The following is a 70,722-nucleotide window of genomic DNA, read 5'->3' on the forward strand; positions in this document are numbered from 1 at the left end:
CCAGCAAGGCACCCAGAGCCACCCCGGCCCCTTCCCCTCTCCGTGGGCCCTGCCGTGATGCCGACACTCACCACCGCAGACGGCGCGCAGCATCCGGCCGCTCCGCACCTCACTCAGCACACTGTGCAAGGTCAGCAGTGTTGCTCCCGCAAAGGGCACACACTGCAGCGCTGAGGAGTGGGCAGTCCCTATCAGCCAGAACCTCCACAGCCCTTGGGCCCTGTGCCCTGGTTGTTTTGTGCACCAGGACTAGGGCAGTGGGACACTGAGGCCATGGGGCCATGCTGGGCAGGGGGGTGGGAGAGCGGCCGCTGCGCTGGGGGCGGCTATGGCACGGGGAGGTTCCTGCCAGAGCACTTGTGTGGGGGCACCTTTCTCGAGGGGTGCAGGGAAGCTCTGGGCATGGCACAGGGCAAAGCCCGGCACATTTGGTCTTCAGGAGGTTCCCTACAGCCCAGCCTGGACGTTTTGGGCAGGGGCAGGAGTTTTGTCTCCCACTGGACACCCACAGAAATGCGGAGCATCAGGCTGGGAACTCGACCGTAGCGGGCAGCCACATTGCGCAGGGTGACAAGCACCACCTCCGCCGACACCTCCTGCAGGCTCCTCAGGTGGCCTTGCAGTGCTGACACCACCTCGCGCCGGTGGGAGCGGGCCAGGGCCACCGGGACGTCGCTCGCTGCCATCCTCACAGCGGGCGTCACACCCTGGAACACAACAGTTCCTGCATGGTGGGAGCACGACCGGCTGTCCCCCACGCTCAGCCTCCAGGCACCACAAAGATCCCGTGATGTGATTCCCACTGCCCCTTTCTCACAAACAGCCCATCACCGCCTCTCTGCACAGCTCCAGGTACCTCCCTAAGCCCCACAAACAAGGACACGTCCCGAAGACTCTCCGTAGCCAGAGATGGGCACCAGCATCCGGAGTCTCCCTAAGAGAGAACAAACTCACCTGGGCTGCTTGCAGCTCTGCAGACACCGTTGCTATTACTCTGTCTACAACAGAGCTCTGCAGACAGCCCTGAGAGCCGCACAAGATGCTCTCCAGCTGGCGGTAGGTCTCTTCTCGGCCGCCCTGACACATCACACACTGTGCGGTGGGACATGCAGCCCTACAGCATCTCCGGGATGATGAGGCTGTGATCAAACTGTCGGCACCGCTCAGCACAGCTGTTAGGAGCGGCCGAGACTCCTGTGCTGGGATTTCCTGACGCCAACCCAAGCCCCAAGTCTGGCACCACCACCACGAAAGAAGGGTACGTGGGAGCGACTGCCCAACACCATGGCAGGATCAGCGTTTGCAGTGAGACATGGCAGGAGGGCAGAGGTGCCATGGAGCCAGGACTTCCATGGCATCAGGGAAGCTGGGGCACTGTGGGGAACCCTCCAGCCCCATGGGACAGTCCGAACTCACAGTGGCATCTTGCAGACGGTCCAATAGACAAATCACCATGGCAGCAAAGGTAGTGATGGCTACGGGGACAGACCCAGCCACACTGCCACCATCCTCCTCGCGCACAGATCCACTCCGGGGACCTGCACGAGTGAAGAAACCTGGAAGGAAAAGCGGAGGGTTGCATCACTGCAGCAGCTGTGGGGAGGGTGCCGAGGCCACAGCTCTGCTCCATTGCCCCCAGCTGCCTTCACCTGGCTCCAGCTCCCCTCCAGGCACCCGCAGGCCCTGCCCTTGCCCTGTCCGGCCGAACCAGAGCTGCCCTTCGTGGCCACTGCCGGCTGCTCCCCTGTCCGCCCTTCGCCGCTCAGGGCACTCGCTCCCCCTCCGCTCCCCCTCACGCATGTCAGCGCCTCCTCTCCTCCCCTCGCGCCCGCTCCAGGCACCCTTAGGGCAGGAAGGCCTCGCGCTTTGCTCCATTCTCCCGGGTCTCCATCTTCTTCCCGACACTACGGGGGAAAGCCGAAGCCGCTCAGTCGTTGGTGCCGGCAGCAGCAGGGTGCAGAGCCCCTGCAGAGCTCCCCCATCTCTGCAGCCACCGCTCCGCAGGCCACAGCGCCCGCAGCCAAGTGCAGCATTTCCTCCAGCACCACCAGCAGGACAAGCGAAGCAGCCCCGCAGGAGAGAGGCGCCCGCATTGGCACGCATTTACCAGAGGAAGGGCTGCTGGCCCATTCTCCACAGCCCTTGGGCCTGCAGCCAGCTCGACTCCTCCCGGCAGGCTTCACAGGGCTGTGCCCGCTGCAGACCCCGCAGGGCTCGCGCTGGCAGCACGCTGCAAGGGCAGGGAGGAAATGCACGCTGGCTGCCGCCCAGCCTGCCCTTGCGCGCCCGCAGCCCCTGCACTCGCGCTCCCGCTGCCACCCGCCAGCCCCTGCAGTCAGCACCAGCCCCACGCGCTCCCTGGGGCTGAGCCCGGCCACCCTGGAGCCGGGCAAAGCGGCGCCTGGCACATCCTCCCCGGGCAGCAGGAGCCTTCGCGCACCCCACGCTGCTCCTGGGCGCTCAGCAACGCCAGGCCGTGCTGGGACACGCCACACACTTACTCTTGCCGTGGCATCTCTGGGCCTGGCGACGCGTTCTTCTCTGATATAGATGGAAGGCCAGGAGAAACCACCACTCCTGCAGGACGTCCTCCAGTTTCCTTCCTCTTGTGGCCCTGCTGGAAGGCACCGCGGTGCTGCGGCTGCTGCTGCTCTGCTTCAGGTTGCAGCTATTGCGCCAGACAAGCAGACAGGAGCCTTTTCAGATGGCAGGAGGTGAGGAGAGAAAAACCGTGGGGTCAGAACGATCCAATGTGAATCAATGTGAAAAAAAAAAAACAGTTTTTTGAAACAAAGCCATCCCTTATATACCAGTTCCTTTCCCGCGTGCACGCACGCACACTCCTGTCTCATCTGATTGGCTAGAGTCTTTCTCCTGATCGGTTGTTGTCAGGCTCCATCGATCTTCCCTTAGGTCGCAGGTTCCAAGGAAGCTTTTGTTCTGTGCCATGTGCTTGCTCCAACGTCTCTTATGGCTGGTTCATCAGGCGGCCATTTTCCTCCAGGAACGACTCCACAGGAGGTCAGAGGCAACACCGCTCCCTTCACAAACATCGCTTCTGTCCCTCCCTCGTGGTCATGGGCAGGCAAGCAGGAACGCCAAGGGCACAAACACATGGCGTCATTCTCAAGACAAAAGACTGTGGCCAAAACAGCTAAGGGAATGAATACATCTGAAGGAGTCTCTGAGGCCTCCCTGGGTGTACAGATTTGCTTCTCTACTCGGCAGGCTGACACCAGCATTACTTAAATCCCTGCCACCTACCAGGTCTCTCTTGTGCCTGTCCAAGCAGGGAGTGTGGCCTCAGGAGATGTCTCCTTGACAAATTCTCCTGCTCTCTGTGCATAACTCCCCACTGCTGATGGCAGCACACTGCAAAAGCACCACACACACCCAGAGCTCCCATGAGGAGCAGGTTCTGCAGCTTGTGCTCACAAAGCAACCCAATGCGAGCACAGGCTTCCCCAAGCTATCGCTTCAGGAGCCTCACCTCACTGCTCCCATTGCGCACCCTGCTTTGGGCAGCATTGCTCCCATCACCCCTGCATGCCTGGGGCGCGCAGGTGAAGTCCCTGAAGTGTGTCCCTAAAGTGTGGGACAAATGTACTAAGGCGTTAGCCGAGGAGACGATGTCTTCGGGTTGTGGGAAAAACCTTAAGGCTTGGGGAAAAGCTGTACAAGCCTTGCAGAAAGCTATAAAAGAGCAGGAGACCTGAGTGGCGGTAAGGGACTGTTTGTTGGCCACCCTGAAAACGGGAGTCGGGGCAACCGCACAGACTTTGCACCCCCCAGATGATGGCGATTCTGCTGAGGCTAAAGATCTGCAAGAGGGCGATACATCCCCTCCATCCCCGAACCCCGTCCTGCTTACAGAGGAGCAGAAACAGCCGAAATCTGTTTGGGGCGAGCTAGCCGAGGAAGCTAGGAACATTGAAAAGAAGTCAGAGCTTGGGGACGTCTGGGCCAGGCCACCACCCTATGCCCCCCAAAATGGCGCCGAGCCGCAAGGGGAAGGGCCAGGCGAGGGTGCCCCCGGCGGGAACAGGGAGGAACCGTTAGAACTAACAAGCGCGAGTGAGGCGCTGAGAACCAATGACCCTGACCGGACCGGTGAGGGAGGCCCCAGGGAGGCGCTGAGAACCAATGACCCTGACCGGACCGGTGAGGGAGGCCCCAGGGAGGTGCTGAGAACCAATGACCCTGACCGGACCGGTGAGGGAGGCCCCAGGGAGGCGCTGAGAACCAGAGCGGCCATTTCACAAAAGGCGCCTCCGCGGGTAGAAGGCGGGGCGAGCCAAGAGGGGGGGAACAGCCCGCCCGGAACGGAAGTGGGCGGGACGGAAGTAGGCGGGGCCGGAGCCCAACGAAAAAGTACCGGGGCCCGGAAGTGACCAGTCAGTCGAGTTCCGGTTCCGGACCAGACACTAGTCAGGACGAGTGGCTCACAACTGATTCAAACTTAAGGAAGGAGAAAAAGAAGGTAAACAGAACTAAGGGCCAAAATATTCCCGTCTGAATTAAAGAAAAACCGCGAAGGGGAGAAACCCCTCTCACAGACTGGAAGGAAATAAAGATCGCATGTGCCGACTGGGCCCCATCAGCCGCGCTAGCGTTCCCGGTCCGGGTGACGGAGGGGGGACAGAGGGTCCACTCGCCGATAAAATCTAAGGACGTAGAAGTGATTGTTAAAGCAATTGCAGATAAAGGGATTAATTCTGCCATGGTCTCAACCCTCATAGATGGTATCTTCGGGGGGGACGATCTGCTCCCGTTCGATATAAAACAAACTTGTAGGCTGATCTTTGATGCAGCAGGGATGATCGTTTTCAAACAAGAATGGGAAGACAACTGTACGAAGTATTTAGCCCAAGTAACTGGGGCAGATCACCCATTACACGGCTCCAGCCTGCAGCAGTTAATGGGTACAGATCCAACAATGATCACACCCCAGGCGCAGGCCCAGGGCCTGCGAGCCCATGAAGTCAGGACAACTACTCGTGTGGCCAGGGAAGCTATTCGCACAGCCTGTAGAGTTGTTGCCAAACCACCGCCATGGTCCACAATAAAGCAAAGTGAAAGTGAGAGCTTTACACAATTTGTAGGTCGTCTCCAAGCAGCGGTCGACTCTTCGTCCCTGCCCACGGAGACAAAAGGCCCGATTGTAGCGGAATGTTTACGCCAACAATGCAATTCGGCAACCAAAGAAATCCTGCGATTATTGCCGGTGGGGTCAAGTATCGCAGACATGATTAAGCATGTTGCAAAGGAAGAGCATCTGACCCCAATTCAGGTGGCTGTTCACACCGCAATAGCCACCGTAATGGCATGTTCTAAATGTGGCCAGGCAGGCCATGTTGCAGTAAACTGCCCTTGGCTGGGGGACTCGCTGGCAGCGCTCCCCCCACGCCAAGATCGACCCAAAGGTCACTGTCAGGAAAGATGGCAGAGTCAAGTGGTGCCCGCTTAAGTCTATTAAACCAGACCTTCAAAATATAACTAATGAAAATTGTGAGTTTCTGTTCACAGGACCGGACCATCGGACGCCCCCGTAACCCGTACGCCCCGGTGACAAGCGTCCCGACCGAGCCTGTGAGTTCCACGCCAACCAAATCCAGAAAACAACAAAACAGCCTCCGCAAGAGGGGACCACGATGCCTTTGCGTGATCTTAATTTTGGAGCTTGTCACTACAGGACAAGTAGAGTCACGTCAGACCTTTAAATGGGTACTTGAACAGATCGAACAATCTTGAGTAATTAGTACAAAAATAACTACAGGGTTACCAACTTTCAGTGCCACGCCGTGCCAACTAGCACCCATTGAACCCTGTTCCAAATGCAGCTGGTACGAAAATTGGTTCACTGGTTTGCCGTGGTTAACCACCCTGATATCCACCATGATGGGGCCGATCACAATGATACCTGCTGGCACGTACGGCCCTACGTGGCAGGATGCACCGGGCTTAAACAGACAGTGCAGAGAGAGAGAGGGGGTGAGACTCCTAACACTGAGGCCTACGTTGTCTCTGCGGGGACGCCCGCCGAGTTAGGAGCCTATTGGCAACCCTCTAATCTGCCAACTCGAGAGGATGTTCAGTCTCAGTGTCCTGCCGACAACCAGTGGAACTCACTAGTGGAGTGCACAGCCACGTGAGGTCGTGCCACTGGATGGAAATTGTGTTTGTGCTGTTTGTGTCTGTGGTCTTTAGATCTTTATTGTGTAATATATATCAGCAGAGAGGGCTGAATAAGCACAACAAGAAAGTGCAGAATTCGAAAGCGGGAAAGCCAGGAGTATCTCAGACTACGGCGTTCCCCCCACCCACCACCCACGTCACCGGTGGAGGACTGGGAGCCGTACTCTGACTTGTATCCTTGGAAAGAGAGCGTGTTTTCAGTGTGGCCAACTAGGACATGTGAAAAAGAAGTGTCCTAACAAATTTAGGATTGAAGGCACGGGCCCAAAAGGATTTAATGGGAACTGTGCAAAATGCCAAAAGTTTGGGCATAAGGCAGCGGAGTGTCGGTCCCAATTTTGTAAGGACGGTACACCGTTGCAGGGAAACGGGAGCCACCGCGTTATGAGGGACGCGGCGAACAAATATCCCCAAACGATGGCTGCCTCTGCGAACTCTCCTCCACAACTTGCAGAAGTGCAGGAGTCGATCTGGCCGTGGCAAAATCCACAATAATTAGAGATTCTGATGTGCACATATTAGAGTCTACGTGCACTGGTCCCCTGGGGAGGGGCCTATCCGCTTTGGTGATTGGCCATTCCTCAGCTTCAAAAATGGGCATTTTTGTTCTACCAGGGTGTATTGATGCTGATTACTCTGGAAATATTGGTATAATGATAAAAATCTTCAACCTTCCTATTACTATTCCAGCATTGAGCAGGATAGCCCAACTGATACCTTTTCGAGCCATAGTTCCTAATCCTGGACAGGCCCAGCATGGAAACAAGGGCTTTGGATCTTCTGGACCCCCCCGAGTCACCTTTTGTGAAAAGATAACTACTCAGCGTCCGACAAGACTCGTGAGTATGATGGGACCGGACGATGTCCGTTTTACTGATGTTGCCATGATGATTGATACAGGTTCAGATATCACTGTCGTTCCCAAGTTTGCATGGCCACCACAGTGGGATCTGCAAGAGGTTGATGCTCCTGTGACAGGTATCGGAGGGCAATCTCCTACGCAGGTTAATCGATGTTTTGTAACAGTTATGGATAAAGAGGGAAATAGAGCCATGATAAAGCCTTATGTGATGTGCACATCGTTGTGGCTGCTGGGAAGGGATGTTCTGGCCCAGTGGGGAGTCATCTTGCAGACACCTTTTCCCTAGCGGCCATTGGGGGCAGCTTCCGCCCTGCCTTAAAGTTAACATGGATCACAAAGGACCCTGTGTGGGTGGACCAATGGCCGCTGCCAGAGGAAAAGCTACGTCACCTAAAGGAACTAGTCAAAGAACAGTTAGACCAAGGTCACATTAAGCCATCCACGAGTCCTTGGAACACCCCTATTTTCACCGTTAGGAAAAAGTCAGGAAAGTGGAGGTTGTTGCATGATCTCCGAGCTGTTAACGCATGCCTGGAAAACATGGGAGCCCTACAACCAGGCTTGGCTCACCTGGTATGCTCCCACAGGCATGGAGTTTGCTAATAATTGATCTAAAAGATTGTTTCTTTACAATACCCCTCGACCCGGAGGACAGTGAAAAATTTGCCTTCACGGTTCCTACAATCAACAGGGAAGGCCCATCAGAGCGATACCAGTGGGTAGTTCTTCCCCAGGGAATGAAAAATTCGCCAACCATCTGCCATTGGTTTGTGAATTTGGCCCTGAAACAGTGGAGGGAAAATCACCCAGATTTGATTACGTACCACTATATGGACGATATCCTAGTAGCAAGCCCTGAAGTTTTACCAGCCGAGCAGGAAGAGGAATTAATTAACTGTTTAAAGGGATTTGGCTTGGCCGTTGCCCCTGAAAAGTTTCAAAGGGAAGCTCCTTGGAATTATTTGGGCGTGGTTATCACGGAGGCCAGAATTAGACCCCAGAAGCTTAAATTGCGGACAGAAATTGACACTGTTAACTGTGTGCAAAAATTAGTGGGAGACATACAATGGATCAGGAATTTTTGCGGTATTACGAATGAGGAAATGGAGCCGTTGTTTCAACTGCTCAGGGGAGCTAAAGAGCCTGCGGAAAAGCGGAGCTTAACTACAAAGGCTGCCTCAGCCCTCGAACAGATTGAGGAAAAGATAGCCGAAACAACTGCCTACAGATTCCAGGAAAGATCACCAATATCCCTGGTGGTCTACAACGGAGAAAGGGAGGTGGTGATAATCATCGCCCAGATAAACGAGAAGGGGATCCTGTTTGTACTCGAATGGGTTTTTCTCCCGAGTCACCTACGACGCACCTTAACTCAGAGGCATGAGGCAATTGGGTTGGGAATTTTGAAAGCCCGGCAACGTTTACGAACAATTGCCGGCAGAGAGCCTGACAGTATTATACTGCCTCTAAAGGCTCTGGAGCTAGCTGAAGAATGGTACTTGAAAAGCGTAGAATTTGCCTTAGCCATTCAGGGAATTAGAGTGGACAATCACTATCCTAAGCATCCCCTCTTCCACACCTCTTTGGAGCTGGAAGAATGAGAAATCCAGAGCTCAAGACCATTGTCAAATGCGATTACTGTGTTCACGGATGCTAGTAGCAGAACTGGAAAATATGGGTACGCTTTCCCGGAGTTAGATCTTTGGAAAACTCAAATCTGGAGGGAGACCGCATCTGTGCAGGTCCTAGAACTAAAAGCCGTAGTTTGGGCGTTTCTAACCTTTCACGATCGACCCATGAATATAGTCATCCATTCCCTGTATGTGGTAGGCATTGTTCAACGAATCCATAGGGCAGTTATAGGGCATGTAAACAACCATAGTCTCCAAGCCTTGTTTGTTCAGCTTTGGAACATCACCCAACAAAGGAAGCATGCTTTTTGGGTGTCACATATCCGTAGCCATACTGCACTCCCTGGCCCTTTAACAGAAGGCAATGCAGTCATAGATAGTGCCGTGTCGGCAGCAGGTATTCCCTGTTCGGCAGAACAGCAGGCATCAACTTCTCGCTCATTTTTCCATCAGTCTGCTCGAGCGTTACAACGCGAATTTAAAATCTCCCGAGCAGCAACTCGCGCTATTATTGCTGCCTGTCCTGATTGTGCAAGATTGACCCCTTTACAGGAAATGGGTACCAACCCGAGAGGGTTACAACCAAGGCAGATATGGCAGTCGGATGTTACAGAATTTGCATCCTTTGGGCGACTGAAGTATTTACATGTTACTGTGGATACCTGCTCGAAGGCTCTCTGGGCGATCCCTGCCACTTCCACAAATGCCAAGTCGGCCTGCAAACATTGGGCTCAGGCAATTGCCATCCTAGGAAAGGCTGACATCAGAAGGACAGATAACGCACCCGTGTATAAGAGTAACACCTGTAAAACCTTCTTCCAGCAATGGGGAATAACCCATCAAACGGGTATCCCTTATAATTCCGGTGGTCAGGCCATTATCGAGCATCACCATCGAAATTTAAAACAATTATTGTTTGCTTTGAAAAAAGAGGGGGAGAAGGGTCCCTACGAATTAATCAGCAAAGTGTGCTATGTCTTAAATTGGCTTAACCCTCGAAATGATGATAACATACCTATTTTCACCCATTTTTCTGAAAACTCAGCTGATCTTTCAGGAAAAAAAGGTGTAGGTAGAAGTTTTCTGGCCGCAGAAACAGATCTGGGAAGGTCCAGTTGAGTTAGTTACGTGGGGACGGGTTTATGCTTGTGTACTTGCAGGAGACGGAGCGACCTGGGTACCGGCCAAGTGGGTACGGCCGTGGTTGCGGAAGAAACAGAAAGAGTTGATGGACCAGGATGTCAGAATGGACCAGGCTCAGCTGGTTGGTGAGCATCTTGATAACGGTGACAGGGATAGTGCAGGGGAAATGGCGGACAGAAATTCAGCAGAGGGAGAACATTTGGGTCACCATAGCTAATCAGGCAGGCCAAAATGCCTTCTGTCTCAGCTTGCAATGTCCAGGAGACCCTTTCCGCACTTGCTTGATAGGTGTCCCTGCTTGGCAACCTCAGGAATTCAATGGGTATGTAGCTAATTTTGCTGTGCTTAATGATACTCTATTAAATACCACTGTGTGCCCTTACCAATTAGGGCGAACGGCAGAACAGTTAGACGCGTGCTGGCAGTGTGAAATCATGAAAAGTCTGAATGGCACTCTGACTTCCCCGCCGGAGGAATTAGACTTGTTAGGAAGTTTAAATGCCACAAATACCACCCGAAATGGTGGATGGGCTAGTTTTGAACCGCATAGCGAAGGCACACTTGAAGAAAGTACATCGCAATGGGCGGCGGTTAACTCGGGGCTGAAAATTAATGATGTTTCTCTTCACACATATACCCAATGTAATTTAACAAGCTGCTCTGCAAAACGACTACCACCAGGAGTGTTTTTAATACGCGGAGATCGGGCATGGAACGGAATACCATCCGGTCCACAAGGAGGTCCATGTTACCTGGGGAAACTGAGCTTATTTCATCCTAATATATACCAAGTGATGACCTTTGTATCCAAAAGGAAAAAAGGATCGATACATGAGTCAGATTGTACAGAAGTCGGAGATCCAAAGTTTTGGTCAAGGGTAAAAAACTGTCTTTGTGTCCCTGCTTCTCCCAGGGGGCATCGCCGCCCGAACAATGACTTCCTTAAAGCAGTTAGCATCCTGGACAAAGAATGAGTTAAATTTAACATCAGACATTTTAGACCAGCTATCGCAAGATGTAGCTAGCGTTAATCATGCAGTTCTGCAGAATAGAGCCGCAATAGATTTTCTGTTATTAGCACATGGGCATGGATTTTGAGGGTATGTGTTATTTAAACTTGTCCGATCATTCAGAGTCTATCCATAAAAAGATTGTGCTCTTGAGGGAAGGGCTGCATAAGTTAAAGGAAGAAAGTTGGGTATTAGAAGATTGGCTCAGATTGCTAGGCTTAGGACCATGGATTACAGGAATTTTGTACCACTTGTGTGTGATTGGGATGGTTATACTCGTGCTTGTGACTATGTTGCCTTGCTTTTGCCAATGCTTGCAACGCTTGATGCATAATATCACTAATTCTGTTTTTGAAAAGAGGGGGAAATTTTGGGGCCTTGGCGATTTTACAAGAATATGAGGAGCTGAAGTGATGGGAACCAAGGTCACCCAGAGGAGAAGATAACGCCTGTTAGCAACTTTTAATGAATTAAGCCAGCCATAGCCAGATAAGCGTCCGGGAGGCCCAGCAACAGAGCATCGAGAAGAACACCAGTCAGCTGCAAGCTAGCTATGCATGGACACTATAGCCCAACCAATGGGAGTGCTGTTGCTTAGCGCGTCTGCGTTTACGGGTGTTGGAATTGTATAAAGCTACATAGCAGACAATAGTAAGGCGAATCAAACCTGCTTCACATTGAAGTGTCGTTAATTCCGTCTCGCGATGGTGGGCCTCGGCAGTCCCTGAAGAATCTTTTATAGTAGTATTTGTTTTTGTTGATATTGTTGATATTCTTGTTGTTAGTTTTATTGATATTGTTTTTATTATTGTTGTTGTTATTGTTTCTTATATTGTTCTGTTTTTATTGTTGTTTAAATATGTATTCCTGTATCACTGTTTTAGTGTTGTGTATTTTATCCAAGTGATCTCAGGCACTAAAATCATCCTCACTGCAGGTGTCTGTGTGTAGGCCCAATATCCCAACAATAGGGGCAAGTGAGGGCCACCAAAAGGTCCCTTTGGACTTCCCTTCACATGTGGCCCTAGGGATGCCACAGTCCCTTTTCCATCTTTTCCTTTTTCCTTTTCCATCTTTTTATCTTTTCCTTTTCTTTTTCCTTCTCCTTTTTTATTTTCCTTCTTTATCTTCTCTTTTTCTATTTCTTTTACTTTCTTTTTTCTTTTTTTTTTCCTTTTTCTGGTCCTTTTTTTTTTAGTCTCTTTCTTTCTCTCTTTCTTTCTCTCTTTCTTTCCTTTTTCCTTTCCTTTCCTTTCCTTTCCTTTCCTTTCCTTTCCTTTCCTTTCCTTTCCTTTCCTTTCCTTTCCTTTCCTTTCCTTTCCTTTCCTTTCCTTTCCTTTCCTTTCCTTTCCTTTTGTTTTATTTATTATTTTTCTTTTCCCCTTCTTTCTTTTTCCCCATATTTCCTCTAATGTGTATCTATGGGAGAAAACTGCGGCTTTTTTCCACAGTTTTTCCAGTGGCTTTTTTTGTGGGGGAGAAAACTGGGAGAAAAGAATCGTAGGACATCAGGGAGCCAAAGAGCATTCCCCACAGGCAGCAGGGACCGCAGCTCTGCTCCACACTCAGGTGCTCCCCTTCTAAATGCCTGCACTCAAGCAGTGCCAGGAGAGGACAAGCTCATCCTCAGGAGAGCAGGCATTGTTCTCTGGAAAGGAAGGGAGCTCCAAGGCCAGGCCTGCAAAGGAACAATGGTTCTTTTCCAGCAATGTGTATCCATTCCAATGGCAGGCTGTGGAATTTGTTGCTCCTGTAGGGAATATGTGTATGGTTCCTGACAAAACGGGGAGCAGCTGAGATAAAACCGGATAAAACCGGAGCCAAACGCTCAGCCTGCAATCGCGCTCCCAGCACCAAAAGAGTCAAAGGAGAGGGTGCCTTGGCTTCAGCAAGCCCAGCACAGGTTTCCATACTTGGGAAAGTCAGTCACTTAAAATATATTTACCAAGTTTGGTCTTTACTTAGGAAAACGTGACACTGGATAAGCAGGGTTCTTGTTTCTGAGCTTGTGATGTCAGAGATGCCAAGAACATTCCTGTTGGCATGAGAGATGCCAAGATCTGGGGACCAGGATGGAGGTTGCTCTGTCCAGCGGGAGCCTCTTGCGGCATACCAGCAAGCAAGCTTGGCCAGCAGCAAGATGCTCCTCTGGGCACCAGCACTTCGGTGGCAGGGGTTGCGCTGCTTGCTTTTGGAGGGCTTTTGTCTGCGTGAGGGGGATCTCCTGCTCCATCTGCTCCTGGCTTTGCCGTTCATACCCGAGTGTCAGGAATTTATCTGCTTTAGCAAGTGAGCACTGTAGCGCAGTGCTGGGCAGAGATGCAGCAGCTGCAGGTCCCTGCTGCTGCTGAGGGCACATTTGTGCCTGCTCTGCCCTCTGCAGCCCTAGGAAACCGTGGCAGGGCAACCAGTGCAGATGCCGCACCAAGGCTGCTCTCAGCCACAGCACATGGCGCCTGCAAGGTGCACGGCAGGACAAGAGAAGGAGCCCAGCAGCGCACCTGGGGCTCCCAGGACACCACCAACTCGCAAGGGCTCTGCTGAGGACATGCACACCTGGCCGCAGGACACAACCACCCTTCTTGCTCATTGCGCTACCAAGGAACACGTCTCAACCATGGAAAACAAAACTTTCTTGAGGAAATAGGGCTGTAAGGGCAGGAGTGGAGCATGGCAGAAAGAGCAAGGCGTTCAAGGCTGCTTGCAGGGGTGGAAGCAGAGCCCCAAGTGGAGCCCGGCCTCTGGGCAGGCAGCCGCCAGCAGCACCATGGGGCTGCGTGAGGAGCCCTCCTTGGCACCCAGCAAGCCCAAGGCCACGCACTGCTCTCTTTTGCCAGGCTCAGCAGTGCCAGGGGGAGTCCAGCACACGCAGACCCTTCCTCACGGCAGCCCCCCTGGCCCCTGTTGCTGCCCTCCTCCCCCCACGCAGCAGTGGAACATCCCGGAGGGGCAGTTATCGCCACGGGAACACGGATGCTTCCCAGGGCTGCGCCTCACAGTGGCCCCAGTGCTGGCCACGCAGCAGCAAGGCCAGGTGAGCAGCAGGGCCGCGCAGCACCAGGGGCCACCCGTGGTGCCCACAAGATGCAGGGGAGCTGCGGGGCTGCAGGGCAGCCTGCGCGATGCCTCCCAGGGGAGGCCACAAAGCCACCGCGCGACACTTGGTGCTCATGGCTGCAAATGTAAACAATTCCATTCTGTTGCAGACTCAGGACATTGAAAAAAAATGAATAAATGTGAAGTCGAAGAAATGGAATGGGAGAGCTCAGTGCAGGTACTGTGCGTGCAGGCAGAGGCTGCGCGGGGACGGCTGGCGCTTGGCTCTGCGAGAGCAGCCGCAGGGCTGGTGGCAGAGGTGGCAGGGAGCTCTGGCAGGCCTGGGTGCTGGGGCAGAGCTGCGCCAGGGCCAGGAGCGGCCAAGGCCTCGGGGGCTGCTGCCTGAGCCTGGCGCCCTGGCTCTGTGCACCGCCTGCCCCGCGCACGCAGGGGACACGAGGCCCCGCGCACAGAGCCAGCGCTGCCACCATGACCGTCCCCACAAGCTCTCCTGCTCTCTTCCAGACTCCCGGCATTCAAGGCCTGGTTATCTTGGACAAAGAGGAGCCTATGGAGTGGGAGATCTCCAGCTGTGCCCTACAGGTATTGCCGCTGCTTCCGGCTGCATGAGGAGAACTGGGGCTGTGCCTGGCCCCTTCCTGGTCTCCTGTTTTCCAATGCAGGAAGAGAGGTCCTGGGGCCAGAGTCCTTCGGATGTGAGAACTGTCCTGCATACACCTCCCTTTCTCTTGCAGACTCCTGTCATGAAAGGGGGGCTTTCAGAGAATGCGCCAGAGCCCATGGAATGGCTGAGCTACGGCAGCAGCCAGGTACAACCCCCGCAGCTGCTGGACGCTCTTATCCTTCCTCTTCCACATGCACTGTTCCCATCAATGTCTCCTGCTCTCTTCCAGATGATGGGGAGCAGTGGCCTGGGCAGCTACAGCCAGGAGGAGCCCATGGACTGGGAGAGCTCCAGCTGAATCCCCCAGGTATGGCCCCTGCTGCCGGCTACACGGGCAGAGCTGGGGCTGTGCCCGGCCCCTTGGCGCTGCTCCGCGCTGCCTTTGGGGAGCAGCCGCGCGGGAGCCTGGCCCAGGTGTGCGGGCGCTCTGGCGGGCTGCGGCGCCGGGGCAGAGCTGCACAGGGCGCAGGAGCGCCCAAGGCCTGGGCACCTGCTGCCTCAGCCCCTCTGCCGGCCTCTGGGCTGCGCTGGCCACGCCAAGCCTCTGCCAGGGCACCAATGACGGCAGCGCTGCTGCCAAAGAGCCCGCGCAGCCGCCAAAGAGCCTCTGCTCCACGGGAGCCCCCGAGATGCTCCTCGGCCCTGCTCACGCCTCCTTTTCCCTTGCAGGCCAAGCTCCCCTTCACCCTGGCTGCTGCCGGCAAGTTCTCGGCACAGAGGCACCAGCACTAACTTCTTCTTTGGATTTTTCTCTGTACACTTTGATATTAGCATTTATTGTTGTTAATATTGTTGTTGGTTTTATTGTTGTTATTGTTTACTATATTGTTGTTATTTTTCTTGATATTGTTTATTATATTGTTATTTTTGTTGTTGTTTATATATATATTCGTGTATCATTACTTAAGCATTGCGTCTAAGCACTAAGCGACTAAGTACTGCATTCCTTTGGCTTTTCAAGTGCACCTAGAAGCCGCGGGCCCTTTGCTCCTATCTTCTCAAAGGAAGGGAAGGGAGCACCAGCAAAGATGGGACATTTCCAGATTTCACCTGCAGCCCTTGGAGGAAACTGCACCATGGAGCACGTGGCTGGAGATTCGCATTCAGTGCCCAGCACAGCCCTTCCTTTACCAGAGAGGTTTGCATATGCCATGGCATCCAAGACAAGACAAATTCACTTCCAACTGCAGCTATGAGCAGCCATGCAGTTTGCTCTCACGCAGAACCCCCTTCAAGTTGGACACATTCAATGAGAAGTGAGTGATTTTTGGAAGTACGAGCTTGTCTGAACTTCCCTACATTCACTGCCATTCTCTAATCAGAGCCATGACACTGTGCATAGACGCGCAACACTCCTGTTTGGTTGTAGTTGAGGGTGATGGGAGCCAGTGCTGCCCCGGTTTCTTTCCTTTTTTGTGTGCGTGTGTCTTGTTTTCTTTGCCTTTGATTATCACACTATTAATAGACAGTAGCAATGCTGTTCCTGCCATACGTCATGCTGCCTCACAGTGACAAAAAGCATCCTCCCTTGAGATGCTCCTGAGACTACTGAGAGCAGATTGCAGTGCTCTCTCCGCTCCAATATGATCAAGCTTCTGCCCAGTTCCTCCAAGCATTTGAAGGGGAGCTAGATGGTCTGCAAGGGTCTTTTCCCCAGCACTAGCCCAAGAGAGGTAAACACGTCACTCAGTATTGAAAGAAGAAAACAAAGAATTAGGTTACGCAGGTCCAAACACTACCTCCCTGAATATTTCAGGAGTGCTTTGTAGCCCAGTTGTTGGCCATTCAAGAAGGCTGGAGGACCCTGTTGCCTGGTGAGCCAATGTCCCAGCTCCCTTACCCAGAGCTCAACCAGAAGGACACACTGACACACTGGACACGTGCCATTACACCAAACTGGGGGAATGGATTTTATTAGCTTCTGAGCTGAAAGACTTGCATGTGCCAAGATCCTGCTCAGCCTTCCTCCTTTTGCTGCTCTGTGTTCAATGAGTGCTGAAAAAGAGCAAAGGGAAGATAGGTGGCCCTGCAAACCTTCACTCCATTGAATCCTGCCACACTGCTAACCACAGCCATAACCCTGGTGAGTAACTGACAGAGATATGAGAGCAGCGGGAATATTTCTGGAGCATTTCTACAAAGGCCCAAGGGTAATTCAACAGCATCCTCCTGCCTCTTCAGTCCTGTGTTAGGGAGAGCACAGCGAAAGGGCATGTGCTTTCCTGTGCTTCAATCCTCCTCTGTTTCCACTGGACACACTGAGGGGTGAGGGTGGCTTCAAAGAAGACGCAGTCCCTTTTTTTCCTTCCAGCGCGTTGCATACCTAGGCCGTGTTCTCTCTCGCTGGAAGCTAGATAGGTTTCTTATAGAATTGTGTTCAGTCAATGAAATATGGAAGCACTGAAGCTAAAGGTTAAGCTGCCCTTAGACAAATCCCTTAGACACGCTCAGGTGTAACTTTCAGTCCTGCAGTAGACAGCTGGACTGGCCTTTAGAAACAAAACACAGCAGAGAGCTCTCGTTGCAGAACTGACAGAGGTGCCTTCGGAGGCAAAGCACTTGCTGTGGCTGGGAGCAACCTCCATCCTACTGGAGAGGCCGTTGCTCAGGGATGGCACGGCGCAAAGGCACCACACCCATGGCTCTGTGTTTGTGACTTTCAAGGCTCAAAGGGCTGCTTGGCCCCCGCAGCTGGTTGCCAGCGGCTCTGGCGGAATGTTTGCTCTGGAACCTGCAGTCTCCCTGGACAGCGCTTGTGCTTCGAGACCGTTTCCTCCGTAAGCTGGAGCATCGCTACTTTGCCCTTCCTTCTTTAAAGGATAACTACTTCTTTCTCTTCCTATCTCAAGTCAGCAAGAGCCTTCCAGGAGACAAGCGGCCTGGCTAAAGCAAGGGCTGTGCAAACGCAGAGCAGCGGCCGAGGTGCAGCAGGCGACAGCATGTGTGCCTGCCCTGCAGAGCAGGAGCAGGAGCCAAGCGAGAGCTCCTCTGCTCCTCCGCTGACGGACAGCCCGCCCGCCAGCGGCACCTCCATGCAGGAGCTGCAGCCAGCACCCGCGCCTGCACCTCTCTGTGCTGCCCATGAGGGGCAGCAGCCCAGCTGCAGCTCCACCACAGGGGCTGACCACTGCCCCCAGGCGCCAGCTCCACAAGAGCCCTGCCATCTGACACCCACATCTTTACCAGAAGTACCGGGCTCTCCCAAGGACACACATGGCACATTGCCTCCCAAAACGCATCCCCACCCCACAGGCAATGCCCCCACCAACATCGCCTTCGGCTGCATTGAGGATTTGGAGGAAATCTCCCAAGAAGAATTAGAAGAGTCTGGGGATCTGACACCCCCAGCTCTTTCAGAAGCACAGGCCTCTCCCAAGCGTGCACGTGGCACATCGGCTCACGAGACCGACCCTTTTCCCACAGAAAACAAGCCACTGAACTTCCCTTGCTACTGCAATGAGGATTTGGAGGAAAATTCTGAAGAATGCATAGAGCTCTTAGAAAATGACGAGTTTGTCCAAATCTGCATTACTGACTTGCTGCTTGCAATCTCCACCAAGAACAGACCAAGGCTGTTACCCCCCAACAGGAAGATGTATATCGAGGTGCGTTGTGACAAAGAAAGGGCCGCACAGGTGAAAAATAGCACTCCACTCCCACCAGAGCACTGCCGTCTTCTTGAGGCCACGGAGGCAATGGGAGCTGCTGGCACGTCTAAGGCACAGGCCTTTCACGGGACATTTTCTCCCTCAGCACACACTCAAGATAGCGGCTGCAGCACACCCAATAGTCCTGCTCTGCCAGACAATGTGCTATCGAGCGTGGCCAACAGAGACACCGAGCACCCTCCTCCTGAGCTGGGAGCAGCATCAGGCAGCAGCCAGAAGCAGAAGCCAAAAGGCAATCGCAAGAGGAGCCTCGCTTCCCCCTCCTCCCCTCCCACACCTACTGCGCAGTCTCAAGACGAAAGGTGTCTTGAACAGCTCCCGCCGAAGAAGCGCTATCGCTCCTGCTGCCAGTAAGGAGCAAGGCTTTCCCTCTGCTACGGCGACCTCACACCCTCTTGCAACATGCCAGCCTCTGAACACCTGCACCCAACCTGCCCTTCCCCAGAATTGCTGCCTCACCAATCTCCTGAAAACTCTTGTTTCTTCTTTTTCCCGCCCCCGCCCCCATCCGCTCCAAAGTAGTCCCTTATGTTTTCTAAATAAAATGACTGGTGTTGTTCTTAAGTTACACTCTCATGTGTGTTCCTTTGTTCCTTCTTGGCTATCGGCTACGTAAAAACTGCTCCTAAGCAAGCCCCTGGGGCAAGGAGCAGGAGGATACAGGGATGTCTTAACACACCTACAAGAATGATATTCCAATTGAATAATTACGGCACTCTTTACACTATGCCCAAATGACTTTGAGGGTTACAGTGAAGGATATGAGAGCATGAAAGAGAAGAGAATCCTCTGTGTTCAATGAGTGCTGAAAAAGAGCAAAGGGAAGATAGGTGGCCCTGCAAACCTTCACTCGCTTGAGTCCTGCCAGACTGGTAACCACAGCCATAACCGTGGTGAGTAAGTGATGGAGTGAGGAGAGCAGCGGGAATATTTCTGGAGCATTTCTACAAAGGCCCAAGGGTAATTCAACAGCATCCTCCTGCCTCTTCAGTCCTGTGTTAGGGAGAAAACCGTGAAAGGGCATGTGCATTCTTGTGCTTCAATCCTCCTCTCTTTCCACTGGACACACTGAGGGGCGAGGGTGGCTTCAAAGAAGACGCAGTCCCTTTTTTTCCTTCCAGCGCGTTGCATACCTAGGGCGTGTTCTCTCTCGCTGGAAGCTAGATAGGTTTCTTATAGAATTGTTTTCAGTCAATGAAATATGGAAGCACTGAAGCTAAAGGTTAAGCTGCCCTTAGACAAATCCCTTAGACACGCTCAGGCGTAACTTTCAGTCCTGCAGTAGGGAGCTGGACTGGCCTTTAGAAACAAAACACAGCAGAAAGCTCTTGTTGCAGAACTGACAGAGGTGCCTTCGGAGGCAAAGCACTTGCTATGGCTGGGAGCCATCCGTGTCGCTTGGATTTCTTGATTTCTGCAAAGATGAGAGAGGCTTACCTTGCCAACCAGCAGGACACACTGACACACTGGACACACTGGTGTGCCATTACACCAACCTGGGGGAATGGATTTTCTTCGGCTCTGAGCTGAAAGACTTGCATATGCCAAGACCCTTCCTCCTTTTGCTCCTCTGTGTTCAATGAGTGCTGAAAAAGAGCAAAGGGAAGATAGGGGCCCTGCAAACCTTCACTCCATTGAATCCTGCCAGACTGCTAACCACAGCCGTAACCCTGGTGAGTAACTGACGGAGTGATGAGAGCAGGGGGAATGTTTTCTGGAGTATTTCTAGAAAGGCATAGAATGGAGAAGAACAGCCTTGTTCCACAGGGAATCGGCTGAGCGCATCCCTGCAGAGGGGAGCTCTGGGCAGCTCATGGGGATGGCCTTACTGCTCTCTCATCAAGGCCAGTGAGAAGGTACCAGCTGCACTGGAAGGAACCCCAACAGTGCTTTTGTGCTCCATCTTCTCAGGAAAAGAATATCATTCCTGATTATGTTTCCACACCTTCTTGTAGCTGAGCTGAAGAGCAGCTCAAAGGAGAAGCTCTTGATTTAGAGCAAACTTCTCCACCCATAGGTGTCTCATCTGCTCTGCGTGGGAAAAGCTACTTTGAGATAGTATTGCTCTGGCAATGCCTGTTTCCCCAAAACACAAACGAGAAACAGGAAACGGCTGAGCAGTTTCCTTCTGAAAGTGCTTTTGTGGCAGCCTCCCGTTCCCAAGCAGGGGACTTGTTGATGCAGGTTTGAAAGCGGCATTTGGAAGTGCCTGTTTGTGGCCTGGGGGTTTTATTTCACCCTGTGCTCTGCAGTGATGTGCCTGCCTGTGGATGGGCCACCTCTGACTGCTGTGCAATGGCACATGAGCGACAACAGCCAGTTGCTGCTGGGCCTTCCAGTCCCACCGTGGGTTGTGGGAGCTTGTGGGCGCAGAGAATGTCCTTGGCAAGTGCTTTGAGGAAGGCTGGGGCAGGCTGGGTGGGTTTGTTTCCATTCTGGCAATGATGGAGCCTCCTGGTGCCGCAGAGGGGCTGCACAGCTCTGCCCGCGCGCTGCTGGCACCGACAAACCGTGCGGCAGGGGCTTCTCCCTCGTGCCTGCAGCTGTGCCAGGCCAGCAGTGCAGCAGAGCAGGGCTGCGGGGCAGCAGATCCGCTCATCCGCTGCCATGGGCTGCTGCTGGCGGAGAGCGGAGCTGGCTTTGCTTTGCGATCCTTCACTAGGACCCCCCAGGTTCTTCCCAGTGCTCCCAGTGACCCTGGTGTCCCGAGGCACCTGGCAGTGACCCACTAAGCTCAGTGCCTGCAAACCCCTTCCCTCCAGTCCCTGTGCTCTCCACTGTCCCCAGTCAGCACCACGCGGGGCCCACATCCCCAGGGAGGCAGGACCAGGGTTATTGCCACACCGCACACAGCCCCACATGGACAGACAGTGCCTCCCCGCAGGGACAGAGATTTATTTCCCTCCTGCTCTGTGCTGCTGGCCTCCCCCCGCGCAGAGCTCTGCAGCTACTTCCCGTCGAGCACGGGGCTCCTCCACGTGCTCTGGCCTCCAGTGAGCTGCAAAGACACTGATGTTGAGGGGAGCAGCGTGGGAACAAGGCCCTGATGCCCCGTGGTGCCCAGATGGGGTGTCTTCCCTGACACAAACCCAGGGCCACACAAGACCCCATCCCCGAGCCCCCTGGCTTTGGGCACCCATGGAACCTCTGGGCACCTCGCTAGACAGGCCCCACTGCTCTAGCCACGTGGCTGGTGCTGTGTCCTGGAGCAAGCCTGGCACGGGGAAACCGCCACCAGGGCACGGGCATGGTCACAGCCCCGAGCTGTCCCAGAGTCCAACCTTGAACCCAACCTGGAGCCTTGGCCAGGAGCAGCGCCTCAGCACCCCGCTGCTACTCACCCAGGACGTGGACGGCTGCCGCCTGTTGCGCCTGGTGGCTTCCCAAGCAGCAGCTCCAAGATGTGCTCAGGAGCTGCTCCAACAGCGCGGGACAGTCTTGGGCCTGCAACAACACACAGTGCAGGCAGCGGGAGCTCATCCCCGTCTCCAACAGCCCCCTTTGCTCCCCTCTGCCCAATCGCCTGCCCACCCATGGCCAGTACCGGGACGACCCCGTGATGTGGGAGTCACGGGGTGGGCGGCCAGCACAGGGACACAGCCCCAGCACACAGCTCACTCACCAGGTGTCTGCAGACCTCGTCCTTCATCTCCTCTGCGCTCAGCCCAACGCTCATGTTGAGACGCCTCCGCAGCCTCTTTGATACCAGAAACGGGGCGCACAGACGCAGGGCCACCTTGCACACCTGCAAAAGAGCCCTGGGCCCTGTCATGGGGATGCTCTGCACCTGCCCGGGCACTGAGGAAGGAACCTTGCCAGCAGGGCAGCATCACCCAGGGCCCGTGGAGACTCCTGCAGCCCCATGCAGAAGGGAGCGAGTGCCCCCATGGCTCAGCCAGCTCCACGGGGCTTTCTGTGGGGTGCCTGGGGCTCTTACATTGCACACAGCCGGCGACGGGTCCCGAAGGTGCAGCACTAAGCTGGGAAAGGCCTCCTCCACCTCCCTGCTGAAAAACAACTTCCTCCCCGACGCAGAGGAGGCCAGGGCACTGTAGAGGCCAAAGGCCGAGCAGTGCAGCTCCTCTTCCTCCTGTGACGAGAAAGACTGTTGGGCAGGCTGCTAGCACACAGTCCTCGGCACCCGCACGGTGCTGCCCACAGGGCCGGCGACGGCTGCCCCCTGCCAACAGCAGCCCACGGGGGACGGCAACCCGCGTGGGCTCCCGCCTGCCCACAGAGAGCCAGCGGCTCCACTTACCACCCCCCAGAGTGTCCGGCAGCTCCTGGCCACCCCTCCAAAGGCAGAGCCCACGGCCCTCGCCTCCAGCCGTCCCAGCACCTTGGTCAGTGCCACCAGGCTCTCCATAGCCACCTCCGGGCTGCCCACATCCTCTAGGCCCCTAAGCAGTGCTCTAACCGCCGCGGCCCAGTGTCTCTGCAGCTGCAGAGCGACACGCACATGAGCTCTTGTCTCTCAGCGCTACTCTTCGCTGTGGCGCCAGTGGCAGCGCTTTCCAGAGCAAGCCCAGGGGAGAGCCCTGATGCCAGGGCATTGCCTCAGCACAGCCCTGCACCTGCCTCGGCTCCTCGAGCACCTCCGCGCTCCTTCCCAACTCAGCTTGTGCTCAAAGCCCATCAGAGGCTGCCTCACCTTGGTTGCCCACGTTGCACCACGTTGCCCAGGTCCCTCATGGCCATTCGACTCACGCTGCTGACAGGGTCGCGCGATCGCTCTGCCAGCGTCTCTAGGAGGGGCGTCACGATCTTCTTCTCCCTCACTAGCTGGTCCTTCATGAGTTGCAATCAAGACACGTGAGTGCTGGCATGGAGCACCCCTCACCCTGGGTGAGACGCAGGAAGCTCTGCGAGCCCCCTCGCCCCGCGGATGCCTCACCTCGGCACAGAACGCGGTGGCTGTGAGCCGCAGGTTCGCCGAGCGGGAACGCGGCCAGCGGAAGAACCGCTGCACCAGGTGCTGCGGGACCTGCTCCGCACGCAGCAGCACACTGCGCACAGAGCACCAACAGCCTTGTAGCACGTGCTCACACAGCACAGCCCGCGGCACCGCTCCCAGCTGCGCCTACCCTGGTGCAGACACCGCTTGCACTGGAGCAGAGCTCGGGGCAGGCCCCAGATCCCGGCAGCCCTTCCTCCAGCACAGCCCCCGCCAGGGGCTCTCACCTCGCCAGGAGACACACGCTGGCCTGGGATGCTGTCAATGACGCCCACGCTCCCTGCTCCCACAGCAGCCGCAGCCACCGGTGCTCCAGGCTCTTGGCCGGCACCAGCTCCAGCGCCTCCACAAACAGGCTGCAGGGAGAGAGACCAAGGAAAGCTCCAGGTACAATACTTTGTGGGAAGCTGCTCTTTAGCACAGCCCCATGATGGACTCCAGCCGCAACACTCAGCTGAGGTGCTGAAATGGTCCAATGCCCAGTGCGCTGCCCTACAGAGCCCAGTCCCACCTACCACGGAGGCAGCCCAGCTCCAGGGCAATAGGCAGGTGCTCCTGCAAGGCCATGGGCTGCACACACAGATTCTGCCCCTGCCGCTCCTCACCTGCCCGGTGGGTCACTCCTCATCAGCTCTCCAAGGGACACTTCCATTTCCTCCCCCAGCATCTCACTGAGCTGCTCCAGGAGGTTTGGAAGCAGCTGAGGAAGCAGGCGCCGAACCAGAGTGTCGCTTCTCAGCGCTGACACCACCTCACAGAGGGCGCGAGTGATCTACAGAGAAATTCAACCAAGAACCGCCTGGTAAAACAAGGCCATTGCCCACAGACCACATCCCCCTGACAGTCAGGGGCTTTTACTCGCCCCAATTCTCACTGCAGGAAGAGCCTTTCAGCCTGGCAGCCACAAGCTGTCCCAGCTCCCCACGCTGCTACCACACCAGCTCAGCACCCCACAAGGCACCACGGGCCCTCACAAAGGGCAGGAAACCCTCAAGCACCGCACTCGAGCACCGCTTGGAAAGCACGTGCAAAGCAGCACGGCCGCCAGGGCTGCTGACCATACCATGCGAGGCTCCAGGGCAGCCTGGCTGCTGCCCAGCTCCCCAAAGCAGCAGTTGCTCCCATGGCTCTTTCCAGCTGCCCCCAACTTCTGTGTTAAGCGCACCAGGATTGGGCAGCCCATGGCGCTTCTCCCCAGGCTCCTCCACACCTCTGCTGTGTTGCTGCAAAGGAACACATGCCAGCACATGAGCTGACATCCCTGGCTACCCAAGGTACCTCTGGAGAAGCCATACACCCTCCTCGTGCGCACGGGGACTGCCAGTGCCCAGGTCCCGACAGGGACATGAGCTGCAGCGCTCAGCCTTGCGCTGGGCAAAAGCACTGGCTGCCGAAAGGGCCGTCCACGCAGGCGAGCCCCGCGGCTGGCTCTGACGGCAGCGGGAAGGGCGGCTGCACAGACCTGTCCATGGGCAGCAGTGTCTGCAGGAGGCTGCCCAGCACCAGCTCTTGGTGAGAGCGGCACAGCAGGACCATCATTCGCAGCACCATGCACTGGGGAGTGCTCTGCTGGGTGCTCCACAGGCACGTGCAAAGGATAGACATGCGCTCAGGCACCTGAAAGGAGATGGGCGAGAAAGAAAGGCTCGGTGCATCCTTTCACCGTGGTGCCTCGGGGCCAACACACTACCTCAGAGAACAGCCAAAGGCAAACCTAAAAAATGTCTCTCTCACCTCCTCCTGGAATATCTTCTCAACACAATCCCCCAGGAAGGTGAGTGTCCATGGACCTGCAGCCCACATGCCCATGGGCCTGTCGCATAGCAGGTTCTCCACGATGCTGTTCATGAAGCCTGTGGCCTGGCCTTGTAGGAAATGTTTGCAGACAAGCTGGGGAGAAATCAGAAACACAAGCGAGTGCACCACAGGAGTTGCTCAAATGCAAAACACGTGTCCTGAGAGCAGCACTCCCACACACACGTGCACACAAACATATCATGGTCCCCGTCCTGCTTGTCGAGGGCCAGGTACCTTGGCAATGTTGGTGGAGGTTGCCAGCAGAGACCCAGAGGTGACGGCGCTGAGCCTCTTGGACAGACATGCGACCTGGGTCCATGGCGCCATGTCCATGTTTTTGGCTGGAACTATCAGAAAGGGGAGTGACGTTCATGGGGAGGCAACCTACGAATCCCTGGGTGCTGAGCGAGGACATGAGGGAGGCCAGCAAAGGCCACACAAAGCCAGGGTCCCCCAAGGCAACACAGTGTCTTTGCAAGCTGGACAAGGTGCTACGGCACAGGGGGACAGGGCCTGGTGCTGGGCTCCTTCCCCCAGGCAGCAGCAGGAGCAGCCCTGCCTATTCCTCTCACCAGCTCTCTGGAGAAGGCGGCAGAGGCAGGTCACTGCCCACCGATGGGCTGCGGCTGACTCCTCACACGTCAGAGGCCCCAGCAGTCCCACCAAGGAGCCAAAGTCTTGGAAGATGCCACCTCGCTGCAGGAGCAAGACACAGGCACAAGGTCACCGGCATCGCCACGGCCGCTGGCCCTCTCCCGACTGCAGGACCTCGAGCCTTGGCAAAGCCGGGCAGGAACAAGGGGCCACCCACAGCCCTGGGATACCCAGAACCCGCCGCCTGCCCATGCAGAGCTCCTGGCAAAAGGTCCCCGCTCACCCTCTGCTTGCGCCTCTCTTTGCAGGTGCCCAGGAACCGCTCAACAGATGACAAGGCCAGCTGAAAGTGCCTCTCAGCACAGCGGGGCACAACTGAAACCATTCCCTACAACGCAGCAAAAATGGGGAGTCACTCTCACCACAGTGACCAGCCCTGGCCAGCTCCACTGGCCAGGCAGCTTTCCTGAGGTAATGGTAGTGAACAGAAATGCAGCAGGGCCAGAGCAGGGCACACAGAGCCCCTGAGCCCCAGGACACGCAGCACAACAAGAGGAACCCTCACCTGCGCCTCCCACAGCTCCAGGAAGTTTGCACTTTGCAGGTGTCCCAGGGTCTGCTCTTGTACGAAGCGGGGACTCCCGCAAGCTGCCAGGGCTGTGCCGAGCGCCTTGTACAGGAACCTCTGCAAGAGAAGAGGCCAGGCCCCAGCTGCAGTGACAGCCCAGCCTGGCAGGACAGGGCCAGCCCATGGTAGCCCCACGGTGCCAGCACACGCCAAGGCACCCGCAGCACCAACAGCAGCTGCTGGCCAGACTGGCCCCAGGACCAGCTTAGCCTGGAGGGGGCACAAGCCCCTTCCTGGGCAAAGAGAGAGGGTAGGGGCAAAACCAGGCACGGAGCAGAGCAGCACCGCCGACCCGAGTCCTGTCCAGCGCCCTCCAGGGTTTTGTCACCGCAGCCCTCGGGGTATGTGAACAGCAGCAACACTGCACAGGGAACAAACCTTTTCCCAGGACAGGCGCGGAGAGCAGCCCAGCTGATGGCTCATTTCCCGGCTAAGGTCAATAATCCAGACGTCGTTCGCAACAACGTCCAGTGAGGTTCGCAAGAACTAGGGTGAAGCGGGAGATGAAGCAAATGCCCCCCTGTTCCTGGCCAGGACCTTTTGCACACCCCAGGGACCCTGGAGATGGCCGGGGCAGAGCACCCTCTCGCGACTGCCCCTCTGCCCACCGGCCCCTCCTGTAACTGCCTCTCGCTCTTCCCCCTCAGGAGCCACTCAAGCCCTTGGGCGCTGCACATGCCAGGAGCAGGCAGTGCAACAGCACAGGCCCCCGAGGAGGAGGCTTCTGACCTGGCCTTCAGCTGCCTTTATGCCCAGTCATTCTGCACGTGCTGAGAGCAGCTCTTCCAAGCAGGCAGCCTGCATGGCCAGGGAAGGCACTGGGGCCTTGGGACCTGCTTGTGCCACTCAGTGCCTCAACAGGGAGTTCTGAGGTTCCTCCTTGCCCTTTTCCTGGGCCTGCTTGCCCCATCCATGTGTGCCCCCACAGGGATGCTGTACCTTCAGCAGAAGGCTCTCCCATTCCACCATGTCCAGGTTTCTCGCAGTTGTTCCTGCAAAGCCAGAGAAATCAGAAGCTCTTGCTGCTATTCCAGCACCGTGTCTCATGTCCCAAAGCCTCAGGGCATTGGCCTGATAAGTTCTGGCAAACATGACTTCATCCTCTCCGCCAGACTCGGTGCTGCCCTCTCCGCATGCAGCCTCTCCCTCCTGTGGACACTTTTCCTGCCAGGTGCTGCAGCAGCACGGGCATCTCTGCAGCCCAGCTTGCCCCCACGCTCCCGTGGATCATGCTGGGAAGCACCTGCAGCAGCTACAGGCCTGCAGCGCCACAGCCAGTGCCTGCGTGGGGAGTCACCGCGGCCACCACCTAGGGCAGAAGACAGATGGCCTCGTGCAAGCCGCAGGAGCCGTGGCCACCCCGCAGGCAGGCAAGCAGGGAGGCTGGCATTGCCCTGGATGCCAGGAGGCAGCCGACAGCCTTGCCTGAGCGCTGCCATCCTGGGAGGAGCAGGAGCTCCCGACGGGCAGGGGCTGCCCAGGCACCCTCTGACATCCTCCTGCCTTCTCCCAGGGTGCCCTGCACTGGCCGTGGCACCATCTCTTCTGCGTCTCCCCTCTCTGCAGCCATGAAAGCTCTTTCCTGGGGCCCTGTTACTCACCAACAGGCAAAACAGCAGGGCCTGGGGCGCTGGCAGAGCAGCTGTGGGCACAAAGAAAAGCCACGTGAGAGGCCCAGCCCCACCAGGCCCTGCCCGCACCATGTCCCCCAGCCCCACGCACAGCTGAAGGGGACCCCAGCTGCGCCGCCTGCGCCTTTGCTTCCCACCTTGCTCCTCAGACTCCAGGAGCTCGTGTGCTGCCTCCTCTTCATGGCACTCTGCTCTCTCCCGCCTCCTGGTCAGTGCACACAGGCAGAGGCAGAGCAGGACCAGCATGCCCGTGTACTGGGCCGGCATCACGTACTGCAGCAGTTTGGGCCACAGGAGCTGCAGGCAAGAACCGGGCCACTGGGCACGCCGCTATTTCCACCTCTCCCTCCCAGGCCTCCTGTTATTGATGCTTCTGTGGCACCAGCCCAGCCCCTGGGCCTCACTCCTTCCCTCAGCCTCACCCTGGCTTCCTCCTCCACCTTCTCTCCCTCTCGCCCACCTGGCTTTGTGCACCTTTTCCCTCACTTTGGCTGCCTGCTTGCCGAGAGCAGCCGCCAAAACTCACCCCCGCGGACAGCTCGCCTCCCTGCTGCAAGGGGATGCCCTATGGTCCCCCCAGTCCCTATGTCTCATTTACAGAAGGCAGCCAAGACGTGCCCAGCCGTGCTCCTTTCAGACACAGCATGCACTGAATGAGCAAGGGCAGCCCTAGCTCTTCCTGGCTGCTTTAGGGGCTAAGATGGGCAGTCTCAATACACCGGGGAAAGACAGAAAGCAACAGCGTCCAGCAGCGGACAACTCACTTTGGCCTCTGCTCTGGTGGAGACATCCAGTGTGCCCAGGATGTGCCTGCACAGGCGCTGAATGGCCTTTTCTTCCTGGGCTTCCATCTCAGAAAGAGTTCCTGATGTCTGCGAGACAAAGGTGGGAAACACCCGTGGATGCCCATTCCCAGCCCTTTCAGTGCACGGTGATGGGAGGCTGCTCCCACTGTGGCACCAGCGTCATTGCGCCTGCTCACCAGGCAGAACACCCAACGCTAAGGATGCCCATGGCACCGCTGCGGCACGGGACACAGACCAGCGCCACCCTCTGCCCTTACCAGTTTGCGTGAGGAGTGGCTGAACTCAGTGAATATGTGTCCCACCACGTCCCCATGCCAAGCAGTCTGGGGCGCTGGAGTGCAGCAGCTCCCCGATGAAAGGCAGGACGGCTGCTCTCACCTGGTGGAGAGGCTGCAGTCACAACCCACACCAAACGCCCGGGTTTGACGGCCTTCACAGAGCTGCAGCCCATCTGGCCAGGCGGAGACAACGAGGGAGCAGCCCTTGCTCTGCAGCTGCCACCAGACTCCGACCCCAGGCCCTGTCCTTGACTGCTGGTTTGGCCTCTCCAGCCTCTGTCCTGGGGAAAGGGCTGCTCGGCCCCTGCAGCGGTACCGTCCCTGTCCAAACCAGCTCACCTGCACTGCGGGGTCGTGGCACATGGACTGTGCCAGCTTCACCAACACTGGCATGTTCTCCCTCACATTGGGGACTGCAAAATACAAGGGAAGGTGGGTTCTGAGGCTGAGCCTCCATTTTCAGAGGGATTTGTCACAGCTCCCCTGCTTTTTGTGCACAAATGGGGCAGAAAAGTGGGGCCATATTGCCAATTCAGAAGAAGCAGCAGCATCCCAGAAGCGCTCCATTTCTCCAGCACGTGTTACTTACTGTTAAAACAGACCAGAGCCTGCACCATTTGCACGGCTGCCACTCAATCCGCCCTGCTCCCGTTCCTCAGATTGCAGTAGAGGAACACAATCACCTCCTCTGGGCAGATTTGGGCTGCAGGAAAGAAATTATTCTTGCGTTAGTGGCCAGCATCCCACATCTGCCCGTTGGCAGGACAGCAGCCGGGACACGGCAGCGCAGGGCCGGCTCTCCTTCCCTACCCTGCAGCACGATGCAGCGGCACAGCTCTGCTCAGTGCTCTGGGTTGGGCGGCTCCATCTCATTGCAAAGCTGTGGTAACAAGGTGTGTTTTAGGGAAAGCAAGAGCAGCGTGGAGGGGGACAGAACTAAACTGTGCTCTCAGTGATCCTCTCACAAGCGGTTCTGGCCACGGACCCACGGCCAAAAGCCCAAAGCCCCGCACACGCGCAGGCCAGCGACGCAGCATCGGGCCTTACCTGTTCGTGCACGGCAGCATTGATGGCCAGAAGCCTGGTGTGAGGCAGGTGGCTCTGAACATCTGCCACGGCCCCCAGGAAATAGCACAGAGTCTGCAAGGGAGCACGGGAGGGAGAGGGCAGCTGTCACCGCGAGCCACGGGGAAAGGAAACTGGCACCGCTAGGAGCTGCCCCGGCCTGAACCCACTTCCAGGGAGACCCCAGCCTGCACGGGGCTGCTGGCTCAACCACGAGGTCTCTCTCCTCCGTGCAGCCCTGCCAGGAGGGCCTTTCCCACCACACCGTCCCCCTCACACCTCTCTCCACCACAGGGGCTGGACATGGCCCTGGCTGTGAGGACAGAGCTCCCTATGCCCCCCGACACAGAGGCGGCACAGCCTCCCCTCCCAGGATCCATCCTCCCCATTCCAGCCTCCTGCCGTGCCATTTCTTCTAGCAAGCCCCTGCAAAGCCACAGATCCCTCTTCCTGCTCAAAGGTATTCAAACATACAGAGCTCCTGTTCCTTCCAGCACCCTGCAGCTCTCCAACGCCTTGCACTATCCCCACGGCCCCAGCAGTGCTGTGCCCCTCGCAGTGCCTCACCGTGGTCACCCCAGCAGGGTCCCGCACTTCCCGGTACTGATGCAGCAGCCAGGGAAGCCTCTGCCAGGCGCGCTCACGGTACTTCTCCAGGCACAGGAGGACACCCATCATGGCCCCAACTGCCCGGAGCACAGCCTGCTTGACCTGACAAGGGACAGGGACATGCCACATCGAGGGCTCAGCATCTCTCCAGTGCTTGTCTCTCACACACCAGTCTACCCTTCCCACATGGAGTCTTCCCCTTCCCGTTCACCTCTGCTGAGAAGGGCTTGCTCGCCAGCACAGGGAGCATCTCCTCCTGCACCCCTAGCCCACCCTGCCAAATGCTCCCAGGATTTGGACTCTTCCCAGCAGGTAGCCCCAGCCTCCATGCTGATGCCTCAGGGCCACCACGGGCAGCTTCGCTCCTGCCCGCTGCCCGGCACCACCTGCCCCGCTGCACGGCCTGCAGACTCCCCTCTCGGGCGCCTTTGTGGCCAGTCTGCTCCCTTTGGCTGCTTGCACAGCCCCTCCAGCCCGCACGGGCACCCTCGCTGCTGCCCTGCCAGTTCTTGCCCACGTAGCAGAAGAGGAGGTGGACGAGGGCGCAGAGCTGGGCAGCTTCCACATGAGGGAAGACACATTTCTCCCACTCATGGAAGTACATGTTTATCCTGCTGCTCCAGCACTGCAACACAGGAAGGGAAACAGCATTGTGTCACAGTCTCTGGCTTGCAGGAGACCTTGCAGTGGTCCCCAAGCCTGCTTTGTGCCCAGGCCGAGGGTGCCAAGGCTCAGTGTGGTAGATCAGGTTCCAGGCACATCATGTGCCATGGTCTGAGACATCTGGATTGAAATGCTGCCTTGTTTCTCCCCTCTCCCACACCAGCACCTTCTCCTCTGCACAGTCTTGCTTCCAGACACTGTCTGCTGTGGCCCTTGCCCCTTTCTTCCCAAATGGTCCCTCTCATGGCACTTCCCATTCCCTGCCATGCCCACCCCAAGACCCCAGCAAGGCACCCAGAGCCACCCTGGCCCCTTCCCCTCTCCATGGGCCCTTCCGTGGAGCCGACACTCACCACCGCAGACGGCGCGCAGCATCCGGCCGCTCCGCACCTCCCTCAGCACACTGTGCAAGGTCAGCAGTGTTGCTCCCACAAAGGGCACACACTGCAGCGCTGAGGAGTGGGCAGTCCCTATCAGCCAGAACCTCCACAGCCCTTGGGCCCTGTGCCCTGGTTGTTTTGTGCACCAGGACTGGGGCAGTGGGGCACGGAGGCCATGGGGCCATGCTGGGCAGGGGGGTGGGAGAGCGGCCGCTGCGCTGGGGGAGGCTATGGCACGGGGAGGTTCCTGCCAGAGCACTTGTGTGTGGGCACCTTTCTTGAGGGATGCAGGGAAGCCCTGGGCACGGCACAGGGCAAAGCCCGGCACATTTGGTCTTCAGCAGGTTCCCTACAGCCCAGCCTGGACGTTCTGGGCAGGGGCAGGAGTTGTGTCTCCCACTGGGCACCCACAGAAATGCGGAGCATCAGGCTGGGAACTCGACCGTGGCGGGCAGCCACATTGCGCAGGGTGACGAGCACCACCTCCGCCGACACCTCCTGCAGGCTCCTCAGGTGGCCTTGCAGTGCTGACACCACCTCGCGCCGGTGGGAGCAGGCCAGGGCCACCAGGACGTCGCTCGCTGCCGTCCTCACAGCGGGCGTCACACCCTGGAACACAACAGTTCCTTCATGGTGGGAGCATGACCGGCTCTCCCCCACGCTCAGCCTCCAGGCACCACATAGATCCCGTGATGTGATCAAAATTGCCCCTTTCTCACAAACAGCCCATCACTGCCTCTCTGCACAGCTCCAGGTACCTCCCTAAGCCCCACAAACAAGGACACGTCCCAAAGACCTCCGTAGCCAGAGATGGGCACCAGCATCCGGAGTCTCCCTAAGAGAGAACAAACTCACCTGGGCTGCTTGCAGCTCTGCAGACACCGTTGCTATTACTCTGTCTACAACAGAGCTCTGCAGACAGCCCTGAGAGCCGCACAAGATGCTCTCCACCTGGCGGTAGGTCTCTTCTCGGCCGCCCTGACACATCACACACTGTGCGGTGGGACATGCAGCCCTACAGCAGCTCCGGGATGATGAGGCTGTGGTCAAACTGTCGGCACCGCTCAGCACAGCTGTTAGGAGCGGCCGAGACTCCTGTGCTGGGATTTCCTGACGCCAACCCAAGCCCCAAGTCTGGCACCACCACCACGAAAGAAGGGTACGTGGGAGCGACTGCCCAACACCATGGCAGGATCAGCGTTTGCAGTGAGACATGGCAGGAGGGCAGAGGTGCCATGGAGCCAGGACTTCCATGGCATCAGGGAAGCTGGGGCACTGTGGGGAACCCTCCAGCCCCATGGGACAGTCCGAACTCACAGTGGCATCTTGCAGACCGTCCAATAGACAAATCACCATGGCAGCAAAGGTAGTGATGGCCACAGGGACAGACCCAGCCACACTGCCACCATCCTCCTCGCGCACAGATCCGCTCCGGGGACCTGCACGAGTGAAGAAACCTGGAAGGAAAAGCGGAGGGTTGCATCACTCCAGCAGCTGTGGGGAGGGTGCCAAGGCCTCAGCTCTGCTCTATTGTCCCCAGCTGCCTTCACCTGGCTCCAGCTCCCCTCCAGGCACGCGCAGGCCCTGCCCTTGCCCTGCCCGGCCGAACCAGAGCTGCCCTTCGTGGCCACCACCGGCCACTCCCGTGTCCACCCTTCGCCGCTCAGGGCACTCGCTCCCCCTCCGCTCCCCCTCACGCATGTCAGCACCTCCTCTCCTCCCCTCGCGCCCGCTCCAGGCACCCTTAGGGCAGGAAGGCCTCGCGCTTTGCTCCATTCTCCCGGGTCTCCATATTCTTCCCGACACTACGGGGGAAAGCCGAAGCCGCTCAGTCGTTGATGCCAGCAGCAGCAGGGCGCAGAGCCCCTGCAGAGCTCCCCCATCTCTGCAGCCACCGCTCCGCAGGCCACAGCGCCCACAGCCAAGTGCAGCATTTCCTTCAGCACCACCAGCAGGACAAGCGAAGCAGCCCCGCAGGAGAGAGGCGCCCGCATTGGCACGCATTTACCAGAGGAAGGGCTGCTGGCCCATTCTCCACAGCCTTGGGCCTGCAGCCAGCTCGACTCCTCCCGGCAGGTTTCATAGGGCTGTGCCCGCTACAGACCCCGGAGGGCTCGCGCTGGCAGCACGCTGCAAGGGCAGGGAGGAAATGCACGCTGGCTGCCGCCCAGCCTGCCCTTGCGCGCCCGCAGCCCCTGCACTCGCGCTCCCGCTGCCACCTGCCAGCCCCTGCAGTCAGCACCAGCCCCACGCGCTCCCTGGGGCTGAGCCCGGCCACCCTGGAGCTGGGCAAAGCAGCACCTGGCACATCCTCCCCGGGCAGCAGGAGCCTTCGCGTACCCCACGCTGCTCCTGGGCGCTCAGCAACGCCAGGCCGTGGTGGGACACGCCACACGCTTACTCTTGCCGTGGCATCTCTGGACCTGGCGACACTTTCTTCTCTGATATAGATGGAAGGCCAGGAGAAACCACCGTTCCTGCAGGACGTGCTCCAGTTTCCTTCCTCTTGTGGCCCTGCTGGAAGGCACCGCGGTGCTGTGGTTGCTGCTGCTCTGCTTCAGGTTGCAGCTATTGCGCCAGACAAGCAGACAGGAGCCTTTTCAGATGGCAGGAGGTGAGGAGAGAAAAAACATAGGCTCAGAACGATCCAACGTGAATCAACATGAAAAAAAAAAACAGTTTTTTGAAACAAAGCCATCCCTTATATACCAGTTCCTTTCCCGCGCGCGCGCACGCACACTCCTGTCTCATCTGATTGGCTAGAGTCTTTCTCCTGATTGGTTGTTGTCAGGTTCCATCGATTTTCCCTTAGGTCGCAGGTTCCAAGGAAGCTTTTGTTCTGTGCCATGTGTTTGCTCCAACATCTCTTATGGCTGGTTCATCAGGCGGCCATTTTCCTCCAGGAACGACTCCACAGGAGGTCAGAGGCAACACCGCTCCCTTCACAAACATCGCTTCTGTCCCTCCCTCGTGGTCATGGGCAGGCAAGCAGGAACGCCAAAGGCACAAACACATGGCGTCATTCTCAAGACAAAAGACTGTGGCCAAAATAGCTAAGGGAATGAATACATCTGAAGGAGTCTCTGAGGCCTCCCTGGGTGTACAGATTTGCTTCTCTACTCGGCAGGCTGACACCAGCATTACTTAAACCCCTGCCACCTACCAGGTCTCTCTTGTGCCTGTCCAAGCAGGGAGTGTGGCCTCAGGAGATGTCTCCTTGACAAATTCTCCTGCTCTCTGTGCATAACTCCCCTCTGCTGGTGGCAGCACACTGCAAAAGCACCACACACACCCAGAGCTTCCATGAGGAGCAGGTTTTGCAGCTTGTGCTCACAAAGCAACCCAATGCAAGCACAGGCTTCTCCAAGCTATCGCTCCAGGAGCCTCACCTCACTGCTCCCATCGCACACCCTGCTTTGGGCAGCATTGCTCCCATCACCCCTGCATGCCTGGGGCGCGCTGGAGAAACCTGTGCTCGCGACAGCAGGCGCTTTCCAGCAGGACCTCCTGCAAATACAGAGCAAGGAAGGTCTTCACAAGGGCATCTGCAGGACACCTCCCACAAGGACAGCCTGCCCACTTCATGCAAGGCCAACCAGGGATCAAGTCAGCCCTCCTATCAGACCCTTGTCCCCTTCAGCCTCCCCATATTGGCCAGCCCTCCCTTTGCAGAGCACCACGTTGCTCCTGCAACTGCCAGCCTTTCTGGCTCCTCCAGGCAAGGCCAGAGCTCTGCGGGCACCTGCCCTTCCTGCAAATGAGGGACAACCCAATGGACTAGGCACACTGTGCAGAATCCTTGCAGCCCATTTCCAAAGAAGCAGAGTGAACCGTGGAAACATCCCCAATGTACCATGAGGAAAGATTTTGCCAGGTTCCCAGACATATCCACTTCCTGGATAAATTCCTCAAAGAATCTCATGACGATGTTCTTTTTTCGGCACACAGGAATGCCAATGTTCAGGAAAACAAAGTCAAAATCCTTTCCCTCAGCCAAAGCCTGTTCAGGCCAATACAGGGCTGCGTCTACACAAGCGCACACTTCATGCTCAGGAATGCACATGAAGAGCGCAATGCGGACATAGTTGAGCGCCGCACCTCCCAAAGGGCCTGCAAGCAAAGCAGCAAACACCACCACCACCTCAAGAGCCCTGCAGCAGATTGCGAGCCCCGCGCAAACACCACAGCCACCCCTGCAGGACGCTTCTCACACCCTTCCCCTTCACCCCCTCTCCTCGCAGCCGCCAACATCCTGCCTGTTGGTGCAATGGCCCTGGCCCTGCATGCACCGCTCTTCCCACAAAAGAGGAAAGGGCCTCAGTGCAAGGGAAGAACCTCCAAAACACAGCCCCCAACTCTCGCTGACCCACACCCACCACCAACGGGGTCCTTAAGCCCTGCATGGCCATGAGGAAGATCACCCCTCCCAGATCTCCTTCACCAATGGGGCTCCGTAGCACAGCAAGCAGCAACGCTGGCGCTCCCCTGACCAAGGAAGGCAGCTGCCAGAATGGGCCAGTAACTTCATCCCACTGTGAGTTGAAGAAATGTCTCCAAGAAAGTGCTCGTAGGCAGCAATCCCTGCAGCTCCCTGAAAATGTTGATGATGGGGAACCTCTGCCTAAGGAAGCCCTAAGCCCCAGAGGATCACTACTGCAGCTTGCTTCAGCAGTGACCTGTGTGCTATCAGTGTACTTACACGAACATGGAGCTGGGGCTAGAGCGGGGAATGGATTCACCCTTGAGGGAGCTCACGGTTGAGCAAGTCCCTGTGCAGGGGAAATAGATTTAGGTAGCTCTCTCTGCCATGCAGTTTACAGCGGGCATTCGGCTGCTGCCATGGAAAAGCTTCAGGTGGACTCTGAAGCAGAGCAGGCTTGCCTCCACTGACACCCTAGCAGAGGGACAGGAAGCGAGCTCAATAGAACACGTGTGAGTGCAAGTGGTGTGAACAGCGCTGCCTGCTCGAATGATGCCGAGGTAGCCCAGGCGTGCCCCCAGTCCCTTGCCCTGAGAAAAGGCGCTCTGAAGCCCTTGCCCTATGCAGGCTGCTTGAGGAGAAGCTTCAGCTTGTCTGCATTGTTGTCACTTGGGCACAAGCTCTCGCACAGCTCTCACAGCAGTTGCTGGTCCCTGTACAAGGCGTAAATCACCAGAGCCTCATGGGAATGCAAGAACGTCCACACAGTGCTTAGAAGTGACATCTTTATTCTCCGCCCCGGAAAGGCCCTCTCTCAGCATTCGCGTTGCTCTGCTTGTCCGTCATCAGCTTTACACGCCTTGGTTTCATGCGGGCTCCGCTCTGGGAAGGGGGTTTCGGAGTTGCTGGAGGGACGGGCTGCCTGCAAGATTGCTGAGCCATTGAGGGGAAGGGGTCTCGCGTGCTCCCCGACCTCACTTTTGGTTGGTTTTCCAGCACTGCAGAACAAGGTCTGTATGCGGGTGGTGAGGGGAAAGCGAGAGGTTTCTGCATGCCTTCGGGTGTGCTTTGAGCACGATGCTCAGAGCTTTGCTGGATGCATGGGAGCAGATGAGCTGCACATTTCTCTTCAGATTCTGGAGACTCTGCCTCGTCCTCTGAAAGCATGTCCATTCCAGGGACTATGATGGGAGGGAGCTTTGTTCTTGGTTGACTCTCCACTAACTTGCCAGTAGGAGTTTTCCTTCCTTCTGCTTTTGGAAAGACCTGCCCCAGGTTGCTCCCCTTCTCATCTCTCCGCTTGGGCTCTTTTGCCACCCGCCTTCTGCAATGCACATCTCTGTCTCCTGTGATCAGAGGCCAAACATGCTGCTCTTCTAGCCGGTGCACAGGGCCACTCCCCACGGTGCTTTCTTCTGACCTGTATTTCAAGGATTTTACCTTGGTAAAGCTTTCTTTTTTCACCGTCTGCTTCTTCTTCAGGGTTTCCAGAGCCTCATGGACAAAGTTCTCCGCATACACTTTTAATTCTGAGTGGAACTGCTGAATTTTGGAGATGGCTTTGGCAATGCCTCTGTCCCCTTCAAGTGCACTCCTGTCTTGGAATATCTCAGCATTATTTTGGGAGGGTGGCAACTCAAGTAGGCTTGTGGCTTCTTGTGTCAGCTGCGCAGAGGCTCCTGATGATCCTCCTTTTTCCATGACCTGGCTTGACGAAGGGGCCTGGGGTGGCTGCTGCTGTCTCTGAGAAATAGTCTTCACGGGCAGCTTCAGGATTTCCGAGCACTTGCAATCGAAGCGATACTTAAACTGAGACGCTACAAACCTTTGCAAGATGGCTGCAATGCTCTTAGCAGCATCTCTGGTGATTTTGTCCATAGAACGCAGAGAAGCTGCTCCATCATAGCTAGGAAACTCAGCTTGCCTCGCTCTGCTTTTGCCCAGTGTGCCTGCCGGAGCAGCTCCTGCAGCAACGCGCTGCTGCCTCTGCCTGGCCAACAGCCTGGGCTCAGAGGTGTCTGATGCCCTGTATGCCCCTCGCTTCCGCAGGTGATCCGAAAGGATTGCTGCAATCTCTCTAGCCGCCTGCCACACTTCCTCCCAGAGATCTGGAGGAGGCGTCTCTGGAGGCCCGACCCTTCTTCCACTAGCAAACAACCTTCTGCGGATCATCAGGGGAGCCCTGCTTAAAATGTGCACTGACTGCTCCAGCTCTTTCACCCTCTGCAACACTTTCTCAACCATGCTCTCTGCCATCTCCCGCACTTCTGTCAGCCTTTTCCCGTTCAAGGTGATGCGGGTTTTAGCGTGCCGTTCCTCCTTGGAGCACTTCTGCAACAGAAACCAGGAGGAACTAATGAGTGAATGGTGAACAAACTGGACAGAAGGAATGGAGAAGGCTGGTTTACTGGGCTGAACTCTTTGCCCTGATCTTGGCTGCCGTGGGTGCTGGAGGCTTGACTGTCACATGTGTTGTGTTCTCGACTGCCATGGTTGTTGTGTTCATGGCTGCCATGGGTATTTTTTCCAGGGCTGCCATTGCTGGTATTTTCTTGGCTGCCATGGGTGTTGTGTTTGTGGCTGACACAGCTCATGTGTTCTTGGCTGCCATGGATACTGTGGCCTTGGCTGCTACGGGTGTTGCCTGCTTGGCTCCCACAACACCTCTGCCTATTATCGGAGGCTTGTTGGCACCTTGTCCAGACCTGAATGTGAAGAATGCTCGTTTTTAAGTAGGAATAAGAAGTCCTTGTTCCTGGAGTTCCCTGCATTGTCATGCTTTCCGAGAAGCCGTTGCCTAGGATGGGGAAGCAGGGACCAAGAGAGAAGGGCTTCCCTCAGCACTTGGAGGCCACTCATGGACAACTTTCCCACCCGTGCCCAAATCCCGCACACTGCATCAGCTGCTCAGCATGAACCCATGCAGTCCCTTCCATGCCACAAGAGCTGGCACACCAGCTCAGTCTCCCCCACTTCTTCAAGCCATGCCTTCCTTGGAGAATAGAAGTGAAACCCCAGTCCTCTGCGCCGTGAAGCGTACCTGTGAACCCTGAGGCTTAGGGTCGTGTTCTCGCCCGTCTCTTTTCTCAAGCTCTGTCTTGAGCGTCGTCAAGTACTTCCTGTACTGGTTGAATTCACGTCGATTGCAAACAACCTATGGCGAGATGAGGGGAGAAATCATCCAGCACTTGTGCTGCTCGTGCCGCCTGCGTTGCCGGGAGGAGTGCTAGCCCAGTGGGAGCTGCTCCCCTGGGCCCCCGGCCCTGCCCAGCGACAGGGAGTCTGGCTCCCAGCACCCAGCACAGAGCCGTGCTCCTCGCTGCGCCGCCTGGCCACGCGCCCGCTGCTACGGTAGCACCGCACAGCCTCGCAAGAGCAGCTCGCAATGCCCGCAGCGAGCGCTGGGCTCCTCCTGCCCCCAGCAGGGACAGCAGCACAGCAGCCCTGCACCCTGCACGCGCAAGGGGTGGCTGCAGCCAGTGCTCTCCCAACCTCCCCGTCCCATGGAAACTCTTCTGCTCACCCACACGGACAACCTACTTTGCCATCTTTGGTGATGAAACCTTCTCTCCTCAGTCTACGCAGGTTGTCTTTGCGGTTGTAGTACTCCCGCAAATGTGGGTCCTGCAGACTGTTGTACTCATTGCTCAGTAAGCGACAGTACGGATCTCCAAGATCAAAATGACCGGCCGGCCGGTGAAGCTGTAATATACATTGTGCACAGCAAGACCAGGGTAGGGTGGGTGAGGAAAGAGACAAAGACACTTAAAGCTTTGGCAGCTCGTCGGGTAGCGTTCTCCAGGCTCTGAGCTTTAGGGTCATTCCTGGCTCGGCACCTAGCTCAGCTCTAAGCTGGGGGGAATCGCATCCAAAGGAAAGCTTATTCTACTTGGGAGACTTCAGCCAAGGAGAAACCCCCAGCTCCGCAGCTCCCATCTCCTGGCTGTCTGTAGAAGGATCCTTGACACGGTTCCCCAGCAGAGAAGCGTTGCCATTTACAGCACTGCACAGACACAGTTTATGCCTGCAGTTCAGCGGTATTGAGAGACTATTCAAGAGAAGTGAAAACTCTCCTGGAGACTTTCCCAGATTCTGTGTGAGCATTCCTGGCCCTGCTGCTAGGACACTGTGCCCTGTCCACCTTGCTGCCTGCTGCACGCACAGCCCCACTGCACACTTCTCCAATGCCACATGGCAGGCTGGCATTTGCTCTGCAAGCTCATGCACGGGCAGAGACCCATGTTACAAGCTGCTCTCCCAACTCCTGAACACGAGCTGGGGCCTGCTTCTGCCAGCTCCTGCCTTCTCTCACCACACAGACCATCCGTCCCCTGTCCCACCAAGGACTGCATCTCCCGCTCACAGCAGGATGCTCCTCGCTTTGATCTAGGAACGTCCTTCTTGCAGGATGCTCAGTGTGTCCAGCAAGGGAAGGAAGAGGAAGAGGGGACTTTTCTGACCCCTTTCAGCTGCTTTTACCTTTACTCCCAGCTTGGTGCGGTGGAAGACAGTGCTGGAGCCCGTCTCCAAAGGCATCTTGACCCCACGTGGCGAGTTCAGCAGCTCACTAGAATCTCTGAGCTGCTGTCTTCTGCGCCCGGGCTGCAAAGACAGAGGTGCTCATGGGCTTTTTGAGCGCAGGCTCCGGAGCCTTCCTGCACAGTGGCTCCCAGAAGTGCGCTTTGAAGGCCCCAAGCAAGAAGAGTGCCGAGTGGCCTATTCCCCAGCCACGCTCTGCTCTTCTCATCACTTGCCTACAACTCCAGACCCTTTCCCCAGCCCTGACATGCACAGCACCCTCTCGCCTGCGCAGCTGGAATCCAGCAGCGGCCCAGAGACATGGTTCCTCGAGAGCCTCCTCCAGCCCGGCCCCGTGCCTGTCGCTCTCCCTCCCCTATGCTCTCCCACAGCCCACAGCAGCCCCGCACGGTTGCTGGCTCCCACGCTGAGCCCTCTCTGCAGCCCAGTACACACCTCAGCCCTCTTCTCCTCTGTGCTCGCTAGTCCCTCCCTCTTTTGGGCATCAGCACGGGGAATGTTCTCCATGCTTCTTTCTAGAACTTTCTCCTCGAGCTGCGGCCTTCGCTGGCACCTGTGGCTCCAGCTCGCTCAGCTCTGCTGGCCCCGGCTCCTCGTCTCACGAGTGGCCCCGGCCGCACAATCGCGCATTGTCGCATGGCCGCTTTTGCGCGCCACCGCCCGTCCTGCCAGGCCCCCTAGGCCTGGCCTGCAGCCCCGGCCTGCCCTTGCCTTGCCGGGGGGCCTTGTCGGCTCCATGCCGGTCTTCCCAGCGCAGAGGCTTGCGCAGACGGGACGTGGCCTTGGAGCTCAGTTTGCACATACGGCAGATCTTACCGAGCATTTTCAAAGCTCGCTTTGTACCAAACATGGACCTACCTCTGCCTCAGTGATGTGGGGGAGATTGCTGCCGTTTGTAATGGATTGGACAGGACGTGTTCATCCACAACGGTGCTATGACCGGGGGTCTTTAGCCTATCCTTCCCCCACATGATGTTACCAAAGGGAACATGGGAAGAGAGGCTGTTGAAAGTCTTCAGCTGCTTAATGCCTTCTAAACAAGTATTTCATGAATAATGGGTGCTCTGGATGGGCCTAGATGCTCTCTAGGAAGAACTACCGAAACAAATGAACAAACGCCCTTGCTGTAAGATGTGGCAGGATTCTTATGAAGACAACAAGGCTTCTGAGGTGTCATATACTGGCAAGCCATTTGTTGGACATAAGGTGTCATCTGTTGTCTGATGACCACATGCTATTTGTGGTTTGTTTAACCGGAGCAGTCTCAACACCACTGAACTACAGGCATAAAGCACCTAGGCTGGGGAGGGCTGTTGCCTTTAGTCTGCTGCTCAGTGTGTCCCGGGAAGTACCGTGTCGCCGTGGTGTTTGTTACCGCTAAGTGTTCCATGCTCCATGTTGCTTGATTCCTGAACACAGGGTGGCCAGGTAATAAAGAGGTCTCCATTTAAATAAATATTCTGGACAATGTTTCACTGAACTGTGGCACTCAGAATGATAGAATATTAGGGGGTCCTTGGGGCAGGCAGAAGCAAAATTGGGCTAAAGCAGGCATTAGACAATGGCATGTAGGGTAAGTCTACTGGCAGGTATGAAAATGCTGGTGCTGGGGAACCTCTGCCTAAGGAAGCCCTAAGCCCCAGAGGATCACTACTGCAGCTTGCTTCAGCAGTGACCTGTGTGCTATCAGTGTACTTACACGAACATGGAGCTGGGGCTAGAGCGGGGAATGGATTCACCCTTGAGGGAGCTCACGGTTGAGCAAGTCCCTGTGCAGGGGAAATAGATTTAGGTAGCTCTCTCTGCCATGCAGTTTACAGCGGGCATTCGGCTGCTGCCATGGAAAAGCTTCAGGTGGACTCTGAAGCAGAGCAGGCTTGCCTCCACTGACACCCTAGCAGAGGGACAGGAAGCGAGCTCAATAGAACACGTGTGAGTGCAAGTGGTGTGAACAGCGCTGCCTGCTCGAATGATGCCTAGGTAGCCCAGGCGTGCCCCCAGTCCCTTGCCCTGAGAAAAGGCGCTCTGAAGCCCTTGCCCTATGCAGGCTGCTTGAGGAGAAGCTTCAGCTTGTCTGCATTGTTGTCACTTGGGCACAAGCTCTCGCACAGCTCTCACAGCAGTTGCTGGTCCCTGTACAAGGCGTAAATCACCAGAGCCTCATGGGAATGCAAGAACGTCCACACAGTGCTTAGAAGTGACATCTTTATTCTCCGCCCCGGAAAGGCCCTCTCTCAGCATTCGCGTTGCTCTGCTTGTCCGTCATCAGCTTTACACGCCTTGGTTTCATGCGGGCTCCGCTCTGGGAAGGGGGTTTCGGAGTTGCTGGAGGGACGGGCTGCCTGCAAGATTGCTGAGCCATTGAGGGGAAGGGGTCTCGCGTGCTCCCCGACCTCACTTTTGGTTGGTTTTCCAGCACTGCAGAACAAGGTCTGTATGCGGGTGGTGAGGGGAAAGCGAGAGGTTTCTGCATGCCTTCGGGTGTGCTTTGAGCACGATGCTCAGAGCTTTGCTGGATGCATGGGAGCAGATGAGCTGCACATTTCTCTTCAGATTCTGGAGACTCTGCCTCGTCCTCTGAAAGCATGTCCATTCCAGGGACTATGATGGGAGGGAGCTTTGTTCTTGGTTGACTCTCCACTAACTTGCCAGTAGGAGTTTTCCTTCCTTCTGCTTTTGGAAAGACCTGCCCCAGGTTGCTCCCCTTCTCATCTCTCCGCTTGGGCTCTTTTGCCACCCGCCTTCTGCAATGCACATCTCTGTCTCCTGTGATCAGAGGCCAAACATGCTGCTCTTCTAGCCGGTGCACAGGGCCACTCCCTACGGTGCTTTCTTCTGGCCTGTATTTCAAGGCTTTTACCTTGGTAAAGCTTTCTTTTTTCACCGTCTGCTTCTTCTTCAGGGTTTCCAGAGCCTCATGGACAAAGTTCTCCGCATACACTTTTAATTCTGAGTGGAACTGCTGAATTTTGGAGATGGCTTTGGCAATGCCTCTGTCCCCTTCAAGTGCACTCCTGTCTTGGAATATCTCAGCATTATTTTGGGAGGGTGGCAACTCAAGTAGGCTTGTGGCTTCTTGTGTCAGCTGCGCAGAGGCTCCTGATGATCCTCCTTTTTCCATGACCTGGCTTGACGAAGGGGCCTGGGGTGGCTGCAGCTGTCTCTGAGAAATAGTCTTCACGGGCAGCTTCAGGATTTCCGAGCACTTGCAATCGAAGCGATACTTAAACTGAGACGCTACAAACCTTTGCAAGATGGCTGCAATGCTCTTAGCAGCATCTCTGGTGATTTTGTCCATAGAACGCAGAGAAGCTGCTCCATCATAGCTAGGAAACTCAGCTTGCCTCGCTCTGCTTTTGCCCAGTGTGCCTGCCGGAGCAGCTCCTGCAGCAACGCGCTGCTGCCTCTGCCTGGCCAACAGCCTGGGCTCAGAGGTGTCTGATGCCCTGTATGCCCCTCGCTTCCGCAGGTGATCCGAAAGGATTGCTGCAATCTCTCTAGCCGCCTGCCACACTTCCTCCCAGAGATCTGGAGGAGGCGTCTCTGGAGGCCCGACCCTTCTTCCACTAGCAAACAACCTTCTGCGGATCATCAGGGGAGCCCTGCTTAAAATGTGCACTGACTGCTCCAGCTCTTTCACCCTCTGCAACACTTTCTCAACCATGCTCTCTGCCATCTCCCGCACTTCTGTCAGCCTTTTCCCGTTCAAGGTGATGCGGGTTTTAGCGTGCCGTTCCTCCTTGGAGCACTTCTGCAACAGAAACCAGGAGGAACTAATGAGTGAATGGTGAACAAACTGGACAGAAGGAATGGAGAAGGCTGGTTTACTGGGCTGAACTCTTTGCCCTGGTCTTGGCTGCCGTGGGTGCTGGAGGCTTGACTGTCACATGTGTTGTGTTCTCAACTGCCATGGTTGTTGTGTTCATGGCTGCCATGGGTATTTTTTCCAGGGCTGCCATTGCTGGTATTTTCTTGGCTGCCATGGGTGTTGTGTTTGTGGCTGACACAGCTCATGTGTTCTTGGCTGCCATGGATACTGTGGCCTTGGCTGCTACGGGTGTTGCCTGCTTGGCTCCCACAACACCTCTGCCTATTATCGGAGGCTTGTTGGCACCTTGTCCAGACCTCAATGTGAAGAATGCTCGTTTTTAAGTAGGAATAAGAAGTCCTTGTTCCTGGAGTTCCCTGCATTGTCATGCTTTCCGAGAGGCCGTTGCCTAGGATGGGGAAGCAGGGACCAAGAGAGAAGGGCTTCCCTCAGCACTTGGAGGCCACTCATGGACAACTTTCCCACCCATGCCCAAATCCCGCACACTGCATCAGCTGCTCAGCATGAACCCACGCAGTCCCTTCCATGCCACAAGAGCTGGCACACCAGCTCAGTCTCCCCCACTTCTTCAAGCCATGCCTTCCTTGGAGAATAGAAGTGAAACCCCAATGCTCTGCGCCGTGAAGCGTACCTGTGAACCCTGAGGCTTAGGGTCGTGTTCTCGCCCGTCTCTTTTCTCAAGCTCTGTCTTGAGCGTCGTCAAGTACTTCCTGTACTGGTTGAATTCACGTCGATTGCAAACAACCTATGGCGAGATGAGGGGAGAAATCATCCAGCACTTGTGCTGCTCGTGCCGCCTGCGTTGCCGGGAGGAGTGCTAGCCCAGTGGGAGCTGCTCCCCTGGGCCCCCGGCCCTGCCCAGCGACAGGGAGTCTGGCTCCCAGCACCCAGCACAGAGCCGTGCTCCTCGCTGCGCCGCCTGGCCACGCGCCCGCTGCTACGGTAGCACCGCACAGCCTCGCAAGAGCAGCTCGCAATGCCCGCAGCGAGCGCTGGGCTCCTCCTGCCCCCAGCAGGGACAGCAGCACAGCAGCCCTGCACTCTGCACGCGCAAGGGGTGGCTGCAGCCAGTGCTCTCCCAACCTCCCCGTCCCATGGAAACTCTTCTGCTCACCCACACGGACAACCTACTTTGCCATCTTTGGTGATGAAACCTTCTCTCCTCAGTCTACGCAGGTTGTCTTTGCGGTTGTAGTACTCCCGCAAATGTGGGTCCTGCAGACTGTTGTACTCATTGCTCAGTAAGCGACAGTACGGATCTCCAAGATCAAAATGACCGGCCGGCCGGTGAAGCTGTAATATACATTGTGCACAGCAAGACCAGGGTAGGGTGGGTGAGGAAAGAGACAAAGACACTTAAAGCTTTGGCAGCTCGTCGGGTAGCGTTCTCCAGGCTCTGAGCTTTAGGGTCATTCCTGGCTCGGCACCTAGCTCAGCTCTAAGCTGGGGGGAATCGCATCCAAAGGAAAGCTTATTCTACTTGGGAGACTTCAGCCAAGGAGAAACCCCCAGCTCCGCAGCTCCCATCTCCTGGCTGTCTGTAGAAGGATCCTTGACACGGTTCCCCAGCAGAGAAGCGTTGCCATTTACAGCACTGCACAGACACAGTTTATGCCTGCAGTTCAGCGGTATTGAGAGACTATTCAAGAGAAGTGAAAACTCTCCTGGAGACTTTCCCAGATTCTGTGTGAGCATTCCTGGCCCTGCTGCTAGGACACTGTGCCCTGTCCACCTTGCTGCCTGCTGCACGCACAGCCCCACTGCACACTTCTCCAATGCCACATGGCAGGCTGGCATTTGCTCTGCAAGCTCATGCACGGGCAGAGACCCATGTTACAAGCTGCTCTCCCAACTCCTGAACACGAGCTGGGGCCTGCTTCTGCCAGCTCCTGCCTTCTCTCACCACACAGACCATCCGTCCCCTGTCCCACCAAGGACTGCATCTCCCGCTCACAGCAGGATGCTCCTCGCTTTGATCTAGGAACGTCCTTCTTGCAGGATGCTCCGTGTGTCCAGCAAGGGAAGGAAGAGGAAGAGGGGACTTTTCTGACCCCTTTCAGCTGCTTTTACCTTTACTCCCAGCTTGGTGCGGTGGAAGACAGTGCTGGAGCCCGTCTCCAAAGGCATCTTGACCCCACGTGGCGAGTTCAGCAGCTCACTAGAATCTCTGAGCTGCTGTCTTCTGCGCCCGGGCTGCAAAGACAGAGGTGCTCATGGGCTTTTTGAGCGCAGGCTCCGGAGCCTTCCTGCACAGTGGCTCCCAGAAGTGCGCTTTGAAGGCCCCAAGCAAGAAGCGTGCCGAGTGGCCTATTCCCCAGCCACGCTCTGCTCTTCTCATCACTTGCCTACAACTCCAGACCCTTTCCCCAGCCCTGACATGCACAGCACCCTCTCGCCTGCGCAGCTGGAATCCAGCAGCGGCCCAGAGACATGGTTCCTCGAGAGCCTCCTCCAGCCCGGCCCCGTGCCTGTCGCTCTCCCTCCCCTATGCTCTCCCACAGCCCACAGCAGCCCCGCACGGTTGCTGGCTCCCACGCTGAGCCCTCTCTGCAGCCCAGTACACACCTCAGCCCTCTTCTCCTCTGTCCTCGCTAGTCCCTCCCTCTTTTGGGCATCAGCACGGGGAATGTTCTCCATGCTTCTTTCTAGAACTTTCTCCTCGAGCTGCGGCCTTCGCTGGCACCTGTGGCTCCAGCTCGCTCAGCTCTGCTGGCCCCGGCTCCTCGTCTCACGAGTGGCCCCGGCCGCACAATCGCGCATTGTCGCATGGCCGCTTTTGCGCGCCACCGCCCGTCCTGCCAGGCCCCCTAGGCCTGGCCTGCAGCCCCGGCCTGCCCTCGCCTTGCCGGGGGGCCTTGTCGGCTCCATGCCGGTCTTCCCAGCGCAGAGGCTTGCGCAGACGGGACGTGGCCTTGGAGCTCAGTTTGCACATACGGCAGATCTTACTGAGCATTTTCAAAGCTCGCTTTGTACCAAACATGGACCTACCTCTGCCTCAGTGATGTGGGGGAGATTGCTGCCGTTTGTAATGGATTGGACAGGACGTGTTCATCCACAACGGTGCTATGACCGGGGGTCTTTAGCCTATCCTTCCCCCACATGATGTTACCAAAGGGAACATGGGAAGAGAGGCTGTTGAAAGTCTTCAGCTGCTTAATGCCTTCTAAACAAGTATTTCATGAATAATGGGTGCTCTGGATGGGCCTAGATACTCTCTAGGAAGAACTACCGAAACAAATGAACAAACGCCCTTGCTGTAAGATGTGGCAGGATTCTTATGAAGACAACAAGGCTTCTGAGGTGTCATATACTGGCAAGCCATTTGTTGGACATAAGGTGTCATCTGTTGTCTGATGACCACATGCTATTTGTGGTTTGTTTAACCGGAGCAGTCTCAACACCACTGAACTACAGGCATAAAGCACCTAGGCTGGGGAGGGCTGTTGCCTTTAGTCTGCTGCTCAGTGTGTCCCGGGAAGTACCGTGTCGCCGTGGTGTTTGTTACCGCTAAGTGTTCCATGCTCCATGTTGCTTGATTCCTGAACACAGGGTGGCCAGGTAATAAAGAGGTCTCCATTTAAATAAATATTCTGGACAATGTTTCACTGAACTGTGGCACTCAGAGTGATAGAATATTAGGGGGTCCTTGGGGCAGGCAGAAGCAAAATTGGGCTAAAGCAGGCATTAGACAATGGCATGTAGGGTAAGTCTACTGGCAGCTATGAAAATGCTGGTGCTGGGGAACCTCTGCCTAAGGAAGCCCTAAGCCCCAGAGGATCACTACTGCAGCTTGCTTCAGCAGTGACCTGTGTGCTATCAGTGTACTTACACGAACATGGAGCTGGGGCTAGAGCGGGGAATGGATTCACCCTTGAGGGAGCTCACGGTTGAGCAAGTCCCTGTGCAGGGGAAATAGATTTAGGTAGCTCTCTCTGCCATGCAGTTTACAGCGGGCATTCGGCTGCTGCCATGGAAAAGCTTCAGGTGGACTCTGAAGCAGAGCAGGCTTGCCTCCACTGACACCCTAGCAGAGGGACAGGAAGCGAGCTCAATAGAACACGTGTGAGTGCAAGTGGTGTGAACAGCGCTGCCTGCTCGAATGATGCCTAGGTAGCCCAGGCGTGCCCCCAGTCCCTTGCCCTGAGAAAAGGCGCTCTGAAGCCCTTGCCCTATGCAGGCTGCTTGAGGAGAAGCTTCAGCTTGTCTGCATTGTTGTCACTTGGGCACAAGCTCTCGCACAGCTCTCACAGCAGTTGCTGGTCCCTGTACAAGGCGTAAATCACCAGAGCCTCATGGGAATGCAAGAACGTCCACACAGTGCTTAGAAGTGACATCTTTATTCTCCGCCCCGGAAAGGCCCTCTCTCAGCATTCGCGTTGCTCTGCTTGTCCGTCATCAGCTTTACACGCCTTGGTTTCATGCGGGCTCCGCTCTGGGAAGGGGGTTTCGGAGTTGCTGGAGGGACAGGCTGCCTGCAAGATTGCTGAGCCATTGAGGGGAAGGGGTCTCGCGTGCTCCCCGACCTCACTTTTGGTTGGTTTTCCAGCACTGCAGAACAAGGTCTGTATGCGGGTGGTGAGGGGAAAGCGAGAGGTTTCTGCATGCCTTCGGGTGTGCTTTGAGCACGATGCTCAGAGCTTTGCTGGATGCATGGGAGCAGATGAGCTGCACATTTCTCTTCAGATTCTGGAGACTCTGCCTCGTCCTCTGAAAGCATGTCCATTCCAGGGACTATGATGGGAGGGAGCTTTGTTCTTGGTTGACTCTCCACTAACTTGCCAGTAGGAGTTTTCCTTCCTTCTGCTTTTGGAAAGACCTGCCCCAGGTTGCTCCCCTTCTCATCTCTCCGCTTGGGCTCTTTTGCCACCCGCCTTCTGCAATGCACATCTCTGTCTCCTGTGATCAGAGGCCAAACATGCTGCTCTTCTAGCCGGTGCACAGGACCACTCCCCACGGTGCTTTCTTCTGACCTGTATTTCAAGGATTTTACCTTGGTAAAGCTTTCTTTTTTCACCGTCTGCTTCTTCTTCAGGGTTTCCAGAGCCTCATGGACAAAGTTCTCCGCATACACTTTTAATTCTGAGTGGAACTGCTGAATTTTGGAGATGGCTTTGGCAATGCCTCTGTCCCCTTCAAGTGCACTCCTGTCTTGGAATATCTCAGCATTATTTTGGGAGGGTGGCAACTCAAGTAGGCTTGTGGCTTCTTGTGTCAGCTGCGCAGAGGCTCCTGATGATCCTCCTTTTTCCATGACCTGGCTTGACGAAGGGGCCTGGGGTGGCTGCAGCTGTCTCTGAGAAATAGTCTTCACGGGCAGCTTCAGGATTTCCGAGCACTTGCAATCGAAGCGATACTTAAACTGAGACGCTACAAACCTTTGCAAGATGGCTGCAATGCTCTTAGCAGCATCTCTGGTGATTTTGTCCATAGAACGCAGAGAAGCTGCTCCATCATAGCTAGGAAACTCAGCTTGCCTCGCTCTGCTTTTGCCCAGTGTGCCTGCCGGAGCAGCTCCTGCAGCAACGCGCTGCTGCCTCTGCCTGGCCAACAGCCTGGGCTCAGAGGTGTCTGATGCCCTGTATGCCCCTCGCTTCCGCAGGTGATCCGAAAGGATTGCTGCAATCTCTCTAGCCGCCTGCCACACTTCCTCCCACAGATCTGGAGGAGGCGTCTCTGGAGGCCCGACCCTTCTTCCACTAGCAAACAACCTTCTGCGGATCATCAGGGGAGCCCTGCTTAAAATGTGCACTGACTGCTCCAGCTCTTTCACCCTCTGCAACACTTTCTCAACCATGCTCTCTGCCATCTCCCGCACTTCTGTCAGCCTCTTCCCGTTCAAGGTGATGCGGGTTTTAGCGTGCCGTTCCTCCTTGGAGCACTTCTGCAACAGAAACCAGGAGGAACTAATGAGTGAATGGTGAACAAACTGGACAGAAGGAATGGAGAAGGCTGGTTTACTGGGCTGAACTCTTTGCCCTGGTCTTGGCTGCCGTGGGTGCTGGAGGCTTGACTGTCACATGTGTTGTGTTCTCGACTGCCATGGTTGTTGTGTTCATGGCTGCCATGGGTATTTTTTCCAGGGCTGCCATTGCTGGTATTTTCTTGGCTGCCATGGGTGTTGTGTTTGTGGCTGACACAGCTCATGTGTTCTTGGCTGCCATGGATACTGTGGCCTTGGCTGCTACGGGTGTTGCCTGCTTGGCTCCCACAACACCTCTGCCTATTATCGGAGGCTTGTTGGCACCTTGTCCAGACCTGAATGTGAAGAATGCTCGTTTTTAAGTAGGAATAAGAAGTCCTTGTTCCTGGAGTTCCCTGCATTGTCATGCTTTCCGAGAAGCCATTGCCTAGGATGGGGAAGCAGGGACCAAGAGAGAAGGGCTTCCCTCAGCACTTGGAGGCCACTCATGGACAACTTTCCCACCCGTGCCCAAATCCCGCACACTGCATCAGCTGCTCAGCATGAACCCACGCAGTCCCTTCCATGCCACAAGAGCTGGCACACCAGCTCAGTCTCCCCCACTTCTTCAAGCCATGCCTTCCTTGGAGAATAGAAGTGAAACCCCAGTCCTCTGCGCCGTGAAGCGTACCTGTGAACCCTGAGGCTTAGGGTCGTGTTCTCGCCCGTCTCTTTTCTCAAGCTCTGTCTTGAGCGTCGTCAAGTACTTCCTGTACTGGTTGAATTCACGTCGATTGCAAACAACCTATGGCGAGATGAGGGGAGAAATCATCCAGCACTTGTGCTGCTCGTGCCGCCTGCGTTGCCGGGAGGAGTGCTAGCCCAGTGGGAGCTGCTCCCCTGGGCCCCCGGCCCTGCCCAGCGATAGGGAGTCTGGCTCCCAGCACCCAGCACAGAGCCGTGCTCCTCGCTGCGCCGCCTGGCCACGCGCCCGCTGCTACGGTAGCACCGCACAGCCTCGCAAGAGCAGCACGCAATGCCCGCAGCGAGCGCTGGGCTCCTCCTGCCCCCAGCAGGGACAGCAGCACAGCAGCCCTGCACCCTCCACGCGCAAGGGGTGGCTGCAGCCAGTGCTCTCCCAACCTCCCCGTCCCATGGAAACTCTTCTGCTCACCCACACGGACAACCTACTTTGCCATCTTTGGTGATGAAACCTTCTCTCCTCAGTCTACGCAGGTTGTCTTTGCGGTTGTAGTACTCCCGCAAATGTGGGTCCTGCAGACTGTTGTACTCATTGCTCAGTAAGCGACAGTACGGATCTCCAAGATCAAAATGACCGGCCGGCCGGTGAAGCTGTAATATACATTGTGCACAGCAAGACCAGGGTAGGGTGGGTGAGGAAAGAGACAAAGACACTTAAAGCTTTGGCAGCTCGTCGGGTAGCGTTCTCCAGGCTCTGAGCTTTAGGGTCATTCCTGGCTCGGCACCTAGCTCAGCTCTAAGCTGGGGGGAATCGCATCCAAAGGAAAGCTTATTCTACTTGGGAGACTTCAGCCAAGGAGAAACCCCCAGCTCCGCAGCTCCCATCTCCTGGCTGTCTGTAGAAGGATCCTTGACACGGTTCCCCAGCAGAGAAGCGTTGCCATTTACAGCACTGCACAGACACAGTTTATGCCTGCAGTTCAGCGGTATTGAGAGACTATTCAAGAGAAGTGAAAACTCTCCTGGAGACTTTCCCAGATTCTGTGTGAGCATTGCTGGCCCTGCTGCTAGGAAACTGTGCCCTGTCCACCTTGCTGCCTGCTGCACGCACAGCCCCACTGCACACTTCTCCAATGCCACATGGCAGGCTGGCATTTGCTCTGCAAGCTCATGCACGGGCAGAGACCCATGTTACAAGCTGCTCTCCCAACTCCTGAACACGAGCTGGGGCCTGCTTCTGCCAGCTCCTGCCTTCTCTCACCACACAGACCATCCGTCCCCTGTCCCACCAAGGACTGCAGCTCCCGCTCACAGCAGGATGCTCCTCGCTTTGATCTAGGAACGTCCTTCTTGCAGGATGCTCCGTGTGTCCAGCAAGGGAAGGAAGAGGAAGAGGGGACTTTTCTGACCCCTTTCAGCTGCTTTTACCTTTACTCCCAGCTTGGTGCGGTGGAAGACAGTGCTGGAGCCCGTCTCCAAAGGGATCTTGACCCCACGTGGCGAGTTCAGCAGCTCACTAGAATCTCTGAGCTGCTGTCTTCTGCGCCCGGGCTGCAAAGACAGAGGTGCTCATGGGCTTTTTGAGCGCAGGCTCCAGAGCCTTCCTGCACAGTGGCTCCCAGAAGTGCGCTTTGAAGGCCCCAGGCAAGAAGAGTGCCGAGTGGCCTACTCCCCAGCCACGCTCTGCTCTTCTCATCACTTGCCTACAACTCCAGACCCTTTCCCCAGCCCTGACATGCACAGCACCCTCTCGCCTGCGCAGCTGGAATCCAGCAGCGGCACAGAGACATGGTTCCTCGAGAGCCTCCTCCAGCCCGGCCCCGTGCCTGTCGCTCTCCCTCCCCTATGCTCTCCCACAGCCCACAGCAGCCCCGCACGGTTGCTGGCTCCCACGCTGAGCCCTCTCTGCAGCCCAGTACACACCTCAGCCCTCTTCTCCTCTGTCCTCGCTAGTCCCTCCCTCTTTTGGGCATCAGCACGGGGAATGTTCTCCATGCTTCTTTCTAGAACTTTCTCCTCGAGCTGCGACCTTCGCTGGCACCTGCGGCTCCAGCTTGCTCAGCTCTGCTGGCCCCGGCTCCTCGTCTCACGAGTGGCCCCGGCCGCACAATCGCGCATTGTCGCATGGCCGCTTTTGCGCGCCACCGCCCGTCCTGCCAGGCCCCCTAGGCCTGGCCTGCAGCCCCGGCCTGCCCTCGCCTTGCCGGGGGGCCTTGTCGGCTCCATGCCGGTCTTCCCAGCGCAGAGGCTTGCGCAGACGGGACGTGGCCTTGGAGCTCAGTTTGCACATACGGCAGATCTTACTGAGCATTTTCAAAGCTCGCTTTGTACCAAACATGGACCTACCTCTGCCTCAGTGATGTGGGGGAGATTGCTGCCGTTTGTAATGGATTGGACAGGACGTGTTCATCCACAACGGTGCTATGACCGGGGGTCTTCAGCCTATCCTTCCCCCACATGATGTTACCAAAGGGAACATGGGAAGAGAGGCTGTTGAAAGTCTTCAGCTGCTTAATGCCTTCTAAACAAGTATTTCATCAATAATGGGTGCTCTGGATGGGCCTAGATGCTCTCTAGGAAGAACTACCGAAACAAATGAACAAACGCCCTTGCTGTAAGATGTGGCAGGATTCTTATGAAGACAACAAGGCTTCTGAGGTGTCATATACTGGCAAGCCATTTGTTGGACATAAGGTGTCATCTGTTGTCTGATGACCACATGCTATTTGTGGTTTGTTTAACCGGAGCAGTCTCAACACCACTGAACTACAGGCATAAAGCACCTAGGCTGGGGAGGGCTGTTGCCTTTAGTCTGCTGCTCAGTGTGTCCCGGGAAGTACCGTGTCGCCGTGGTGTTTGTGACCGCTAAGTATTCCATGCTCCATGCTGCTTGATTCCTGAACACAGGGTGGCCAGGTAATAAAGAGGTCTCCATTTAAATAAATATTCTGGACAATGTTTCACTGAACTGTGGCACTCAGAGTGATAGAATATTAGGGGGTCCTTGGGGCAGGCAGAAGCAAAATTGGACTAAAGCAGGCATTAGACAATGGCATGTAGGGTAAGTCTACTGGCAGCTATGAAAATGCTGGTGCTGGGGAACCTCTGCCTAAGGAAGCCCTAAGCCCCAGAGGATCACTACTGCAGCTTGCTTCAGCAGTGACCTGTGTGCTATCAGTGTACTTACACGAACATGGAGCTGGGGCTAGAGCGGGGAATGGATTCACCCTTGAGGGAGCTCACGGTTGAGCAAGTCCCTGTGCAGGGGAAATAGATTTAGGTAGCTCTCTCTGCCATGCAGTTTACAGCGGGCATTCGGCTGCTGCCATGGAAAAGCTTCAGGTGGACTCTGAAGCAGAGCAGGCTTGCCTCCACTGACACCCTAGCAGAGGGACAGGAAGCGAGCTCAATAGAACACGTGTGAGTGCAAGTGGTGTGAACCAGCGCTGCCTGCTCGAATGATGCCTAGGTAGCCCAGGCGTGCCCCCAGTCCCTTGCCCTGAGAAAAGGCGCTCTGAAGCCCTTGCCCTATGCAGGCTGCTTGAGGAGAAGCTTCAGCTTGTCTGCATTGTTGTCACTTGGGCACAAGCTCTCGCACAGCTCTCACAGCAGTTGCTGGTCCCTGTACAAGGCGTAAATCACCAGAGCCTCATGGGAATGCAAGAACGTCCACACAGTGCTTAGAAGTGACATCTTTATTCTCCGCCCCGGAAAGGCCCTCTCTCAGCATTCGCGTTGCTCTGCTTGTCCGTCATCAGCTTTACACGCCTTGGTTTCATGCGGGCTCCGCTCTGGGAAGGGGGTTTCGGAGTTGCTGGAGGGACGGGCTGCCTGCAAGATTGCTGAGCCATTGAGGGGAAGGGGTCTCGCGTGCTCCCCGACCTCACTTTTGGTTGGTTTTCCAGCACTGCAGAACAAGGGCTGTATGCGGGTGGTGAGGGGAAAGCGAGAGGTTTCTGCATGCCTTCGGGTGTGCTTTGAGCACGATGCTCAGAGCTTTGCTGGATGCATGGGAGCAGATGAGCTGCACATTTCTCTTCAGATTCTGGAGACTCTGCCTCGTCCTCTGAAAGCATGTCCATTCCAGGGACTATGATGGGAGGGAGCTTTGTTCTTGGTTGACTCTCCACTAACTTGCCAGTAGGAGTTTTCCTTCCTTCTGCTTTTGGAAAGACCTGCCCCAGGTTGCTCCCCTTCTCATCTCTCCGCTTGGGCTCTTTTGCCACCCGCCTTCTGCAATGCACATCTCTGTCTCCTGTGATCAGAGGCCAAACATGCTGCTCTTCTAGCCGGTGCACAGGGCCACTCCCCACGGTGCTTTCTTCTGACCTGTATTTCAAGGCTTTTACCTTGGTAAAGCTTTCTTTTTTCACCGTCTGCTTCTTCTTCAGGGTTTCCAGAGCCTCATGGACAAAGTTCTCCGCATACACTTTTAATTCTGAGTGGAACTGCTGAATTTTGGAGATGGCTTTGGCAATGCCTCTGTCCCCTTCAAGTGCACTCCTGTCTTGGAATATCTCAGCATTATTTTGGGAGGGTGGCAACTCAAGTAGGCTTGTGGCTTCTTGTGTCAGCTGCGCAGAGGCTCCTGATGATCCTCCTTTTTCCATGACCTGGCTTGACAAAGGGGCCTGGGGTGGCTGCAGCTGTCTCTGAGAAATAGTCTTCACGGGCAGCTTCAGGATTTCCGAGCACTTGCAATCGAAGCGATACTTAAACTGAGACGCTACAAACCTTTGCAAGATGGCTGCAATGCTCTTAGCAGCATCTCTGGTGATTTTGTCCATAGAACGCAGAGAAGCTGCTCCATCATAGCTAGGAAACTCAGCTTGCCTCGCTCTGCTTTTGCCCAGTGTGCCTGCCGGAGCAGCTCCTGCAGCAACGCGCTGCTGCCTCTGCCTGGCCAACAGGCTGGGCTCAGAGGTGTCTGATGCCCTGTATGCCCCTCGCTTCCGCAGGTGATCCGAAAGGATTGCTGCAATCTCTCTAGCCGCCTGCCACACTTCCTCCCAGAGATCTGGAGGAGGCGTCTCTGGAGGCCCGACCCTTCTTCCACTAGCAAACAACCTTCTGCGGATCATCAGGGGAGCCCTGCTTAAAATGTGCACTGACTGCTCCAGCTCTTTCACCCTCTGCAACACTTTCTCAACCATGCTCTCTGCCATCTCCCGCACTTCTGTCAGCCTTTTCCCGTTCAAGGTGATGCGGGTTTTAGCGTGCCGTTCCTCCTTGGAGCACTTCTGCAACAGAAACCAGGAGGAACTAATGAGTGAATGGTGAACAAACTGGACAGAAGGAATGGAGAAGGCTGGTTTACTGGGCTGAACTCTTTGCCCTGGTCTTGGCTGCCGTGGGTGCTGGAGGCTTGACTGTCACATGTGTTGTGTTCTCGACTGCCATGGTTGTTGTGTTCATGGCTGCCATGGGTATTTTTTCCAGGGCTGCCATTGTGGGTATTTTCTTGGCTGCCATGGGTGTTGTGTTTGTGGCTGACACAGCTCATGTGTTCTTGGCTGCCATGGATACTGTGGCCTTGGCTGCTACAGGTGTTGTCTACTTGGCTCCCACAACACCTCTGCCTATTATCGGAGGCTTGTTGGCACCTTGTCCAGACCTGAATGTGAAGAATGCTCGTTTTTAAGTAGGAATAAGAAGTCCTTGTTCCTGGAGTTCCCTGCATTGTCATGCTTTCCGAGAGGCCGTTGCCTAGGATGGGGAAGCAGGGACCAAGAGAGAAGGGCTTCCCTCAGCACTTGGAGGCCACTCATGGACAACTTTCCCACCCATGCCCAAATCCCGCACACTGCATCAGCTGCTCAGCATGAACCCACGCAGTCCCTTCCATGCCACAAGAGCTGGCACACCAGCTCAGTCTCCCCCACTTCTTCAAGCCATGCCTTCCTTGGAGAATAGAAGTGAAACCCCAATGCTCTGCGCCGTAAAGCGTACCTGTGAACCATGAGGCTTAGGGTCGTGTTCTCGCCCGTCTCTTTTCTCAAGCTCTGTCTTGAGCGTCGTCAAGTACTTCCTGTACTGGTTGAATTCACGTCGATTGCAAACAACCTATGGCGAGATGAGGGGAGAAATCATCCAGCACTTGTGCTGCTCGTGCCGCCTGCGTTGCCGGGAGGAGTGCTAGCCCAGTGGGAGCTGCTCCCCTGGGCCCCCGGCCCTGCCCAGCGACAGGGAGTCTGGCTCCCAGCACCCAGCACAGAGCCGTGCTCCTCGCTGCGCCGCCTGGCCACGCGCCCGCTGCTACGGTAGCACCGCACAGCCTCGCAAGAGCAGCTCGCAATGCCCGCAGCGAGCGCTGGGCTCCTCCTGCCCCCAGCAGGGACAGCAGCACAGCAGCCCTGCACCCTCCACGCGCAAGGGGTGGCTGCAGCCAGTGCTCTCCCAACCTCCCCGTCCCATGGAAACTCTTCTGCTCACCCACACGGACAACCTACTTTGCCATCTTTGGTGATGAAACCTTCTCTCCTCAGTCTACGCAGGTTGTCTTTGCGGTTGTAGTACTCCCGCAAATGTGGGTCCTGCAGACTGTTGTACTCATTGCTCAGTAAGCGACAGTACGGATCTCCAAGATCAAAATGACCGGCCGGCCGGTGAAGCTGTAATATACATTGTGCACAGCAAGACCAGGGTAGGGTGGGTGAGGAAAGAGACAAAGACACTTAAAGCTTTGGCAGCTCGTCGGGTAGCGTTCTCCAGGCTCTGAGCTTTAGGGTCATTCCTGGCTCGGCACCTAGCTCAGCTCTAAGCTGGGGGGAATCGCATCCAAAGGAAAGCTTATTCTACTTGGGAGACTTCAGCCAAGGAGAAACCCCCAGCTCCGCAGCTCCCATCTCCTGGCTGTCTGTAGAAGGATCCTTGACACGGTTCCCCAGCAGAGAAGCGTTGCCATTTACAGCACTGCACAGACACAGTTTATGCCTGCAGTTCAGCGGTATTGAGAGACTATTCAAGAGAAGTGAAAACTCTCCTGGAGACTTTCCCAGATTCTGTGTGAGCATTCCTGGCCCTGCTGCTAGGACACTGTGCCCTGTCCACCTTGCTGCCTGCTGCACGCACAGCCCCACTGCACACTTCTCCAATGCCACATGGCAGGCTGGCATTTGCTCTGCAAGCTCATGCACGGGCAGAGACCCATGTTACAAGCTGCTCTCCCAACTCCTGAACACGAGCTGGGGCCTGCTTCTGCCAGCTCCTGCCTTCTCTCACCACACAGACCATCCGTCCCCTGTCCCACCAAGGACTGCAGCTCCCGCTCACAGCAGGATGCTCCTCGCTTTGATCTAGGAACGTCCTTCTTGCAGGATGCTCCGTGTGTCCAGCAAGGGAAGGAAGAGGAAGAGGGGACTTTTCTGACCCCTTTCAGCTGCTTTTACCTTTACTCCCAGCTTGGTGCGGTGGAAGACAGTGCTGGAGCCCGTCTCCAAAGGCATCTTGACCCCACATGGCGAGTTCAGCAGCTCACTAGAATCTCTGAGCTGCTGTCTTCTGCGCCCGGGCTGCAAAGACAGAGGTGCTCATGGGCTTTTTGAGCGCAGGCTCCGGAGCCTTCCTGCACAGTGGCTCCCAGAAGTGCGCTTTGAAGGCCCCAGGCAAGAAGAGTGTCGAGTGGCCTATTCCCCAGCCACGCTCTGCTCTTCTCATCACTTGCCTACAACTCCAGACCTTTCCCCAGCCCTGACATGCACAGCACCCTCTCGCCTGCGCAGCTGGAATCCAGCAGCAGCCCAGAGACATGGTTCCTCGAGAGCCTCCTCCAGCCCGGCCCCGTGCCTGTCGCTCTCCCTCCCCTATGCTCTCCCACAGCCCACAGCAGCCCCGCACGTTTGCTGGCTCCCACGCTGAGCCCTCTCTGCAGCCCAGTACACACCTCAGCCCTCTTCTCCTCTGTCCTCGCTAGTCCCTCCCTCTTTTGGGCATCAGCACGGGGAATGTTCTCCATGCTTCTTTCTAGAACTTTCTCCTCGAGCTGCGACCTTCACTGGCACCTGCGGCTCCAGCTCGCTCAGCTCTGCTGGCCCCAGCGGCTCGCCTCACGAGTGGCCCCGGCCGCACAATCGCGCATTGTCGCATGGCCGCTTTTGCGCGCCACCGCCCGTCCTGCCAGGCCCCCTAGGCCTGGCCTGCAGCCCCGGCCTGCCCTCGCCTTTCCGGGCGGCCTTGTCGGCTCCATGCCGGTCTTCCCAGCGCAGAGGCTTGCGCAGACGGGACGTGGCCTTGGAGCTCAGTTTGCACATACGGCAGATCTTACTGAGCATTTTCAAAGCTCGCTTTGTACCAAACATGGACCTACCTCTGCCTCAGTGATGTGGGGGAGATTGCTGCCGTTTGTAATGGATTGGACAGGACATGTTCATCCACAACGGTGCTATGAGCGGGGGTCTTTAGCCTATCCTTCCCCCACATGATGTTACCAAAGGGAACATGGGAAGAGAGGCTGTTGAAAGTCTTCAGCTGCTTAATGCCTTCTAAACAAGTATTTCATCAATAATGGGTGCTCTGGATGGGCCTAGATGCTCTCTAGGAAGAACTACCGAAACAAATGAACAAACGCCCTTGCTGTAAGATGTGGCAGGATTCTTATGAAGACAACAAGGCTTCTGAGGTGTCATATACTGGCAAGCCATTTGTTGGACATAAGGTGTCATCTGTTGTCTGATGACCACATGCTATTTGTGGTTTGTTTAACCGGAGCAGTCTCAACACCACTGAACTACAGGCATAACGCACCTAGGCTGGGGAGGGCTGTTGCCTTTAGTCTGCTGCTCAGTGTGTCCCGGGAAGTACCGTGTCGCCGTGGTGTTTGTTACCGCTAAGTGTTCCATGCTCCATGTTGCTTGATTCCTGAACACAGGGTGGCCAGGTAATAAAGAGGTCTCCATTTAAATAAATATTCTGGACAATGTTTCACTGAACTGTGGCACTCAGAGTGATAGAATATTAGGGGGTCCTTGGGGCAGGCAGAAGCAAAATTGGGCTAAAGCAGGCATTAGACAATGGCATGTAGGGTAAGTCTACTGGCAGCTATGAAAATGCTGGTGCTGGGGAACCTCTGCCTAAGGAAGCCCTAAGTCCCAGAGGATCACTACTGCAGCTTGCTTCAGCAGTGACCTGTGTGCTATCAGTGTACTTACACGAACATGGAGCTGGGGCTAGAGCGGGGAATGGATTCACCCTTGAGGGAGCTCACGGTTGAGCAAGTCCCTGTGCAGGGGAAATAGATTTAGGTAGCTCTCTCTGCCATGCAGTTTACAGCGGGCATTCGGCTGCTGCCATGGAAAAGCTTCAGGTGGACTCTGAAGCAGAGCAGGCTTGCCTCCACTGACACCCTAGCAGAGGGACAGGAAGCGAGCTCAATAGAACACGTGTGAGTGCAAGTGGTGTGAACAGCGCTGCCTGCTCGAATGATGCCTAGGTAGCCCAGGCGTGCCCCCAGTCCCTTGCCCTGAGAAAAGGCGCTCTGAAGCCCTTGCCCTATGCAGGCTGCTTGAGGAGAAACTTCAGCTTGTCTGCATTGTTGTCACTTGGGCACAAGCTCTCGCACAGCTCTCACAGCAGTTGCTGGTCCCTGTACAAGGCGTAAATCACCAGAGCCTCATGGGAATGCAAGAACGTCCACACAGTGCTTAGAAGTGACATCTTTATTCTCCGCCCCGGAAAGGCCCTCTCTCAGCATTCGCGTTGCTCTGCTTGTCCGTCATCAGCTTTACACGCCTTGGTTTCATGCGGGCTCCGCTCTGGGAAGGGGGTTTCGGAGTTGCTGGAGGGACGGGCTGCCTGCAAGATTGCTGAGCCATTGAGGGGAAGGGGTCTCGCGTGCTCCCCGACCTCACTTTTGGTTGGTTTTCCAGCACTGCAGAACAAGGGCTGTATGCGGGTGGTGAGGGGAAAGCGAGAGGTTTCTGCATGCCTTCGGGTGTGCTTTGAGCACGATGCTCAGAGCTTTGCTGGATGCATGGGAGCAGATGAGCTGCACATTTCTCTTCAGATTCTGGAGACTCTGCCTCGTCCTCTGAAAGCATGTCCATTCCAGGGACTATGATGGGAGGGAGCTTTGTTCTTGGTTGACTCTCCACTAACTTGCCAGTAGGAGTTTTCCTTCCTTCTGCTTTTGGAAAGACCTGCCCCAGGTTGCTCCCCTTCTCATCTCTCCGCTTGGGCTCTTTTGCCACCCGCCTTCTGCAATGCACATCTCTGTCTCCTGTGATCAGAGGCCAAACATGCTGCTCTTCTAGCCGGTGCACAGGGCCACTCCCCACGGTGCTTTCTTCTGACCTGTATTTCAAGGGTTTTACCTTGGTAAAGCTTTCTTTTTTCACCGTCTGCTTCTTCTTCAGGGTTTCCAGAGCCTCATGGACAAAGTTCTCCGCATACACTTTTAATTCTGAGTGGAACTGCTGAATTTTGGAGATGGCTTTGGCAATGCCTCTGTCCCCTTCAAGTGCACTCCTGTCTTGGAATATCTCAGCATTATTTTGGGAGGGTGGCAACTCAAGTAGGCTTGTGGCTTCTTGTGTCAGCTGCGCAGAGGCTCCTGATGATCCTCCTTTTTCCATGACCTGGCTTGACGAAGGGGCCTGGGGTGGCTGCAGCTGTCTCTGAGAAATAGTCTTCACGGGCAGCTTCAGGATTTCCGAGCACTTGCAATCGAAGCGATACTTAAACTGAGACGCTACAAACCTTTGCAAGATGGCTGCAATGCTCTTAGCAGCATCTCTGGTGATTTTGTCCATAGAACGCAGAGAAGCTGCTCCATCATAGCTAGGAAACTCAGCTTGCCTCGCTCTGCTTTTGCCCAGTGTGCCTGCCGGAGCAGCTCCTGCAGCAATGCGCTGCTGCCTCTGCCTGGCCAACAGCCTGGGCTCAGAGGTGTCTGATGCCCTGTATGCCCCTCGCTTCCGCAGGTGATCCGAAAGGATTGCTGCAATCTCTCTAGCCGCCTGCCACACTTCCTCCCACAGATCTGGAGGAGGCGTCTCTGGAGGCCCGACCCTTCTTCCACTAGCAAACAACCTTCTGCGGATCATCAGGGGAGCCCTGCTCAAAATGTGCACTGACTGCTCCAGCTCTTTCACCCTCTGCAACACTTTCTCAACCATGCTCTCTGCCATCTCCCGCACTTCTGTCAGCCTTTTCCCGTTCAAGGTGATGCGGGTTTTAGCGTGCCGTTCCTCCTTGGAGCACTTCTGCAACAGAAACCAGGAGGAACTAATGAGTGAATGGTGAACAAACTGGACAGAAGGAATGGAGAAGGCTGGTTTACTGGGCTGAACTCTTTGCCCTGGTCTTGGCTGCCGTGGGTGCTGGAGGCTTGACTGTCACATGTGTTGTGTTCTCGACTGCCATGGTTGTTGTGTTCATGGCTGCCATGGGTATTTTTTCCAGGGCTGCCATTGTGGGTATTTTCTTGGCTGCCATGGGTGTTGTGTTTGTGGCTGACACAGCTCATGTGTTCTTGGCTGCCATGGATACTGTGGCCTTGGCTGCTACGGGTGTTGTCTACTTGGCTCCCACAACACCTCTGCCTATTATCGGAGGCTTGTTGGCACCTTGTCCAGACCTGAATGTGAAGAATGCTCGTTTTTAAGTAGGAATAAGAAGTCCTTGTTCCTGGAGTCCCTGCATTGTCATGATTTCCGAGAGGCCGTTGCCTAGGATGGGGAAGCAGGGACCAAGAGAGAAGGGCTTCCCTCAGCACTTGGGAGGCCACTCATGGACAACTTTCCCACCCATGCCCAAATCCCGCACACTGCATCAGCTGCTCAGCATGAACCCACGCAGTCCCTTCCATGCCACAAGAGCTGGCACACCAGCTCAGTCTCCCCCACTTCTTCAAGCCATGCCTTCCTTGGAGAATAGAAGTGAAACCCCAATGCTATGCGCCGTAAAGCGTACCTGTGAACCATGAGGCTTAGGGTCGTGTTCTCGCCCGTCTCTTTTCTCAAGCTCTGTCTTGAGCGTCGTCAAGTACTTCCTGTACTGGTTGAATTCACGTCGATTGCAAACAACCTATGGCGAGATGAGGGGAGAAATCATCCAGCACTTGTGCTGCTCGTGCCGCCTGCGTTGCCGGGAGGAGTGCTAGCCCAGTGGGAGCTGCTCCCCTGGGCCCCCGGCCCTGCCCAGCGACAGGGAGTCTGGCTCCCAGCACCCAGCACAGAGCCGTGCTCCTCGCTGCGCCGCCTGGCCACGCGCCCGCTGCTACGGTAGCACCGCACAGCCTCGCAAGAGCAGCTCGCAATGCCCGCAGCGAGCGCTGGGCTCCTCCTGCCCCCAGCAGGGACAGCAGCACAGCAGCCCTGCACCCTCCACGCGCAAGGGGTGGCTGCAGCCAGTGCTCTCCCAACCTCCCCGTCCCATGGAAACTCTTCTGCTCACCCACACGGACAACCTACTTTGCCATCTTTGGTGATGAAACCTTCTCTCCTCAGTCTACGCAGGTTGTCTTTGCGGTTGTAGTACTCCCGCAAATGTGGGTCCTGCAGACTGTTGTACTCATTGCTCAGTAAGCGACAGTACGGATCTCCAAGATCAAAATGACCGGCCGGCCGGTGAAGCTGTAATATACATTGTGCACAGCAAGACCAGGGTAGGGTGGGTGAGGAAAGAGACAAAGACACTTAAAGCTTTGGCAGCTCGTCGGGTAGCGTTCTCCAGGCTCTGAGCTTTAGGGTCATTCCTGGCTCGGCACCTAGCTCAGCTCTAAGCTGGGGGGAATCGCATCCAAAGGAAAGCTTATTCTACTTGGGAGACTTCAGCCAAGGAGAAACCCCCAGCTCCGCAGCTCCCATCTCCTGGCTGTCTGTAGAAGGATCCTTGACACGGTTCCCCAGCAGAGAAGCGTTGCCATTTACAGCACTGCACAGACACAGTTTATGCCTGCAGTTCGGCAGTATTGAGAGACTATTCAAGAGAAGTGAAAACTCTCCTGGAGACTTTCCCAGATTCTGTGTGAGCATTGCTGGCCCTGCTGCTAGGACACTGTGCCCTGTCCACCTTGCTGCCTGCTGCACGCACAGCCCCACTGCACACTTCTCCAATGCCACATGGCAGGCTGGCATTTGCTCTGCAAGCTCATGCACGGGCAGAGACCCATGTTACAAGCTGCTCTCCCAACTCCTGAACACGAGCTGGGGCCTGCTTCTGCCAGCTCCTGCCTTCTCTCACCACACAGACCATCCGTCCCCTGTCCCACCAAGGACTGCAGCTCCCGCTCACAGCAGGATGCTCCTCGCTTTGATCTAGGAACGTCCTTCTTGCAGGATGCTCAGTGTGTCCAGCAAGGGAAGGAAGAGGAAGAGGGGACTTTTCTGACCCCTTTCAGCTGCTTTTACCTTTACTCCCAGCTTGGTGCGGTGGAAGACAGTGCTGGAGCCCGTCTCCAAAGGCATCTTGACCCCACATGGCGAGTTCAGCAGCTCACTAGAATCTCTGAGCTGCTGTCTTCTGCACCCGGGCTGCAAAGACAGAGGTGCTCATGGGCTTTTTGAGCGCAGGCTCCGGAGCCTTCCTGCACAGTGGCTCCCAGAAGTGCGCTTTGAAGGCCCCAGGCAAGAAGAGTGCCGAGTGGCCTATTCCCCAGCCACGCTCTGCTCTTCTCATCACTTGCCTACAACTCCAGACCTTTCCCCAGCCCTGACATGCACAGCACCCTCTCGCCTGCGCAGCTGGAATCCAGCAGCAGCCCAGAGACATGGTTCCTCGAGAGCCTCCTCCAGCCCGGCCCCGTGCCTGTCGCTCTCCGTCCCCTATCCTCTCCCACAGCCCACAGCAGCCCCGCACGGTTGCTGGCTCCCACGCTGAGCCCTCTCTGCAGCCCAGTACACACCTCAGCCCTCTTCTCCTCTGTCCTCGCTAGTCCCTCCCTCTTTTGGGCATCAGCACGGGGAATGTTCTCCATGCTTCTTTCTAGAACTTTCTCCTCGAGCTGCGACCTTCACTGGCACCTGCGGCTCCAGCTCGCTCAGCTCTGCTGGCCCCAGCGGCTCGCCTCACGAGTGGCCCCGGCCGCACAATCGCGCATTGTCGCATGGCCGCTTTTGCGCGCCACCGCCCGTCCTGCCAGGCCCCCTAGGCCTGGCCTGCAGCCCCGGCCTGCCCTCGCCTTGCCGGGCGGCCTTGTCGGCTCCATGCCAGTCTTCCCAGCGCAGAGGCTTGCGCAGATGGGACGTGGCCTTGGAGCTCAGTTTGCACATACGGCAGATCTTACTGAGCATTTTCAAAGCTCGCTTTGTACCAAAGATGGACCTACCTCTGCCTCAGTGATGTGGGGGAGATTGCTGCCGTTTGTAATGGATTGGACAGGACGTGTTCATCCACAACGGTGCTATGACCGGGGGTCTTTAGCCTATCCTTCCCCCACATGATGTTACCAAAGGGAACATGGGAAGAGAGGCTGTTGAAAGTCTTCAGCTGCTTAATGCCTTCTAAACAAGTATTTCATCAATAATGGGTCCTCTGGATGGGCCTAGATGCTCTCTAGGAAGAACTACCGAAACAAATGAACAAACGCCCTTGCTGTAAGATGTGGCAGGATTCTTATGAAGACAACAAGGCTTCTGAGGTGTCATATACTGGCAAGCCATTTGTTGGACATAAGGTGTCATCTGTTGTCTGATGACCACATGCTATTTGTGGTTTGTTTAACCGGAGCAGTCTCAACACCACTGAACTACAGGCATAACGCACCTAGGCTGGGGAGGGCTGTTGCCTTTAGTCTGCTGCTCAGTGTGTCCCGGGAAGTACCGTGTCGCCGTGGTGTTTGTTACCGCTAAGTGTTCCATGCTCCATGTTGCTTGATTCCTGAACACAGGGTGGCCAGGTAATAAAGAGGTCTCCATTTAAATAAATATTCTGGACAATGTTTCACTGAACTGTGGCACTCAGAGTGATAGAATATTAGGGGGTCCTTGGGGCAGGCAGAAGCAAAATTGGGCTAAAGCAGGCATTAGACAATGGCATGTAGGGTAAGTCTACTGGCAGCTATGAAAATGCTGGTGCTGGGGAACCTCTGCCTAAGGAAGCCCTAAGCCCCAGAGGATCACTACTGCAGCTTGCTTCAGCAGTGACCTGTGTGCTATCAGTGTACTTACACGAACATGGAGCTGGGGCTAGAGCGGGGAATGGATTCACCCTTGAGGGAGCTCACGGTTGAGCAAGTCCCTGTGCAGGGGAAATAGATTTAGGTAGCTCTCTCTGCCATGCAGTTTACAGCGGGCATTCGGCTGCTGCCATGGAAAAGCTTCAGGTGGACTCTGAAGCAGAGCAGGCTTGCCTCCACTGACACCCTAGCAGAGGGACAGGAAGCGAGCTCAATAGAACACGTGTGAGTGCAAGTGGTGTGAACAGCGCTGCCTGCTCGAATGATGCCTAGGTAGCCCAGGCGTGCCCCCAGTCCCTTGCCCTGAGAAAAGGCGCTCTGAAGCCCTTGCCCTATGCAGGCTGCTTGAGGAGAAACTTCAGCTTGTCTGCATTGTTGTCACTTGGGCACAAGCTCTCGCACAGCTCTCACAGCAGTTGCTGGTCCCTGTACAAGGCGTAAATCACCAGAGCCTCATGGGAATGCAAGAACGTCCACACAGTGCTTAGAAGTGACATCTTTATTCTCCGCCCCGGAAAGGCCCTCTCTCAGCATTCGCGTTGCTCTGCTTGTCCGTCATCAGCTTTACACGCCTTGGTTTCATGCGGGCTCCGCTCTGGGAAGGGGGTTTCGGAGTTGCTGGAGGGACGGGCTGCCTGCAAGATTGCTGAGCCATTGAGGGGAAGGGGTCTCGCGTGCTCCCCGACCTCACTTTTGGTTGGTTTTCCAGCACTGCAGAACAAGGTCTGTATGCGGGTGGTGAGGGGAAAGCGAGAGGTTTCTGCATGCCTTCGGGTGTGCTTTGAGCACGATGCTCAGAGCTTTGCTGGATGCATGGGAGCAGATGAGCTGCACATTTCTCTTCAGATTCTGGAGACTCTGCCTCGTCCTCTGAAAGCATGTCCATTCCAGGGACTATGATGGGAGGGAGCTTTGTTCTTGGTTGACTCTCCACTAACTTGCCAGTAGGAGTTTTCCTTCCTTCTGCTTTTGGAAAGACCTGCCCCAGGTTGCTCCCCTTCTCATCTCTCCGCTTGGGCTCTTTTGCCACCCGCCTTCTGCAATGCACATCTCTGTCTCCTGTGATCAGAGGCCAAACATGCTGATCTTCTAGCCGGTGCACAGGGCCACTCCCCACGGTGCTTTCTTCTGACCTGTATTTCAAGGCTTTTACCTTGGTAAAGCTTTCTTTTTTCACCGTCTGCTTCTTCTTCAGGGTTTCCAGAGCCTCATGGACAAAGTTCTCCGCATACACTTTTAATTCTGAGTGGAACTGCTGAATTTTGGAGATGGCTTTGGCAATGCCTCTGTCCCCTTCAAGTGCACTCCTGTCTTGGAATATCTCAGCATTATTTTGGGAGGGTGGCAACTCAAGTAGGCTTGTGGCTTCTTGTGTCAGCTGCGCAGAGGCTCCTGATGATCCTCCTTTTTCCATGACCTGGCTTGACGAAGGGGCCTGGGGTGGCTGCAGCTGTCTCTGAGAAATAGTCTTCACGGGCAGCTTCAGGATTTCCGAGCACTTGCAATCGAAGCGATACTTAAACTGAGACGCTACAAACCTTTGCAAGATGGCTGCAATGCTCTTAGCAGCATCTCTGGTGATTTTGTCCATAGAACGCAGAGAAGCTGCTCCATCATAGCTAGGAAACTCAGCTTGCCTCGCTCTGCTTTTGCCCAGTGTGCCTGCCGGAGCAGCTCCTGCAGCAACGCGCTGCTGCCTCTGCCTGGCCAACAGGCTGGGCTCAGAGGTGTCTGATGCCCTGTATGCCCCTCGCTTCCGCAGGTGATCCGAAAGGATTGCTGCAATCTCTCTAGCCGCCTGCCACACTTCCTCCCACAGATCTGGAGGAGGCGTCTCTGGAGGCCCGACCCTTCTTCCACTAGCAAACAACCTTCTGCGGATCATCAGGGGAGCCCTGCTCAAAATGTGCACTGACTGCTCCAGCTCTTTCACCCTCTGCAACACTTTCTCAACCATGCTCTCTGCCATCTCCCGCACTTCTGTCAGCCTTTGCCCGTTCAAGGTGATGCGGGTTTTAGCGTGCCGTTCCTCCTTGGAGCACTTCTGCAACAGAAACCAGGAGGAACTAATGAGTGAATGGTGAACAAACTGGACAGAAGGAATGGAGAAGGCTGGTTTACTGGGCTGAACTCTTTGCCCTGGTCTTGGCTGCCGTGGGTGCTGGAGGCTTGACTGTCACATGTGTTGTGTTCTCGACTGCCATGGTTGTTGTGTTCATGGCTGCCATGGGTATTTTTTCCAGGGCTGCCATTGCTGGTATTTTCTTGGCTGCCATGGGTGTTGTGTTTGTGGCTGACACAGCTCATGTGTTCTTGGCTGCCATGGATACTGTGGCCTTGGCTGCTACAGGTGTTGTCTGCTTGGCTCCCACAACACCTCTGCCTATTATCGGAGGCTTGTTGGCACCTTGTCCAGACCTGAATGTGAAGAATGCTCGTTTTTAAGTAGGAATAAGAAGTCCTTGTTCCTGGAGTTCCCTGCATTGTCATGCTTTCCGAGAAGCCGTTGCCTAGGATGGGGAAGCAGGGACCAAGAGAGAAGGGCTTCCCTCAGCACTTGGAGGCCACTCATGGACAACTTTCCCACCCGTGCCCAAATCCCGCACACTGCATCAGCTGCTCAGCATGAACCCACGCAGTCCCTTCCATGCCACAAGAGCTGGCACACCAGCTCAGTCTCCCCCACTTCTTCAAGCCATGCCTTCCTTGGAGAATAGAAGTGAAACCCCAGTCCTCTGCGCCGTGAAGCGTACCCGTGAACCCTGAGGCTTAGGGTCGTGTTCTCGCCCGTCTCTTTTCTCAAGCTCTGTCTTGAGCGTCGTCAAGTACTTCCTGTACTGGTTGAATTCACGTCGATTGCAAACAACCTATGGCGAGATGAGGGGAGAAATCATCCAGCACTTGTGCTGCTCGTGCCGCCTGCGTTGCCGGGAGGAGTGCTAGCCCAGTGGGAGCTGCTCCCCTGGGCCCCCGGCCCTGCCCAGCGACAGGGAGTCTGGCTCCCAGCACCCAGCACAGAGCCGTGCTCCTCGCTGCGCCGCCTGGCCACGCGCCCGCTGCTACGGTAGCACCGCACAGCCTCGCAAGAGCAGCTCGCAATGCCCGCAGCGAGCGCTGGGCTCCTCCTGCCCCCAGCAGGGACAGCAGCACAGCAGCCCTGCACCCTCCACGCGCAAGGGGTGGCTGCAGCCAGTGCTCTCCCAACCTCCCCGTCCCATGGAAACTCTTCTGCTCACCCACACGGACAACCTACTTTGCCATCTTTGGTGATGAAACCTTCTCTCCTCAGTCTACGCAGGTTGTCTTTGCGGTTGTAGTACTCCCGCAAATGTGGGTCCTGCAGACTGTTGTACTCATTGCTCAGTAAGCGACAGTACGGATCTCCAAGATCAAAATGACCGGCCGGCCGGTGAAGCTGTAATATACATTGTGCACAGCAAGACCAGGGTAGGGTGGGTGAGGAAAGAGACAAAGACACTTAAAGCTTTGGCAGCTCGTCGGGTAGCGTTCTCCAGGCTCTGAGCTTTAGGGTCATTCCTGGCTCGGCACCTAGCTCAGCTCTAAGCTGGGGGGAATCGCATCCAAAGGAAAGCTTATTCTACTTGGGAGACTTCAGCCAAGGAGAAACCCCCAGCTCCGCAGCTCCCATCTCCTGGCTGTCTGTAGAAGGATCCTTGACACGGTTCCCCAGCAGAGGAGCGTTGCCATTTACAGCACTGCACAGACACAGTTTATGCCTGCAGTTCGGCAGTATTGAGAGACTATTCAAGAGAAGTGAAAACTCTCCTGGAGACTTTCCCAGATTCTGTGTGAGCATTGCTGGCCCTGCTGCTAGGACACTGTGCCCTGTCCACCTTGCTGCCTGCTGCACGCACAGCCCCACTGCACACTTCTCCAATGCCACATGGCAGGCTGGCATTTGCTCTGCAAGCTCATGCACGGGCAGAGACCCATGTTACAAGCTGCTCTCCCAACTCCTGAACACGAGCTGGGGCCTGCTTCTGCCAGCTCCTGCCTTCTCTCACCACACAGACCATCCGTCCCCTGTCCCACCAAGGACTGCAGCTCCCGCTCACAGCAGGATGCTCCTCGCTTTGATCTAGGAACGTCCTTCTTGCAGGATGCTCAGTGTGTCCAGCAAGGGAAGGAAGAGGAAGAGGGGACTTTTCTGACCCCTTTCAGCTGCTTTTACCTTTACTCCCAGCTTGGTGCGGTGGAAGACAGTGCTGGAGCCCGTCTCCAAAGGCATCTTGACCCCACATGGCGAGTTCAGCAGCTCACTAGAATCTCTGAGCTGCTGTCTTCTGCACCCGGGCTGCAAAGACAGAGGTGCTCATGGGCTTTTTGAGCGCAGGCTCCGGAGCCTTCCTGCACAGTGGCTCCCAGAAGTGCGCTTTGAAGGCCCCAGGCAAGAAGAGTGCCGAGTGGCCTATTCCCCAGCCACGCTCTGCTCTTCTCATCACTTGCCTACAACTCCAGACCTTTCCCCAGCCCTGACATGCACAGCACCCTCTCGCCTGCGCAGCTGGAATCCAGCAGCAGCCCAGAGACATGGTTCCTCGAGAGCCTCCTCCAGCCCGGCCCCG

This window comes from Tinamus guttatus, unplaced genomic scaffold, assembly GCF_059628265.1.
Source record: "Tinamus guttatus ecotype Peru unplaced genomic scaffold, ASM5962826v1 Tinamus_guttatus_pri_ptg000831l, whole genome shotgun sequence".
Classification (NCBI taxonomy): Eukaryota; Metazoa; Chordata; class Aves; order Tinamiformes; family Tinamidae; genus Tinamus; species Tinamus guttatus.